Here is a 72089-nt window from a genome sequence, read left to right as displayed (position 1 = left end):
TTCACAGCCATTCATAAGATCCTGGAATATGATAGAACCCTTCCATGGCAACAAAGTCATTAAGAAAAACTAACTCTAACCAAATGTGTCCTAGAGTGTGTCTCGGGTTTGTGGTTCTGCAAAACACAGAAGAATGAAGCTGTCAACCAAAGAAGGAGGTTAGGAAAGTTTCATTGAAAAGAGCTCCTTGTTGTTCAGGAGGGATCCTGTCCAGGTTGCCATGAAGGCCCCTCAATTTAGGTTTTTTACAGGTAAACAAGGCCCAGGAATTGCTAAGTAGTTTAGTGGATCCCTCTCAAGGGCATTTCTGGAAGGTAAAATATTGACCAGGTGTTAATTATGCCCAAATCCTTTACATAGTATTTGCAGTCAATTGAGACCTTAGAAGGTTACAGTTATAATTTCTTCAAAATCTTTAGGAGTGATGGAGCTGTATTCTATTTTATAAAAGAAACTCATTGTATTTTATCTCCTCAATATTCAGAAGCTCTGGAGGTGGTGGGGCCTCTCTTTAAAGAGGAGGGGGTGTATTTAATTTTGGTTGAGAAACATTCATTCCTGGCCAAAGTCCTAGCATATTGTGTATCCCCATAGGAATTCCTACTAGTATGACTTAGTTCCCCACTGTCTTCTGCTTTTATTGCTTTCCCTAACAAGTTGGCACACTCCTTTCCTAATGAAATAAACTAGACTCTACCTTTCCATATCAGAGCTCAACATATGTCAATTCAGATTAATAGATTTGAGGTGAGAAAGAAAGTGTTGTAGAAAAATGGTGGGATATTTAAATATGGCAATTCTGTGAGGAAGGCCACCTAGAAAATAGACAGTAAAATAAGGTTGTTAGACATCACCATAAGCTGACTGACGTTTACAGATATGAGTAGATCTGCAAAGAATATTGACAGAAGTCATATTTTTAACAAGTATATGTGGAATATGTTGCAGGAAAGTTTGTTTTTTTTTTTTTTTTACTTTTTTTAGGTTTTTTTTAAAGTACACGCCTGCATTGCACATTGATTACATTCTAAGTGGGGAACTGATAAATGAACATGAAATATGTTAATTACTTTCAGCCCCACCCACATATCTTGATCCTATCCCCATTTGAATAACTTTTATCTCCTTTATTCCTATTTCCTATCTTTAACTGATGCTTAGTTTGGGTTATCAAATTTAAAATGTTGTATTGGTACATGTTGTGAGTACATAATGCTTACTCTTATTTCAGAAAGTAAGGATAAGCTCTTATCATATGTTGATTCCTTTTATTCCCCTTACCCTCTGTTTCTCCCTCCATATTAGGAAACAGGGAGAAATCCCTTCACATGCACTTGTGGACATTTCAGTATATATATAAGAAGTATTGGAATGATACCAAGAAACTATAACAAAATGAAATAAATAAGCAGTGATAGAAATAATACAAAACTGAGAGGGGAAACTCAGTGAAGACAGTGCTATGTCAAGAAAGAGATCAACGAAGTGGCCTATGCTTCATCTTGGTTGATTCAGGTGCATGTAATGGAGAATCAAATTATCAAATATAATTTTAAAGTGGAATACTTCTTTCATTTCTCACTGGAAACTCTTACTAAACAACATAAAATGAAAGATGAGTAATAACAGTGGAAAGGAATAATCTATGTGTGCACATAATGATAAAAATGGAGCCAAGTTATTTAAAGCATATGCACTGTCTATGAGATGTGAAGGGAACACATACACTGTCACTACCATGGGGACATACTGATAGCACCAGGATGTAAAATAAACACACCAAAGCCTCAAATTCAAAGTAAATACATTTGCATGTATGGGCTCTAGCAGGGAGATTCTAGGAAGTATGAGTCAAGTGACACTGATAAGCCTTTGCTGTACAGAGCCCTATGAAGTCAGCTTTTAAGGATCTGACAGATCAGGTGAAGCTCATAGAACCACTGATAATGGCCTTTGAGAGATTATACCATATTTTTAAGATACAGCTCATTTATTGTCTTATTTTTATTTGATATCTACCTGCTCTAAACTGTTGCTTCCCCGTTCATATTCTGTATTTATATGAGTATTACTCCTGATCAGCATTTTGAAAAATTTTCTTTTTTAAGAGAATCTAATGTGTGTGGATCTTAGTAGTTACTGATGTTGCTGAGTTTTTTTTGTTTGTTTGTTTTGTTTTGTTTTAGAAAGAGGGTCTCACTATGTACTTCCTTAGATTCACTATGTAGTACATATTGGCCTTAGAGTGTCAGCAGTCTTCCAGCCTCAGCCTCTCAAATTCTGGGATTAAAGAAATATACAACCATATCTGATTGGATGTCACATTTTAAAAATGCAATTTATGCAGCAATTTGTTTATAATTTTAAATCACACAACACCATTTTGAAGAGAAATAGATAAAATTTTGACATATGTTACCAAAAGCAGTTGCCTTATTCTATCTTGGCTAATGTGGCAAACAATGGAGGGAGTGGAACACAGCACATGGTCACATTTGTGATGCTTACTGGTACCATCTGATGGACACTGCGAAAAATAGTTGCAGTGGATGTGCAGAGAAGGTGCTTCCTCACCACTTCACATTCAGCATTCATGAGGGGCAGGTGGGGATGAGGACAGGTACAAAGTTTCAGAAGCCCTTGATCTGTGAGTAGCTCCAAATGTTTGTCTCTTGTCTACAGTCTGATAGTGAAAGGTGAGTTGAGACTTTGGATATGATTTTCCAAACGTTGGATTCTGTCTGCAGATTTGGAAATTTGGTTCATTATGAAATCATGAGCCTCCAGGAGCAAGAATCTGAGGACGATGAGGCAGAATATCTCAGTCTTGGGGAAGGCCAAGTAATTTCTGGACAGCTGTAGACAATTCTGATTTTAAAAAGCCAAGAGTTGGGTGAAATGGAGCTATGCTGACTCCAAAGTAGGATACTATGAGGACCTGGAAAACAAATCTATAAGTTGTGTATGAACACTGCACCCCATAATCAATTAATACTTTTAGAAAATTCCATCATAGAAAATGGACCAGTGTTGTATGGAGTAGAAAGAAAGATTAGTCATACTTTTAAAGATTTTTCTCCACCTTCAAAGAGAATCCCACACTCTTATCTATCCCATTCCAAATGTCTCCTGAAAAAGTAGGCTGTGTTGTTTTTACAGTGCAATTAAGAGACAAAGAGTAAAAGAGATAAGAAGGTCTTTATTGATGGCACGAGAGGGCTGCTGAAAGAATGCATGATTCCTCTGCCAAGAACAAAGTAGTGGAAGAAATGTTATCTGGTCTGGCTAGGGGAATAGCTTGGGAGGTGTGCAAAATGGTATGTCAACAGCTGATTTGAAGTTGCATCTGTGTGTGCAAAATGGAAAACAGAAATGTTTACTGGAAGTTGAGGGAAGAAGAAGAAGGTGATAAGGTGTTGCATTGGATGTTTATTTGTGCTGAGCTGTTGCCATGATTATTCGGTGAATTTTATGTGGGCAGAAACACTTTATTAATTAACAGAAATTACTTTTAGAGAGATAAGTTACTTCTCATGGGCCAGTGCCAAGTCCTATTAGAGTTAGCTAAGCTCCAGTCTATCAGAATCTATCAATTCTCATCTTTTTTGTTTTCTGAGTGAACAAGGACTGTGTTGGTTTTAGACCACGTTTTGCTGGTGAGAAGCATCAAAGTAAAGTGTGTTGCAAAGATTATGTTTGATAGTCTCACCTGGAAGCTGGTGCCAGGGATCTCAGTCACGACAAGGAGCAGTCTAATAGTGAAGACCCATATCCTGGATTAGATAAATCTTAAAAAATTTTAAAAGACAGGATGTTATAAGTAATGATATGACTAATAGTGAGAAGGTACCATCAAGTGAAGGAGATAGGACTCCTAAGCCCTCAGATAAAATCAGATGGAAAAAGCTTGTTTGAACTAAAACCAAGACAATCATCACTCTCCCATTTCTCACTGCTGTTTGGCTTTATCATCTAATACTGCCTAAAATAAATCCCTCAATCTTACTCCCTCTTCTCCAAGGATTCTACTCATTCTCTTAGGATGCTACTAATAGCCTTTCACTATTTCTCTCTTCAACATACAGTCTCTCTCTTACATTCTCTCTCTGTCTCTGTCTCTTTCTGTATCTCTGTCTCTCTCTGTTTCTCTCTCTCTCTCTCTCTCACTCACTCTCTGTTTCTCTCCTTAATCAAACAGTTGAGATTTTCTCTAGCAAAAATAATATTACATTAAAATCATACTGAAAAATGGGAGAACAATGATTACTTTCATGCTTTGGGAGAGACTGTCTAAAGTATGACAGCAAAGATGGGAATCAAAGGTAAAAGATGACAAAGAGTAAATGGAATAACAGAACATTGGGACTATGAATGGTTGAGGCAGAAGCAGGTACATTTTAGGATGTAGAAATGTTGGTAAAATCTGTTTGTTGGTCTTCATCTGTAGTGTGTCATTGAAGTTCATGGATTAGTAAATATGGAGGAGATAAGTGTCTCTGATGTATGGTTATGCACAAAAAGGACAGTTTTTAAGTGACCTGACAAATGTTTCTTAGACAAGGACAAGTGATGACTGGAATAAGGAGATTGTATAGAACTTGAGTGCCTACATCAAATTAGTTGTATAGATTGGTGATAATGTCTAAGGCTGGTTGACCTGGCAGGAGGAATTTTGATCCCTGGAAAGTCCATCTCTGGGATTTTTGGCTGTAAATGGGTTTGTGAATTAGTTGTAATTGTGTAGGTGAGTATTGCAGATGAGGGGTAGAAGATGGAAGGTGTTTGGCTCTTATGTAGCACAGTTCACCTGTGTGTTTGCAAATGTAAGTCCCTTCCCCACTTTGCACATCTTTTAACAGGTTCTGGACTTTGTGCATGTACGGCACAGGCACTAACCCTGGGCAACACCATCAAGCCTGTTACTCTCATTATTTTAAAAAGTAGGCAGTGTTCACTGAAAGGAAGTAATGTTTCTGACTAAGAAAGACACAAGAATGTAAAACAATGCATTGCCTCAAAGCTCATTTTTAAACAATATAAAATAATTTTATATGTTAATTAGTGCCTTTGGGATATTTTGTTACATTTGTCAACTGTGTATTGAAGAACCCAGGATATTTAAATGACCTGTCTTATTTTTCACTGATCATGATATGTAATGAAAATATTGTTAGCCTTACCTCTGTCTGTTCAGGGTTATAATGGTATGTTACTGTAAGCTGTACAAAGCCATTTGTGTGAAAGCACAGCAGGAGTCATTCCCTCTATCTGCTGGGACTCTGTTCCTGGGGATCAATCTCCACCTTTCCCATCAGCCTTACACATCCTCGTCTGAGTCAACAATTTTTCTTTCTTTTTCTGTGAGATTAGCTACTTAATCTTCTACATAGCAGAGACCTCCTGAAGTGCCTTTCCTTCTGCACCTGTCTTTGTGTCTCCCAGTGTGTCAGTCTGCTTTCCATCAGCAAATACCCAAAATAATTAATTTATAAAGAGAAAGCAGTTGTTTTGACTCATACTTTTCAAGCTCCCAGTTTCAAGCTCAGCAGATTCAAGAGCTTTGGTTCTTTCCTTCCCTTTGGGGAGATCCTGGTTTCTACCAGAAATGCACCTATTCCTGCACAGGAGAATGATGTATGAGTTCCCTGCTTCCATCCAGTCCAGCTCAGTAAGTACCTCCTTCCAAGGTGTCCCCTAATGTTACAGGGCCTTTCAGTCAAATTGTACTCATTGGCATTATGCGTTCTTGTATCTTAATTGTGTGTTTCTTTGCAGTAGCAATATAATGTGTCAGTAAAATGTGACAGTTTCCTAAACAAAGTGTCTCTGTGTTTGCAGATGTCCAGTGTGAGGTGCAGATGGTGGAGTCTGGCAGAGGCTTGGTGCAGCCTGAGAAATCACTGAGACTCTCTTGCTTGTCTCCTGGACTCACCATCAGTGACTACTGGATGAACTGGATCAGCCTGGGTCCAGGAAAGAGACTACAGTGGCTTGGGGCAATTAGCCAGAAGAGTAATAACATAAACTACCCAGGCTCTGTGAAAGGCCAGTTCATCATTTCCAGAGACAATGAACATAATACCCTGTATCTGCAATTGAGCACCCTGAAGACAGGGCCTTGTATTACTGGGTAAAACAGTGAGGGGACATCACAGTTAGTCTAGACACAAACCTCCCTGCAGAGGCACTGAGCACCAGCAGGGGCGCTGGGGACAGAGAGTGAATCTATTTAGTCAAAGGGGAAAATTATTTTCCTCTTAGAATACGAGGCTTCTTTTTAGTATAATACCCCCAGACACTCCTCTTTCATATGCCCGTCCTTACCTCTGCTGTGTCTCATTAGACATATTTGTTTAAATGGGATAATACGTTCTCATCTATGTAAAACTCAATGAGACACTTGAGTTAAAATTTTTTCTGAACACTTGCCCTAAATATGACCCTGCTGTGGCCATCAGGACCAGATCCCTAGAAGACTCAGGGAACCTGGTAAGCTCTGATAAGAATTTGGAATCATGATGAGAAGCCATCAGTCTGAGTCAACTTCTGAAGGGATCAGAATCAACAGATCATGCTCAGTGGAACCAGGAAATGCTGCAAAGAGTACTGAGGATCACATTAGAGCACTCAGCATGATCAGGAGCCCAGGACCAGACTTTCCAGGATCACCAATCGGGAGCAGGCGCACTGAGGCCCTGGGGTCCGCATTGTCCTTGCTGTTCATCCCCTGCTGAGTCATTTCTCTCCCTTTATTCAAAGGGAATCATAATGGGTTCTATAGAGTTTTCATTTCAGTTCTGTATTTCTGCTTCATTCAAGCTTTTATATATAACATCTTATATAATATTTGTAACATTTTTAGTATTTTCTAATTAGATTTGTTGAAATTCTAACGAATTTATTTTAAATACTACTTACAACAGCAATTTCAACATGGAAAACAAAATTTCCATTTTTTATTAGTACATTCCCATAAAAACATTACAACCATCAATACAATGTCATTATGTCATTTTTATATTGCCAAAGCAACACCACACTTTCTTAGCCATCACTTGTTATTCTTGTTTTTCCTTGTCTTTCTCTGAGTTAGAAGGGGACAAAACCACTTCCTAAGAATTCGCTTTCTTGAAATTTCTTCAAATGTTTTAAAGAATAGAAAGTGTGTACTTTTATCAAAGTACTCAATTTAAGAAAACAAGTGATGAAATACTATGAAAGTACTTCATCAATTTAAGAAAACAATTTCAATTTTATTCATTTTGTGCTAATTTGTATGGATAGTATAAAACTTACAGAGATAGCACGTACTGATGAGGACATGGAAAAATTAAATCTCCATATCCAAACACAAAGACCTCAGAATTTGACAGTTGATAATGCAAGGGTCAAATATCATAAAACTTGTCTAAACATAGTTTTATTGATTCTGAAATTATCGAAATAAATTCGTATGATTTCTGTCATTAGGAAATAAACTAAGATTGTTGAAAAACACAAAGAAAATAGAGCTATATCTTCCAAGAACTATGAGATTAGGGTAAGCATTAGATGGTGAATAACTGGAAACAAGCATAAGTTTCCTTACGATGATGACCATTCAGGCAACTGTTACACAACCATGAAAAATGATTTAATATGGAAAATCACTTTCAATTTTCAATCCTAATGTGTGTGGATAAAATTCATTCAAATTGTCTTTACAAAAACATAAAACAAAAGCTGTAATATGTAGCACTACTCAGGAAAAACGAACATTCCAAATAAAAAATTAAGTTTAAAACTTACTGTAAAATAAAAATATTATACTGAAATTTATTTTTGTAAGTTTCTAGAAAAATGAAAATTTCATAACAAAATAATAGAACAACAGTTAATAAATCACATATTTTTATCTTGTAGTTACAGACATCTACAGATATTTTATCTTGTTCAGAATGAAACATATAGGCATTAAAATTTCTGTAATTGATATTAACTCAAACTTGACTTCTTAATCAGCTAAAAGACAGTAGCAGTATAACTGATTTGCATTTTTTGGCCATTTTCAATCCATCTTTTTCCTTCTCCTCTGCCCTAGGTCTTTTCTCCTCTTTGCAAAATTTCTTCCTGTTTCATAATATCTATTGTGAATTTTAGACCTTATTTATAATTCCATTTTCTATCACAAGACAGACAATGTGATGTTTACATTGTGATGTCTGATTTCTTTTCACTTATGAATATGGTCCCACCTTGCAATGCATTGACCTATAAAAGATTCAAGTTTGTCCTTCTTTATGGCTGAGTGTGCTTAATTGTTTTAAAATACCACATCTTTCTATGTTGATGAGCATTTGATTTGTTTCCAAGATTTAGCAATTACAAATCATGCTGCTATAAACTCAGGTGCACATATGTCACTGTGGTTATAAGTTTTTTGACTCTGATGAGGAGATACCCAGAAGGGGAATATCTGAGTCAAATGAGACCTCTAATTCTAATTTTAAAAGATATCTCCACAGAGGTTTCTGTAGTGGTATTTTTATATGATGGAGTACTACAAAGCTATCAATTAGGGCAAATTGGATACTTGTAAAGGTAAATGGATGGAACATGAGTTCATACTCCTAAAGGAAATAAATCAGACTCTCATGTGCAAATACTTATTATCTCCTTAATGTAAGAAGTTTGAAAAGTAAATAATCTAAAATTTATGATAGATATTGCAAATTGAAAAGAAACTATTCAAAGAAAGAAACTGGCATGAGAAAAGGAGAATAGATGAAATGTAAAAGAAAAAGTATACACACAAAATGGGTAAGATAGTTATACCACTAATTGCAATCAATTCATTTAAAAGAAAGTTTGATACTTATATTTTTTTCATTAATTTTTCACTTCTATACCTTGTAATATGAATGACTATTTTGAAGACAGCAATACTCTCTGACAAACTTATTTTGAAATTTTGTACCACTGTTTTTTTCTTTAAATTAAAGAGTTAAAAAATGGAAGTCAACAAAGGAAACATAAAATTACAGTAATAATTCAATATCTTTCAGTAAGAACCAGTAATGTACATGGTCTCAATTCTCCTACCACAAGACACAAATTGGCACAATGGATTGATATAAAAGTCCAACACTATTAAAAATCCATATAATTCAATTATAAATCTATGGGTTTAAAATAAATTGTGGAAAATTATGCTCCTTGCAATAAGAATCCGGGGAAGAATACCAAGCTCCCTGCTAATTTCAGGCAGAGTGGATTTTAAGCTAGAACACATCAGAAGAGACAAAGAAGTTCTCTACAATTTGTTTAAGGAAGCAACTAAACAGGAAATAAACATAATTATAAATGTAATTTGAAAAGCACCACACTCTGTTGTGACAAATGTCATAAAACAATCAACATTGGACATGAAATATTAGATAATCTTCCAAACAGTTCAATACCCAAGTGTTACAAATATACCCAACACCTTTAAAAATCAGGAAAATGAAAAGTGCTTGCTTGGTCTGTGGAGGAGCTCTAGCCTTAACCTGGAGCTTGGACATCCTGTTCTGTTGTTATGGTTTATGTCATGTCCCCCCACCCCCACCCCATGTCTCATGAAATTATGGACATGGCTAAATCAAACACTTGTGATTTGTGCATCATCAATCACTTCGATTAGTGGTATGAGTGCTACACATGCCCAGGGGTGGAGACAGCATCAGTGTAAGAGCTTGAAGAAATTGTGTTTTCTTTCTCTTTTGCTGGTCTGTACTTTGCTCCAGGAGCAGCCATGAACCACTGCCAATCCTCCATGCAATTTTGCCTTGGAGCCAAATAAGTATGGACTTAAATCTCCAAATTGTAAGAAATAATCCTTCTCTTCCTGAACTTTGGGCATCAGATATTTTGTCTCAACAGCAAGAGAGAACAGTAACCAAGACAGCTGGCTTTTAGCATAAATTGTTCAGCTTTCACCAGGGACTCTTCGGGCTTCATCCTAGACTCTTCAGCCTTTCTTCATAGATCCCTCAGTGGACTGTCATAGATCTATTGAATTTCTGATACAGACTAGCTCAGGACACTGAAGTAAGCTCCAGCCCTTGAGCTGGACATTTTGGCCTCCAGTATGCAGACACTCTGTACACAATTCCTTATCTGAATCTTTGGCTGATTATCATAAGCCAATCTTAAAATTTCCCATACATTTGTATATCTTGCATTATATCTGTTTCTCCAGAAAACCCTGAATGACACAATCACACATGTTCACAATGCAAGGATAGAAAACTCCAACCTGCAGCAGGTGAATCCTTCTGTGGTCCCGCAATGAATCAGGCACAGTGTGTTCAAAACTTAAGGGAGAACAGACCCAAAAAATGTGCTAAAGTGCATCAAGAACAACACAGAAAAGATGATTTGACACATGATGATTTTGACACTTTCATAATTTTACAAGACTGCAAGGAAAACATTAATACAAAACCTACATGACCTGTGCCCATGGATAAAAGGGAGAAAGGCAGAGATATATACTCAAAACACTATCCCAGAGTGAGCAATCATGATTTCTTGAATGCTGTACACCACAAACACAATTTCACTTGGCTGTTAAGAACTAAATTTACTTTCTACTAAGATCTTCTGAGGTGGAAATCTAATTCAAATCCCACATCCCCATTGCTGTTCCTATCATGTATGAGAAACACACTATCAAAATGTCTTACTTTCCATAAATTTCAGTCTGAATTCAAATATTAACAATTGTGTCTCTGTCTCACTCACTGCAGGATCATTTGCTGGTGGAAATACATGGAGCAATTCACCCAGTGCTTTAGTGTGTGTCCTCAAGTAAACAGGACACTTCCAAAGAAGATCCATTTTGCTGGAAAAGAATGAATTGTAAAATTTGCAACAGGGAAAATGGCAAGGAAGAGAAAATGTGTAAGTGCAGTGCTAGTGACATAAAATCTGCAAGAGTATGAGGGCAAATTCCTGATGTGCATAAAACAGGTATATGGTAATCATAGTGACAAAAAGAAATAATTTGAAATAATTATAATTAATTTATTCACAAAATCTAAAAGATTAAAGAAAATGTTACCTGAATGATTATCCAGTGTAGAAGGAAACTTATTTTCATGTGCAAGTGTATATATTTTGGCCAAACCATTTGAGAGCCTTCCTAAGAGGTGTGCCTAAATTCTTTTTCCTGTGACACAGTGATCTAACTCATTAATATCTTTTCTTTATCCAAAGCTCATTAGAGAACAAGTGGCTGTAATTATGGGGAAATGTTGGTTATAATAATTTTACCTTCCCACAATTTTTTTGTACACACTAAGAATTGCAAAAAAGTAGGGGTCATCACCTTCTCAGTTTTATGGGGAAAATGTCCTCCAATGCATGGCACTTGGTCAGTATCTGAGTCCATTTTCTGTGGCTGGAAAAAAATGGATGGAGCAGATTGAATAAGTTCTGAAGGATGAGGGTTCATTGTCAACCTTTGTTATAGTCAGCCAAATGCTTGGCACAAGCCTCTGCTGATTTAATGAGAGCACTTCATATTCAGTATAACCAAACCAGAGGTATCCTGTGTGAGATACTAAGTGGCCAAGAAAATAATTCCTCACCAACAACCTACTAATCCACCATACCATGAGAGGATGAATGAAGCCATGACCAGGTTTTCAAAATCCCAGCACCTGCCCATATTTACACTTTCAAATACTAATATTTCTCATATCCTGTTCATTAATCTGTTAATTGCTTTTTCCATTCTCTGCTCTCACACACCTCTATCTTGACTAGTGTAGCTACTGAAATTATGAATCTTTATATGACTAATGTACATTACAGTATTGCCTTTGAATAATGTTCTATATTTTAGATGTAAATGTGTTCCATTTAGTAGATATTTACTTTAGTTCACAGAAGGTGAATATTTTGTTTGTCTTGGTGTTCATAATATAAACATAGATCTCTTTTCTATTGATAAGTGTAGTACTTTATTGGTCCTTAGGGTTGATATTCATTTGTCATTTAATGACGCAGTGGATACTGATTTAATTACTGTACTAAAGTAACATAAGTATTGCTTTAATTGACTTTCTTTGACATGCAAGTATCTACGTAATTTGGTGTTATTAATCACACTGTGACCCATTATGGAGAACTGTGTATGAAGCCCAACATGCTACAAACTCACAAATCAGTTAAACAGAAGTGGCTGAATCTTGGGACACAGGCAATGGCTGCTTGGTTACCACTTCCAAGGAACATCACTGAAAATCATAAATTAAACAAAGACATCTCTACAATAAGTAGTGCACTGCAATACACTAACTACTCTCAACACAAAACAAACAAAAAAACACAAATAGAAAAACAAGAAGGCAATCCAATAGAATTCTTCCTAGAAATCCTAACTCTCCCAAAACTCACCTGTGTGGCACTGATGGTAAAGACACGAAACACCTCAAAGTGAATCATGCAACATGATTTGAGGGGGATAACAAAATCATTCAATCTGAAAATTGGCACAGGCACAGAAGGAATAAGTAATAAGACATTGGGCCTGTTAAATCTAGTTATGGACAATGCTAAAAAATGCTCTAATGGAATATAAAAAGGCTAAGCAAATTATGTGAAGCACAAATGATAATGATGTGACATGAATGAGGGAGATGTTGAAGAGGAAACCAATGTGAATTCTGAAAGACCCATATCTGAAGGAGTTAGACCATTACAGTCCCAGATAGATGGGAAAAGTACATTGTGCATCTCCTGAAGTAAAGCACCTGCATAGAGTGTTCTCTGGATATTGCAACTGGTGTTCAGCCTGACGGTCTCATGGTGTAAGGGAATGATTATAAAATAGTAAAGGCACAGTTAGCACAACAAACATAAAGACATGAGAGAGTGAAAAATCAACTTGTGGCCTCTGCCTATCCTCCTGCTGCTTTTCATAAGGATTGTGCTACATTCAGTGAGCCTTGACTGCTCAGCTGCTTTCTTCTGATCATGCACTGATCAAGCAGACTATTCCTAGCTTGTGATTCCCTCAGTTAAAAGAACATATACCCTGTTTCCAACTTGTTTCAAGGTCTTTGATTTGAACAAAGTGACACAATCAAGGATACTTTTAACTTTGCTTGCTCCACTCAAGTCCCTTCTCCTTGTTCCCATCGTGTTCCTACATCACATTAAATGATGGCTTTTAAGTAAGTGTATTTAGAGTTAACTTCCTGAAAATATGTGACTTAATTTGATTCAGGAGACCAATCATGTAGTAACTTGTATCTACCTTGAATTCCTGCTTGAAAATTATTTAAACTGAACTCAAATCTGGGTCTTCATTAATAATGTAGACACAGTAGTCCCCCAGCCCACTCGTGTTGACATCACTAAAGTAGCCTGCTAGATTCCTCAGTGCAAAGAGCATTCCACCTGGTTTGACTTTGGATCATCCCTAACAACTGCATCAACCACACATGAAAGCCAGAGAACACAGGACAGCTTAGGCATGGATAAATGGCACATGGTCAGTGCTAGGCTGGGCAGCTCCCAAACACAGTAATGCCCGATCTTGGACACATTGATAGTCAACCTGGCTCAGCATCCATTATGTTGCCTTTCAACACATACTTGAAAATTAGGCTAGGGTCTAGAAGAATAAATTCCTGTCAGCAACTAGGCTATTGAGAATGTCCTCATCCTGCAGGCAACATGAAAACAACATGGACCTTAGGGTTAGTCCTGAGGTCTCTAGAGTTTAAGGGGTGTGGCTGTGGGAATGGGGAAGTCTTCATGACTCCCCTTTTCCTCATGTGTGCTGTCTGATCTGACACTTTGCATGTCAGAATCAAGCCTATTGAATGAGACGAGCTCCAGTCCTTCACCTACACAGTCATGAGGAGCTTTGTCTGCAGTTACTACTGGTGGTGGAGCCACCAGCCTCCTGGGAAAGCATTACAATGATTGTTAGGGAACACTGTCTACAACCTGACTTTCAAAGTCTGCATCTCCCTCATTGGTGACACAAATAAGAACTACTTTTACCTGCAACTGAACTCCATGACCTCCAAGGACACCATCACATTTTAATGAGCAAAACACAGCGAGAAGACCTCAGTGTAAACTCAGACATAAACATGAGGTGCTTTTAACTGGCAAGAGGTTCTCCTGATCAACAACAACAACAACAAAACAGTTTCAGGTGCATATTCAGTGTTGTTAAATGTCCTTATGAAGTGTGACATGACACTTGCTACTCAAGCATTTCCAGCTCTGTGTCTCTACATCCCTCCAAGTCCGCCATGTAGGGATTGACACGAATCACTGCTCATATTTTGCCACTTTTGTTTCCCATGGGTATATCTTTAATTGTGCTGAAAAACAAATTTCTCCTCACCAAATGAGAAGCTTCACTCTAGATTCATACATACCATTGCTTTCTTTAATATGGCAATTAATCATCATCTAAAATGAATGTATTAATTTTTCTGGATAACAATGACTTTTATCATTCAGGAATAAATGCTTCATTTTAGTAAATTTAATGCATCAAATTCCTATTTCTAAGTTTTGAGAGCCCAAGGTTCTCTCTTCTTCTTGGCCCCCTCAGAAGTCCTAATTGCAAGCTTCAGCCCCAGCAGCACACAGAGACCTCAGGGAGGAAGGATAAAAGGCAGCCTGGCTGAAATCAGGGCAGAATCCAAGGGCTTTCATGTTCTCTTCCAGTGACAGTGCATTGAGCAGAACTTTGGCCTATTCTTTCCTTTTAAACTTTAGAACTTAGGGATTTGTTAATTCAGCAAAATACAATGTAGCCATGGTCTCACTTATCCTGTGAAGTCAGATGCACACACCTCTACCTAATCTGCTTGCCTGGCACTTGAGCTGGACCAGCATCATCACTGATGTGTTCTTGTGTTAAGGGCTGAGATTTCCTATTCCTGATGTGATGTCCCAGGTGCATCTTTTGTTTCCAGGTCAAAACAAGGACATCTCCCAGAATGCATCATCACCTGAGATTTAGTAGGATTCCCTCTGATGGATCTTCTTAATTCCAGCTAACATCAGATCCCTGAAATGTCTAAAATACTTCATGTATTTCCTTGTTTCTTGCTTTGTTATTGCATTTTAAGTCATGGATGTGGAAATGTCATTTTCAATTATTGATCTTATAACCCTGATTCCAATGAGTTCAAATTTTGCTGCTGAAGTTGTACCTAGCTTTTTCTCCAACATGTAACAGAATAGAAAATTATTACTCACATATTCAAATCTACAAAAATCTGGATAAAATAAACATCACTCTCTTTTGATTCACCAATGAAAGAAATACAATTGCAGACTGAATGAACACAAATTAACCTAGAGAGTCAGAATGTCCAGATCCCAGGGAAGCACTGCTTCCTGGTGCAGCAAGTGCCTCATACCCACAGTGGAGGGAGCACTGATGGCAATATGCTGGATGACTGGAGGACAGGAGAGGACCATGAGGAGTTAACATCACGTACTAGGTGCCACAGAGTCCACATGTTACCTCCAGAAGCTCTCAGAATCTCAAGCAGAATATTAATAATAATCATTCAAGTCCCTGGCATGGGGAAAAGAGGATTGATCATTGAGAAAAGGACACAGAACTTAGTGCAGATGGAAGGCATCTCGAAGGACATTTTCAGAAATGGATCCTATATAGAGATAACATATTTCATGTATAGAGCAAAAACCCAGACTTCAAATATGATGTGAACAATTAAAATAATTCACAGGTGAAATAAATGAAAGCAAATAGGCAGTCTGAGAAAGGAACAGTTGTCAGGGGATAATGATCCAAATCCCTAGACTTTTATTGTGGGTGTCATATGATAGGAAATCCTAGGGATCACAGAATTCCACAGCATCAGGCACACAGTGTGATGAGAGAGGATTGGAGCTGAGGGAACTCCAGGACCCAGGTTCACCTGAGAGAATTTAGTGAACCTGCAAATGTCAGAGGAGACAGGGGAGAAGAGAGGGCAACCTTGAACAGCATCTGCCTCCACCACCTCGATACCATGCTGAAAGCCCCCAAGTGCATTTTCCCTCTCCCTTTCATGATCACTGCAATGATTATTTCACATGCACATTTGGGACATCCAGGTGTGCCATGAGATGCAGCTGAAGTCACAGACCCAGAAGGACACACCGGACAGACATTTTCCTTCAACCAAGTAGTCACACACCTGACTTATTCATGGATGTTTGTGTTCATGTCTATCCTGGTTTCTCAGGTCAACAATGGAAAGCTTAGTATCTTAGCCCACCACACCAGCATTGTGTCTATCCTGGCTAGAATGTGTCCTGTAGAATATAAGTCTCATACATGGAGATGAATTCTCTCATCAGGCAACTGTTGCCTCCAATTGGTGACCCTGAAACCAATTCACCAGGGTCAGTGGGTAAAGGTTTTGATACTCAGTGACCTTTTTCCATGTGTAGGAGAAACATTAGCACACGCATAAGATCAATACAGGTCCCTGTCTGTGGTACAGAGAGCAGAAGGGAATTTAACAGGGGACCTGCCTTGCACTTCAGCAAAGGGAAACTTTCCAAAAAAGGGACCTGTTCCTCAAGGACTTGGATCCATGCATGATTTAAAATTAAAAGCTTGTAAAGACTGCAATTCTGTAGTTATCTATCTTCTATAGGGGTCCCTGAGAAGGACAATCTGCAGGAATAAGGCAGATGTTCTTGGTTTCCTTTGGCAACACCAGCAGTTACCTGGGCCAGAGGAGTTATTTTCCGCATAGACGGATGATACATCTTCAGGACCCCAGTGCAGATGGTAGGAAATCTGGGTTGAAATTTAAAGGTCTTCACAACTTTACATCCTTATTTTGCATTCCTAAATTGAAGTGACAGCAGTACCATGAAGGAAGGCCTTGAGAATACTGGATGCAAAACAGGATGGCTCAGAGCCAAAGAAGCATCATGGACCTGTAAAAGTACCTTTTATTCAGTCATGCTTGTGTCCCAGATCCAAGGGCTTTCATGTTCTCTTCCAGTGACAGGGAAAATGGACAGGGAAAATGGACACAGGAAGACTGTCAGCAAAGGCAATTGTAAGCCTCCTGCAGGGGCCATTTCCTTTTCAAGGAGACACTGCCAGTGGACTAAGGGTCTTCACTCAATCCTAAAATGCCAATCCTGGTGTTTGCCTGGGGAATATGAGTGGTTAGTGACAGAGCAAGGATATATCAGGATCAGGATGTATCGGGACAGAGTGCTATCTGAGCTGGATGTAGGACATGTCAAGTATCCCATCTGTGAGTGCTCAACTTAGATGGAAGGAAGCAGTACAGAGTGTCTCTAGTCAATAATTTTGTTTTAGATTTTTCTATAACATTGTCAGTTATTACCGTAAGTTGTCTCATACTTGTTACTCCTGAGGAATTTCTAGGATTGGAATGATTTGTTCACACTGATTGTGGACGTTATGCTTACTACAGGCTTTAATTCCATATAATGCATTCAACTGCAGAGTCCATTCTAAAAGCCTGTTTTGCAGCAGCCTCCCTATGTGACCAGGAGGACACTGCTGGGCATCACTGCATGAGAGACACAGGGAGTGAGATCTGTGTGCACTAAGATAGAATAATCATGTGGAAACAGAAAACTGAGCTTTAGGGCACTGAGGGACTGAGCTGCACAGTGATGCAGGTCATGAGCTGTGCAGAGAAAGAACAGGGATTCCCATTGGGATTGTTGAATCCCTATGTTCTCACAGACACACAGACAGAGACAGAGACACAGACACAGACACAGACACAGACACAAACAGAGACAGACAGGATCACTCACACACACACACACACACACACACACACACACATAGTGACCTTGGACACTGCCTCCTTTGATGTAGCTACATCATTTCTTACTGTACATATTTGCAAACATGAGGTGAGCTACTGTCCTCTGTCTCATATTTGCACCATGCTTTGATCTTCAGAAAGCATAATATAAAATGTACCTAGAGTAAATTTCCATTTCTAAAATCTGGATTTTTTCAGACACTTTATCATAGTGATAGAAAGTTCAGTAGCACAAATGTATAATGGAAAAACTTCAGTTACCATCTCTTCTTGTAAATACAAAAACAGACCCAGGAGTCCAAAATTCATGAATAACAATTTATTTAATATTAAGACCAATAAAGTACCCGTGCACTGTGAACGCTGTCACAGACATATGCAGGAATTTCACATGGAACCTACTAGTTTCAGGTTTCCAATTTTTTCTAAGGAGTGAATTAGGGCCTCAAATACATCAGAAGCTTGATGCTTAGAAACAGAATTTTATGCAGTTGATGGCAGATAAACTTATTACAATAAATCTAGTTAGATATATGATTGGTACTTAAAAATTCCATCAGCACACTTATAAAAAGTTTTTTTATTCAAGAGACACTGTTATTAGATGGAGAGCAAGTCTATTATCAATAGCCAACCAGTAATCATTATGGAGAAAATTATTGAACCTGTTAATTTGGTACAAACTGAGCTCAGGGACTCACAATGACAAGGAATATAGCTCTGGACAAAAACAGAAACAGGAGAGATAGTTTCTTCTTTTACTAAAATGTAAAAAAGAAAACAAAATAATTTTTGGCTGTTCAATAAGTGAAATCCATGGAAAAGAAGAGAAATGGTTTTCTATCTTACCTAACCACAGGATGGTGTGCACACCCTACTACTGCACTATAGTAAGGGAGGGAAGGTAACAGTCATAAAAATAAGGGCATAATGAAAACAAGATTGAAATGGAAAATAAAAACACTTCGTTTGGAAGAAGGAAGAGAAATGACAGTCAGACAGCTACCTGTGAGAAGGTAGTGGCCGCGTAACTGAGGGCTTTTGTTCCTGGCAGCATTCATTAAAGAGACAAAAAAACCTTTCACTGGAACTTGTGCCAGGCTTCATGATCCCAACTCAGGTACCATTTCCTACCTGCAAATTCCTACTTCAGCTTCATTAGGTTTTCTTTTATACTTTCTATATTTTAGATCTATAATATATAGATTGGCTAAAAGCAATCTTGCATATGAAGTCAAGTCACCAATTAGGTAATAGATTAATGCAAAAATATAATGACTCTAGCATAAAATATATACACGCTTGCCAAAAATGTTTTCACGTACTGTCTGTTGTAGTTAGGGATTGTACACTGAGAACAATTAAAATCAGGACACGGAGTTTATAATACTGTTTTATAATGGTCACCGGGAGTCAACACAGGAAAATGCAAGAAATCTATCCACAACACCAAAGACAGAATATTTAGTTAAGGGCCTAAATCCCACATCAATGTACTACATGAGTCCAGATAAAAACACAGATCTCAGGACAATGTCTCCCATGAGTCCAGCTGCAGTTCCAGAGCCCACACGAAGGACTCAGACCAGTCTCTTTTATGGATCCATGCCGGGAAGACCAAAGTTCAGTGGTGGAAGCCAGAATGTCCATGCCATCAGAATGAAGCAGCTGTGCTGGTGGGATGAGGGTTCTATGCAGGAGCCAAGAAATAACACTCACAACAAAGACCAGGGCTGTCCTGAAAGGCACCACAGCCATCCTCAGCGACACGGAGGCCCTGAGCTTCTCCAAACAACAAGCACAGTCGGGTACATGCCAGGAAGCAGCATGATGATTTCATCTTGGAGACCAAGCAGCACATGTCTTCCCCCCCAGAGCCAGGAAGCAATGCTTGATGTGAGAATCAAAGCTTCTCCAGCAGAACCAACAGCTCAAACAGCAACTCATAGAGGAACCCACTATACCTCAATGCAATAACACCCTAATGCCTCAGCACCTCCCTTCTTCTCCACCTATTTATCCTGGGAACATTTCTCAGGTGGAGCATCTTCGCTCAATGCCATGCTGATGTAATTCAGCTGGTGTTAAATTGACCACCAGTTCTTAATCCATAACACAGTCTAAAGTAATTAGCACCTGCAAGTCACTCTGATAGACTAGAATCTGCAATTTATTGTGAGGTTCAAAGTCCTAGGTCATGGTCTAATCCCACACTTAATACCAGGAAGTGATCTAGTGGATCAAGTGTGGTATTCCCTTTCAGCAGTAATAGTGAGCCTTGAATTTTCTTCAAAACTTGGGTATGATTTAGGACACTGGATACAGTGTAAAGCTTTTGTGAAGCAGTTGCACTGTTTGATTTTCCTTTGTCTTTACTTTTTCTCAGAAATCTATTACTGTTTATGTGTAGCTTCTTCATTACTTCTGTAATGGAGTTCTCTTGGTAGATGCCTAAAAATTAGTTTAATGCAAATGAGCAGACTAAAAGACCCTGTGAAAATCTGGTCAATAAAGCTTATGGACACATTCCTGACAGGAGCCCCTACCTATTCCAATTTGTCCTAGTCTGACCTCACCAAATAAACTTTTCTGACCTCAAGGGATTGTTTCTTCCACAGGACATTCACCTGGTTACATTTGGGACCCAGCTTCAGCAGAAGGCAATGAACTTTTAAGGAAACCCAGGACAGCACTGAAAAGCCAAGAGTAAAGTATAAATCCTGGCAGGTGAGCCTGACATCACAGAAGAGAGATGGGCCCAGGGGCCAATCATTGATTAAGGTGGACAAAGGAAGGAGGGCCAATCAGGTGGGCCAAGGGAGGAGGGCTCTTCCTAACCCTCTGTGAGGTCAGTGCTGAGTGCCTGGAGCTGAACTCACATCAAGTTTCTGTGACTTCTTATTGAGGACTGGAAAGGATCCTTGGAAATCCTCAAGGATAGCAATGGTAACTTGATGGTACTGGAGGTGGGAATGGGATGGAATTTTGGCAGTTTTGGATGGTATTGGGCAGAACCCCTGTACACCCAGAGTGTCTTTTGCATAGCCTCAGGCACAGCTGTGTTTAAGGAGTGCAGTGCTTTGGAGGCAAACCTTAATTCTGCCCTCAAAATAAGAAAACATTATCATTTGAATTCCTTATGTGAGACTTTTGCTCGCAGTGATGTTATGGCATGAACAGAACTCATAATCTCATGACCCTGTGCATTATGAGTTCTGGAACCAAAATAAAAATGAGAAAGCTACTTTACTTCAGGAATATTTCCTACATGGGTAGATAGCCATGAAGGTACACCTGGCTCTATGGATTTAAAATAGATCTCCATCTTTCTATCTTTGTTTCCTTTTCTTTTTTCTTTTATGTTTTATTTTTTATTGTTTGGATACAGAGTGTACTTCTGTAGTCTAGCCTGCCCTTTAGCTCCAGGCCATCCTCCTCCATCTGTCTCCAGTATGAGGAGATTATAGCCCTGAGTCACTGCACTCAGAAAAAGAAATATTTGAGCTGAGGTTCTCCAACCCATTTCTTCAGCCTGTGAGGTCTACAGGAAACAGGGTTTAGAGATAAACTGGATGTTTGGGTTTACATTTCTGTTATCTCAGGGGTTTAGTAATTAGCACCTGCAAGTCACTCTGATAGACTAGAATCTGCAATTTATTGTAAGGTTCAAAGTCCTAGGTCATGGTCTATTCTCATTTTAATTCTAACATAGCCACTACTTTTGCAACTTTACCTCAGGCCATTTCCTTAGTGAGTGCCTTGTTTATAAGCTAAGTAGATAAATACTTTTTAAGAATTTAACTACTGAAGCAAGGGTTTTCTTAAAGTTTAGAATGTTGTGAGGTATTTGGGGGATGGGAATGCATTAGCTCCTGAGTGGAAATTTCCTGCTGTGGAAAACTTCCTGTTGGTGCTGCCTGTTAATCCCACACTGAGAAACACAGCAAACTGGTGTCTATAGGGATGTAGAGATGTAATAAATATGAGAGTGGAAATGGAAGTAGGTTTCAAAACTGCAAAAATTTGTTACATTTGGGTTGTGCTTATATTTGACCTGAAATTTGATGCACTGAGTGGGCTGTGGTGGCACATGCACTTAAATCCAGCACTCAAGAGGCTGATACAAGAGGATCCTTGCAAGTTTAAGACAAGCCTGGGCCATGAAGTGAGTTCTAGGATAAGGCATCCTGAATTACATCATGAGTCCCTGTCTCAAAAAAAATTTGAACAATGAGATGGACTTCTTACTGAAGTAGGGGTATCTTCACATGGTCAAGATCTGCATGAGTATTAAAGAATCAGGACAAAAATTTTAATAACATGTGCCAACATGATGGAAAGGAAATGAGAGAGCAGGGGCATGTGGAGGGAAGCCCAATCAGCAGCCAGCATAGAAAAGGACTTCTGAGGTGAGCTTGACCTACTATGATGGCACAGAAGGGTGGTCTGCTTGTTAGGTCTGAGAGTAGGAAAAAGCTCACTGGTCTATAGAAAGGATGGAAACTTAGTCATAGATTAAAAACTTTTTCTGTGTCTAATGCTCAGCTCTCCTAATCATCTCTGAGGTAAGGTAGGTAATTAGAACCCTAGCATTGGAGGTTTGAAAATATGCTGGACATCACTGTTATAACCTGTTAGGGCCGACGCCGCAGGGAAAGAGACCCCAAGGACTCAACTCTTGGTGAGGTAAAACAAGTTTATTTCCATGCGCATGGGGTCCCCCAGGCAAACGAGTGTGGAGGGCCCCGAGGGGAATTTGTGCAGGGTTTTTAAGGGCACAAGCGGGAAGCAAGCAGGTTTACAGAAGCAGATCGCATTGGTTAATTTTGAATGGCACAGGACTTGGCAGATGCTGATTCGAGGGGTCTGGGGCTGAGTAACCATGGAGACTGAGGGTCCTGGTCTAATCTCAGAGTGCCAGGTACAACTCGGTCTCGTTTGAACAGCACATTCCTTTACTTATCTTTATCTTTACAGAGGACAGAACATCTTATGGTTAATGACTAGCAGATGCATTCCTTCCTGTCCTGCCCCGATATCTCAAGGAGGAATTAGGGAGTGAAACATTCCTTACTGCTCTGTTCTATAGCTCGGGGGGGGGGGTTACATTACAAACGGGGAGTCGATTCTCTCATTCCCCCCTTTTTCTTGTAAATGACTTTTAATCTTAAAGGTCCTGTATGGGTAAGGGATCATATTGTTGACGTAGCACCATAACTTTTACTTGAGAAATCTGGGCCCTCACAAACCGGGTTACTCGGTTAATGAGGCAAGGGGCTATAGCCATGACTATAATGAATCCAGCCAGGGGTCCCAATAAAGGGAGGATATAGGGCAGAATTGATTCCCAGAAAGAGAACACTTTGGCTTCACTTGAAGGGGGCTCTCGAGATCTGATTCTCTCTCTCAACTTTTCCATTGCATCTTTTACAATCCCAGTATGATCAGTGTAAAAACAACATTCTTCTCTAAGTGCGGCGCAGAGACCCACTTCTTTTAAAAACAAAAGATCTAAGCCTCTTCTGTTTTGTAACACTACTTCAGATAGAGACGAGAGAGATTGTTGTAATGCAGTTATAGATGTCTCTAGGGCCTGTAGATCCTGGTTTACAACTGCAAGGAGTTGCTGGCGGGACTGGTGCCCAGTAATGAGGGCTGCTGTACCAGTTCCTATCCCCCCTGCTACACCTATCCCTAATAATACCGCCAGGGTCAAGGAGACTGGTTCCCATTTATATCGACCTTTTATGAGGGGGAGCATGTCAGGAGGGAGATACTTAATACGTGGCATAAGGTCTATGAGGATACAGGAACTGTCCCCTGCAAGGAGTACATTTGTGGAAACACAAGGGGTGAGCCCAGTAGTACATAACCAGAATGCCCCAGTGGGGGGGATGAGATATTGGTTACTGGGGAAGGAACGGGTGTGTGTGAGGCAGCGATGGCGTAGGTCTGCCGGCCAATTATCAAGTGTCCCTATACAGGTTCCTCGGCTAGCGAGGCCAGGTAAAGGAAGGGTGTGGGACACGTGATCCCAATCGCACTGGTCGGAATTGGGGGTCAGCGTATAGGAATCATTTAGAGCGGTCCCCTCATAATATGGAGGGTTAGCACTTAGACATAACCAGCAAGCTTGGGCCAGGTCTGGATGGGTAAGATTAAGGGCTTTATGAGCCCCAAGTATAAGGCTAAGAAGGGAGCTCACGGTTGGAGGGACGAGTCCTGACTCAGGAGGATTAGTCAAATACCCGGAGGGGATGCGAGGTGAGGTCATGTGTTCTCGATTTTGGGTAGCCTTGGGCCCCGGAGATAAAAGTCTTTTGGCAGTTGTTGGAGCCAGTGGCGGCAGGGATGGCTTTATCTCCGGTTTTAATTCCTTTTTAATAAACAAGTATCCCCCTGAGTCTTTCCCCTTTGATACTATCTAAATCCCCAAGTTTTTCCTGTGATCCATGAAGGCTCTTGGGGGGTGAGGACCATGAGTTGTAGGTATAGGCAGGGTCCAGGTCCCTGGCTTGACTCGGCATCCCAAGCCCCACCATAACAAGTGGGGGGCTTTGGGCGAGCTCCAGTCAACCTTGAAAGACTAATGTGTTGGTCCCTTATGGTGGGTGTCCACGCAGTGGCCACCGTCTCACATCCCCAGTAAGCACAGTAATACTCTCCTGGGGAGTTACAATAGGTTCTCCCCTCCACTGAAGTTGGGCATAGGTAAACACCCTGAGATGGATCCATACAGGGGGCTTGAGGGACAATTGCGCAGGAAAAGAAGGCAAAAGTGGGGTTACCTGATCCTTCCCACTTGCCAACCACCTCTTGGTTGTCCCATTTAATTAATGACCAGGTCCAAGGGCGGTGGGGGTTAGCCATTGCAGGAGTGATCAACATGAATAATCCCATTAAGGCCCAGGGGGTTACAATCTGGGGTTTTTGTTGGGCCATTCTGTAATAATACACAAGGGGAGTGTACAGAAACAGCATCAAGGAGTCTTTCGGCTCAATTTAAGTTTTAAGGGGTTATCAGACCGTTTGAGTTCCCAGGAGTCGTCCTCTGGTGCTGAAGCAGGCTTTAGATGTGACGCGTGGATCCAAGAGGCAATCCCGTCAACCTTTACCGCTGTAGTAGTTAATAGGACCTGGTATGGTCCTTTCCAGCAAGGCTGCAGAGTCTCTTGTTGGTGGCGCCGGACGAACACAAAGTCTCCCACCTGGTGCGGATGTGGCGCGGGGAACTCGCTGGGGGCATAGGCCGAGGCTAGTTGCGTCCACACGTCCCTCTGCAGATTGTCAAGGGCGATGAGCCTGTCAGACAGGGAGGTTGGCAACAAGGCAGCATGTTCAGTTAAGGGAGTGAGATCTCGAATGGGGGGTGGAGTGCCAAAGAGGATCTCGAAGGGGGTGAGGTTAGGGGGTTTGGCAGATGGGGTGTTTCGCGCGCGAAAAAGGGCATAAGGCAGGAGCATCGTCCAATCTTTTAAGCCAGTCTCAAGAGCCAATTTAGTGAGGGTCTCCTTAATAGTTCTATTCATTCTTTCTACCTGTCCTGAACTTTGGGGTCTATAAGCACAATGTAACTTCCAATCAATCCCCAATATGTTGGCCAGTCCCTGACTTACCTTAGCCACAAATGCCGGCCCATTATTGGACCCTATTACCTTTGGCAATCCGAACCGGGGAAAAATTTCTTCCATCAACTTTTTCGTTACCATGGCAGCAGTTTCCTTTTTGGTAGGAAAAGCCTCAGTCCATCCAGAAAAGGTGTCCACAAAAACTAGCAGATATTTTAGTCCACATCGGGCAGGTTTAACTTCTGTAAAGTCCACTTCCCAGTATTGTCCAGGCCTGGTACCGCATAGCCTTTTGCCAGGGGCCAGCTTGGCAGGGTAGGCATTGGTCAATTGGCATGCCTCACAATTAGTCACAACCCGAGTGGCGATCTGACGTATGGCAGTGGGGGATGCCCCCAGGAAGTCTTGGCGTTGGGCCAGCAGGCATAGCTTTTTAACCCCCAAATGGGTGAGCCGGTGGGCCTGTTGTATGTAGGTAGTCAGGTCTGGTGCCTCAGGGGTTTGGTTAATTTGAGCTTTCTCTTTGGGAGGAGAATCTTTGATATCAGTCACCAACATCTGTAAGCCTCCCATGGCTGCAGATTTTGCTGCCTGATCGGCCAGGTTGTTTCCCTTCATGACGGGATCAGTCCCTTTTTGGTGGCTGTTACAGTGTATTATCACCGCCTTCTGGGGTAACATAACTGCAGCTAGCAATTGAAGGATTTCCTGTTTGTGTTTTATTTCTTTGCCCACGGAGGTCAAAAGTCCCCGCTGGCGGTAGATGGCCCCATGGATGTGGGCCATTGCAAAAGCATATCGGCTGTCCGTGTAAATGTTTGCTCGCTTTCCTTTGGCGAGCTCCAGAGCCTTAGTTAAAGCGATCAACTCGGCCTTTTGGGCCGAGGACCCGTCCTCTAGCCTGGCTGTCCAGATAACACTGGAGTGATTGGTCACAGCCGCCCCCACATACCGCTTACCTTGAATCAAGAAGCTACTCCCGTCAGTGAAGTAAGTCACCTCCGCATCAGACAGGGGGTAATCCAATAAGTCCGGTCGTACTCCGGCCTCTCCCGCCAGGATGTCTTGGCAGGTATGGAGGATGGGTTCCGGAGCTTCTTCCGGCAGCAGGGTTGCCGGGTTGAGAGTCACCGGGGGTCCGAAAGTTATTTTGTCCTTGTTGAGTAAGAGACTCTGATAATGAGTAACTCTGGCATTTGAGAGCATCTGTCCGGAGGTTGGTGTATGATACTTTCTAGCGTATGCGGGGCAATGATTGTTATTTTCTGTCCCAAAGTCAATTTATCAGCATCCTTAATGAGCAAGGCAGCCGCTGAGATGGCTTTTAAGCAGGGCGGCCATCCGCTCGCCACAGTGTCCAGTCTTTTTGAGAGGTAAGCCACCGGACGCCTCCATGGCCCAAAGGCCTGGGTCAATACTCCTCTCGCTATTCCTTTCTTCTCTTCAATGAAGAGAGTAAAAGGTTTGTCTACATTAGGAAGGGCCAGGGCCAGAGCAGATAGGAGGGCCCGCTTGATGGCATCAAAGGCCTGCTGGTGGTCTCTTTCCCAAACAAAGGGAGAACCCCCCTTTAGTAACGGGTACAGGGGAGCTGCCAAGGTCGCGAACCCAGGGATCCACAATCGGCAAAACCCCGCAGTACCCAGGAACTCTCATAATTGCTTTTGGCTCTTTGGAGGGGGAATCTGGACCACAGTCTGTTTTCTAGCCTCAGTGAGCCATCTTTTCCCCCCTTTTAAGGAGTAGCCCAGGAAAATTACCTCTCGTCTGCAAATTTGAGCCTTTTTCACCGATGCTCTATATCCCAGGATAGCCAACTCACGTAAAAGGTCCTGAGTCCCACTGGTACAATCACCCTCGGAGTCCGCGGCCAGCAGCAAGTCATCTACATATTGGAGGAGGGTGAGGTTTGGATGTTGAGCCTGAAAGGGGGCTAAATCCTTGTGTAGAGCCTCATCAAAGATGGTTGGGCTATTTTTGAAGCCCTGTGGGAGGCGCATCCAGGTCAGTTGTCCGGTGGACCCAGTCTCGGGGTCCGTCCATTCAAACGCAAACAAGGGCTGGCTATCTTTGTGCAAAGGCAAACAGAAAAAGGCATCCTTTAAATCCAGAACAATATACCAAGTCCTTGACGGATTCAAACCGCTGAGGAGATTATAAGGATTGGGTACGGTGGGGTGAATGTCTTCCACCCTGCTGTTGACCTCCCTCAAGTCCTGTACCGGTCTGTAGTCATTTGCCCCAGGCTTTTTGACAGGGAGCAGCGGGGTATTCCATGCAGACCGGCAAGGAGTCAATACCCCTTGGTCTAAAAGTCTCTGTATGTGTACCTTGATCCCCAGGTGAGCTTCTCTATTAATGGGATATTGTCTAACTCGAATAGGGGAGGCGGTGGCTTTTAGAGTGACCACTACAGGCGGTTGCTGGCTTGCCAGTCCGAGCCCAGCTGTCTCGGCCCAGGAGTCTTTAAAATCAGTTAGCCAGGCAGGGGCGATGGGCTGGGGGTCTCAGTGGTCATAGAGCCTATATTCATCTTCCAATTTTAGAGATAACACTGTAACCATGGGTTGCCCAACCTTTGGGTTACGGAATGTCACCTGAGGTCCTTGGGGCTCAAAGGAGATTTTCGCCCCCAGTTTGGTTAATAAGTCTCATCCCAGGAGGGGAGCAGGGCATTCAGGAATAACCAGGAAGGAGTGTTTTACTTTTCCTTTGCCTAGGTCAACTGTGCACTCGGTGGTCCACGAGTGATATTTGCTCCCGTTAGCCCCTTGAACTAGAGATTTCTTAGTTGAAAGGGCCCCTAAGGGGGCCTGAAGAGCCGAGTAAACAGCTCCCGTATCGACCTCGAATTCTGCGGGAGTCCCCTCCACTTTAAACATTACCCTGAGCTCAGGGAGGGGGTCCAAGCCCCGAAGTCCCTAGTCCTCTTCATCTAAGGCGAGCATGGGGGCTCGGGGTCGCTGTGAGGACTGTTTTTCTCGTTCCTCTCTGGCTCGTTTCTTTCTCAATTTCTCACAGTCTTTGATCAGGGGTCCTTTTTCCTTACAATATGCACATTGGTCAGGGTCTAATGGGGGGCGAGTGGGCTTTCCCTTTCCTGTCTCAGGTTTTCCCTGAATAACTGTGGCCAACATTTTAGCTAATTCCTTGTTTCGTCTTTTGTCCCTAGCTAACTCTTTTTCCTCCTCTGTCTCCCGTTTATAGTAGACTTTTTCAGCTTCCTTAACAAGATCCCTCAGAGTTAGGTCTTGCAGACCATCTAGCCTTTGGAGCTTACGTCTTATATCAGGAGCCGATTGCCCTATGAAGGCCATGGCTATTGAGCCTTGTCGGCCTTCCTCTTCAGGGTTAAAAGGCGTGTACCGCCGGTAAGCTTCCATCAGGCATTCCAGAAAAACTGAGGGAGTCTCAGTAGGCCCTTGGGTAACTTCCCTTACCTTGGCCAAATTAGTGGGGCGCCTTGCGGCCGCCCGGAGACCTGCCATTAGAGTCTGGCGATAGATAGAAAGATGCTGCCTACCGGTAGGTGAGTTGGGGTCCCAGTTGGGGCATTTTAAGGGGAAGAAATCATCAATCAGGTCTGGTCTCTGGGTGGGTCTGCCGTTTTCTCCGGGAACAGCTTTCCGGGCTTCCAGAAGGATGCGGTCTCTCTCCTCGGTGGTGAACAGGACCCCTAGAAGCTGCTGGCAGTCATCCCATGTGGGTTGGTGGGAGAACATGATAGAATCCATTAAACCTGTTAACTTAGACGGATCATCAGAGAAAGGAGGGTTATTGTTTTTCCAGTTATAGAGATCTGAGGTAGAAAAAGGCCAGTACTGTAAAGCGGGCATCTGCCCTCCATCCGACCCGTCATCTATCATGGGCCCGTAGGGGCAAAGGGGAAGGGTAACAACTGGGTCCTCAGGCCGTAGCTTGCTCCGAGTGTTCTGGGCTGGGCCTGTGGGCCCCGGAGGTGTAGACCCAGAGCAAGCCATCGTAGGGAGCGGGGGATACAGAGGGGACGTGGGTATCAGAGGAGAAGAGGGGTTCGGTTCAGGTGAAGAGGCTGCTGAAGGAGAAGGAGCGCTCGATCCGGATGAGGAGGCTGGAGGAGAGAGTGGGTACGGAGGAGGTTGAGTCGGCTGGGAAGGAGGAGGCCGGTCACAGTCGAGCAGAGGTAGATCAGGCTGAGACTCGGGCAGGACCGGAGCCGGAGCGGGAGCGGGAGGTCCTTTCAGAGCTAAGAGTTTTGGTATAGAAGAGTCAGAAGGGGGAAGAAAGGGTTTCACCCACAGTGGGGGTTCCTCCCTGAGGTCCTGCCATACTAGGATGTAAGCGACCTGATCAGGGTGGCCCCCTTGTCCGGGGTGGAAGATGATGTTCTTAACTGCTAGGATGAGGGGCAGGTGGAAAGTCCCCTCCGGCGGCCATCCCACTGAAAAAGTGGGCCACTCAGTCGAGCAGAAATTCTGCCATTTACTCTTCTTGACCTGTAAGGAGAGATTGTGAGCCCTCTTCCGCACCTCCGACCAATGGTCGAGGGTGAGGGATAATGGGGATGAGGTCGACTGTCCCATGATGTTCTATGGTCACAGGGCAGTTAACGCAAGCACGATACAACAAATAACTAAACATGACACCCACAACACACAGGACAAACAGGCCGGCCACCTCACTCTCACGCATCAGTTTCACTCCAAACGAGCCACCTTACAGGGTGTCTCCAGATTGGCCCGGACGGACCACAGATTGGGAACGAAATTCCCCAGATGAGTCACCTCAGAGGGTGTCTCCAAATTGGCCCAGACGGACCACAGATTGGGAATGAAATTCCCCAGATCGATAGGGAAGCCCTATCGCAGACCATGAGCCACGGAGAACCGTGTGGGGCATCCCCCAGTCACCAGAGAACAGAGAACAGATAACAAAAACAGGTAACAAAAATTGCCCCTAGATCGGAGCCGTTTGGCTCAGGGCGTAAAATACCGGTAGATTGATCCTCAGAGTAAAAATAAGAAGCGACTGGTCGTACTCACCCACTGCAGAGCCGTTGAGGTCACCTCCCGTGAGACGTGCTATCTCGCTGGGGCCTCCAAAATGTTAGGGCCGACGCCGCAGGGAAAGAGACCCCAAGGACTCAACTCTTGGTGAGGCAAAAAAAGTTTATTTCCATGCGCATGGGGTCCCCCAGGCAAACGAGTGCGGAGGGCCCCGAGGGGAATTTGTGCAGGGTTTTTAAGGGCACAAGCGGGAAGCAAGCAGGTTTATAGAAGCAGATCGCATTGGTTAATTTTGAATGGCGCAGGACTTGGCAGATGCTGATTCGAGGGGTCTGGGGCTGAGTAACCATGGAGACTGAGGGTCCTGGTCTAATCTCAGAGTGCCAGGTACAATTCAGTCTCGTTTGAACAGCACATTCCTTTACTTATCTTTATCTTTACAGAGGACAGAACATCTTGTGGTTAATGACTAGCAGGTGCATTCCTTCCTGTCCTGCCCCAATATCTCAAAGAGGAATTAGGGAGTGAAACATTCCTTACTGCTCTGTTCTATAGCTCGGGGGGGGGGGTTACATTACAAACGGGGAGTTGATTCTCTCAAACCTAAGACCCCCTAACTATCACACCACAAAGTCTGTTCTGTATAAGCACTGCCTGCTGCTTTCCCTCCTCTTCCCCTTTCACATCTAACTAGGTTAAGTTTTAACTTCCAGAAAGGCCATAAAACAAAGGCCTGAGGTAATAGCTCCTGACAACGCCCTTCCCTACCAGGTGGCCCATCACAAATTGTGTTAATTGCATTAGATTGTATTAGATTGTATTATTCTTCACAAAAATTGAGTTGCTGTTCTTTAAATAATTATAAAATCTTACCTAATTGATATGTTAACCATTGGTGCCCTCTACAAATAACAGATGTGGTGCTAAAGTAAGGTAACTAAGGTTGTTAACTGCTGTTAAACTTCTCTATTCTTTGCTAAGGAAAACAAGATTTCTTCTTACCTACACTTGCTTGTATGCAGGGAGACTTGCTTGTTAGCACAACCCTTACCTGATCTTGCTCTCCGCAAAACGTGTAATTGCTGTTTCTGTTTTGTAGTGTGCCTCACCCCCATCCCTCTTCTTACATTGTGTGACCAGCAGCTGTTTGTGGATTTACAAGATAAAAGCCCTGACTTTTAGCTGTCAGGGGTGCAGTCTCCAAATTGGCTCCTGGAGGCTGTGTCACCAGGCCTGGCCTAAAATAAAGCCTTTGCTCTCTAAATTTTATTTCTAGCTTCCTTGGATTTTATACTGGGGTCCAAGTTACCACAATCACAACTAAAATAACATGGGAAGGAGTTTCTTTTGAACACCAAAGATTTTAAGGCACATATGTTGTTTCTTAATTTCTAGTGACTGACTTTAGAAATCTGGCCCTTATTTACATCCTCCAAATTTTGAAAAAAAATTAATTAATAAAAATTTTTTGGTATTTAGAGATGAGGTCTTACCACTTTGCACATGGTCGCAAGAAGAGTTGAGTCTTTGCCAGCACTTTGACTGCTGAGTTTGATATATGGGAATGAAATGGTCAACCCTGTATATGTCCAGCAGAAATTCTTGTACTTTTATAATTAAGAATGAATTTTAGGTACAAATAAGGTTAAGGAAGAATTACTTATTGAGTGAAAGAATGCTTCTGTGAGAGAGACAGAAGAGATCCCATGTGGACTGCCAAAGATTCTGCATTTTCTGGGAATTTTTATAATGTAAAACAATGAGATGGGGCAAGTCTAAAGGCAGGTCAAGAACTCACAAGGCAGGCAAGTTTGAGGTGCAAAAGAGCTGTAGTCAACCAGTCAGTTTACTTCCTCGGGTAAAATTGACTAACTCAGAGACAAATGGGGAATTGAGTCTCATAGCAAGCTAGGATTCTTTATGGATCAGTGACTTTTTCTGTAGAGTGTTAGAATGGTAATTCCTGTCTTCTGAAGGTGATCCATACCTAATCCATAAGGATTATGCTTAAGGGAATGAGAGAGCAGGGGCATGTGGAGGGAGGTCCAACTCTATTTGTATTTCTTTGTCATCTATCTTGAGATCTGATCCACAGCAAGTGGTGTGTGTCTCTTCCAAAGTCACCAGATATCTGGTCCTCTGTAGCGGTCCTTCCAGAGCCTAGCCCTGTCTGATGGGTGTAATATTTCTAACTAGCTCAACTGCCAGTGAGGAGATGACAGAAATATGCTACTTTGGTGGTGATGGTTGTGCCTCTGCTTCGCTGGAGAGAACTGGGTCTCCCTCTTTAGTTCACACAGTCCTTACTGCTCAGAGCCTTATGCATCATCTGTTATAATGCTAGGAATTAAGGCATGCACTTCTATGCCTGGATCAGTTTTTTTTATTTTCATGCCACCAAATTTCACCAAGAATTCAATGTTGGGGTAAAATAAACAACAATGAGTCATGGTGGTGCACAAATTTAATGCCAACCTCTTCAGAGAGTTAGGAGTGCTTAAAAATCAAGGCACCGAGAGGAGGGGCTAGGCAGATCTGGGGTGCCTGCATCAGCCTCCCCATGTGTCTGGAGGGCTGTGGATATCTCAGCAAGCAGGGGAGGATCGCAGGTTCCAGAGGCACCATGGCCTGTGGTGAGTGCTCAGTGCACTCTGCCCAAAGCCCAGACTATTTGGGACCCTCCAGGCTTCTGGGTGCAGTGAAGTGGAGAAGTGGGTTTGAGGCCTCTACATCTGCCTCCCCATCCCGGCTGCACTTGGAGAACTGTGGAGCTTACCACAGGTGAGCAGGCACACGCTATCCCCAGAGCCCAGCCTGTTTGGGACTCCCACACATTGCCATCTGTGTGCAGAGGAGGGGCTAGGCAGATCTGGGGCGCCTGCATCAGCCTCCACCTGTGTCTGGAGGACAGTGGATGTCTCAGCGGGCAGTGGAGCATCGCAGGTTCCAGATGCCCTGCAGCCTGTGGTGAGTGCTGAGCACACTCTGCCCAAAGCCCAGACTGTTTGGATCCCTCCAGGCTTCTGGGTGCAGTGAAGTGGAGAGGTGGGTTTGAGGCATCTACACCTGCCACCGCATCCCAGCTTGCTTGGAGAGCTGTGGAGCGTCCAATGGGCAGATGGGCGCACAGTGTCCCTGAGGCCCAGCTTATCTGGAACTGCAGAGTTCTGAACAGGCAGAGGAGGGCCATTGGTTCTGCAGGCCAAGTGGCTTGGGGTAATGGGGTGCCAGCGTCTCAGGAACTGCAAACATAGAAGGGATTTCCAACAGACCCTGAGGAAGCTTTCAAATAACGCTTGACATACAGAAATAGAGGAAAATGACAATATGAAAGACCAAATTACAACCTCAAACCTCGAGCCCATCCCAAGAAACCCTAGGGGCAATGTATATAGAATAAAATATATGCCATTCACATCAAATATCAGACACAGTAGCTACTGAAATTAACAAGCAACTCCAGGAAGCTTTAAAGAAATTTAAATTTGAAATAATCTCCCAGGTAAAAGAACAAATGATAAAAGAAATGAAAGATATTCTGAATATATCTAAAGAAAACACAGATAAAAAATTGGAGGAACTAAACAAAAAGATAGAATCCCTAGACGAGCAATATAAGAAACAAACAGAATACATAATGCAGATGCACAGAGATATACAAGAAATAAAAAACTCCATGGAAAGTTGTAAAAACTGCCTTCATGAAAGTGAAGATAGAATTTCAGACCCTGAAGACAGGATTGTAGCTAGTGAACAGGAAAGGAAAAATCTTTTAAAAATAACAAGGAATCAGGAAACAACAATTCAACAACTGCAAGACGATGCAAAGAAAAATAACATAAGAATGATAGGATTAATCAAAAAGAAGAAGACAACATAAAGGATGTCAAGAGGATATTTAGAGAAGTAATAGCTGAAAATTTCCCAAGCATGAGATCAGAAACTGACATAAGGATCAGTGAAGCATATAGAACTGCAAATAGTCATAACCAAAATAAAACTACACCCAGACATATAATAATCACCATCCCAGAAATCCAACACAAGAATAGATTATTAAAAGCTGTCAGAGAGAAAAGACAGACCACTTACAAGGGAAAACCTATCAGAATCACAGCAGACTTCTCAGCACAAAAAATAAAGTCAAGAAGATCATGGAGTTAAGTATTCCAGATCCTAAAGCAAAATTATTTCCAACCTAGACTGATGTATCCTGCAAAACTATCATTCAAAATTGATGGTGAAATATGATACTTCCATGACAAAGAACAGCTGAAGAACTTCATGAACACCAAACCAACCCTGCAAAAAATATTGAAAGACAGTTTAGATACACAAGGAAAAAACCACAAAGCAAAGGAGATAATTAAACATAACAGAAAGATAAAGATACAACAGCAGAGAGATAACATGTCAACAATAAACCAGCATTTAACAGTAATAACCATTAATGTAAATGGTCTCAATGCACCAATCAAAAGAAACAGACTAGCAGAATGGATCAAGAAACAAAATCCAACCATATGCTGTTTACAGGAAACCCATGTAACCCAGAAGGACACTCACAAACTGAAAGCCAAAGGATGGAAAACAATTCTTCATGCAGCAGGATCCAAAAAAAGGATTAGCCATTGTGTTTGCAGACAACATGAACTTTAAACCAACAATGACCGTAAAGAAAGACAAAGAAAATCACTACATACTCGTAAGGGTAAAACTCCAAGAGGAAGAGATGACTATTTTAAATATATATGTACCAGTCTCCAGAGCACCCAGTTATATAAAACAAGTATTAACAGAAATGAAAACTCAAATTATAAGTAACATAATTGTAACAGGAGACCTTAATACACCATTGACACTAAGGGACAGATCAACCAGACAGAAAAGGAGCAAAGAAATAATAGAATTGAATCACACCTGTGAACAAATGGATTTGATAGACATATACAGAATGTTCCACCCAACAGCATCAGAATACACATTCTTCTCAGCAGTACATGGATCACTCTCTAAAATAGACCATATATTAGCTGACAGAACATATTTAAACAAATGCAAAAGAGTTGAAATCATCCCTTGCATGTTATCAGATCAGCGCTCTGAAATTAGAAATTAATGATAAAAGAAACTGCAAAAATCCCACAAACACATGGAAACTGAATAACACACTCTTGAGTAATCAGTGGGTCACAGAACTAATTAAAGAAGAAATTAAACAATACCTAAAAGAAAATGAAAATGCAGAAACAACTTACTGGAATCTGTGGGATGCAATGAAAGCTGTCCTGACAGGAAAATTTATTGCACTGAGTTCCCACATCAGGAAAACAGAACAAATACAAATAAATAACTTGATGCTACACCTCAAACAGCTAGAAAAAAAAAAGAGCAAGTCAAGCCCAAAGCCAAAAGAAGGGGGGAAATTATAAAAATCAGAGCAGAAATCAATGTAATAGAGACTAAGAAAACAATCCAAAGAATCAACGAATCAAAGACTTGGTTCTTTGAAAGAATAAATAAAATCGATAAGCCCCTAGCCAACCTTATTTTAAAAAGGGAAGAAAAAGCTCAAATTCATGCAATAAGAAATGAAAAAGGTGAAATCACTACAGACCCAATAGAAATACAGAAGATCATCAACACCTATTTCGAAAACCTCTACTCTCAAAAGTTTGATAACACAGAAGAAATAGACAGATTATTAGAAGCATATGAAGTACCAAAGCTCGAGCAAGAGGATGTAAAACTGTTGAATAACCCAATCTCTGTTAATGAAATTGAAAATGTAATTAAGTCTTTACCCACCAAGAAGAGCCCAGGCCCAGATGGATTCACTGCAGAATTCTACAAGAAATACAAAGAAGACCTAATGCCGACACTCCTCAAACTATTCAATGAAATTAAAAGGGAAGCAATCCTTCCTAAGTCATTCCTGGAAGCAAATATTACTCTAGTACCAAAACCTGAAAAAGAACCAACTAAAAAAGACAAATATAGACCGATCACCCTAATGAGCACAGACGCAATAATCCTAAATAAAATATTGGCAAATAGGATGCAGCAAATCATCAAGAAGATTATACACCATGACCAAGTGGGATTCATCCCAGGAATGCAAGGATGGTTCAACATACTTAAATCAATAAATGTAATCCACCATATCAATAAAGCCAAAAGTAAGAATCACATGATCATTTCTATAGATGCAGAAAAAGCCTTCAATAAGGTCCAACATTTATTTATGATAAGAACTTTACAGAAAATTGGGATAGATGGTCTCTACCTCAATATAATAAAGGCCATCTATGACAAACCAACAGCCAGCATCATACTAAATGGCCAAAAATTGAAAGCCTTTACTTTAAAATCAGGCACAAGACAAGGATGTCCTTTATCACCACTCCTATTTAATATAGTACTGGAAGTGCTAGCCAGAGCAATTAGGCAAGAGAGAGAAATAAAAGGGGTAAAGATAGGAAAAGAAGAAGTTAAATTATCATTGTTGGCAGATGACATGATATTCTACATAGAAGACTCCTTAAACTCCATTGAAAGACTCTTAGATACAACAATGAATTCAGTAATGTGGCTGGATACAAAATCAATACTCAGAAATCAATAGCAGTCCTATACACGAACAACAAAATCACAGAGAGGGAAATAAGAGAAACTAAACTCTTCACATTAGCAAGCACAAAATGAAATATTTAGGAATTTTATGAAAGAAGTGAAAGCTCATACAGTGAAAATTATAATACACTGAAAAAAGAAATTAAAGATGATCTCAGAAAATGGAAAGACATCTCTTGCTCATGGATAGGAAGAACAAACATTGTGAAAATGGCCATTCTCCCAAAACTGTTATACACAGTCAATCAAATCCCAATAAAAATACTATCAACATACCTTATAGTTCTAGAGAAATCACTCCTAAATTTCATCTGGAACCAGAAGAGACCTAGAATAGCAAAGGCAATTCTAAGCAGCAAAGACAAAGCAGGAGGCATCAGAATCCCTGACTTGAAGTTATACTACAAAGCAACAGTAGTAAAATCAACATGGTATTGGAATCAAAACAGAGCCAAAGATCAATGGAAAGGATTAGAAGATACAGCCACAACTACAAACACACTCAACCACCTTATCTTTGATAAAGGAGCCAAGCCGATTCACTGGAAGAATGACAGTCTCTTTCATAAATGGTGCTGGAAAAACTAGCTCCCCATTTGCCGAAAACTAAAGCTAGACCCATGTCTTTCACCATGTACTAAATTAAAATCTAAATGGGTCAAAGATGTGAATATTAAAACAGAAACACTAAATCTATTGGAAGACAAATTGGGTAGAAATCTTGAAGACATAGGAGTAGGTAGAGAATTCATGAACAGGACTCAAACCGCATGGAAAATACTTCCCAGAATCAATAAATGGGACCACTTCTTATTAAAAAGTTTCTGCATGTCAAAAGAATTCTTCAGCATAGTGAAAAGAAAATCCACAAACTGGGAAAAGATTTTAGTGAACTCTCTCTCAGACAAGGGACTCTTGTCTAAAACATATAAAGAATTTTTAAAAACTCAGACACCCAAAATTTAAAGATCCAATCCAAAAATGGGCATCTGAGATGAATAGGCACTTCTCAGATGAAGAAATGCAAATGGCAAATAAATACATGAAAAAATGTTCATCATCATTGCTCATTAGAGAAATGGAAATTAAAACCACACTGAGATACCATCTGATTCCTGAAAGAATTGCCAGGGTCAACAAAACCAACAACAAATGCTGGAGAGGCTGTGGGGAAAAAGGAACTCTCCTACACTGTTGGTGGGAGTGTCGACTGGTTCAGCCTTTGTGGAGGTCAGTCTGGAGATTTCTCAAAATGCTGGGATTGGAAGTCCCATTTATTCCAGCTATTCCACTTCTAGGCATATTCCCAGAAGAACTGAAAGCATCATACCACAGTGATATATGTGCACCTATGTTTGTATTAGCACAATTTGTAATCGCCAGATCTTGGAAACAACCCAAGTGTCCATCAACTGAGGAATGGATAAAAAAATTGTGGTATTTCTATACAATGGAGTATTATTCAGCTATAAAGAAGGATCACATTGAGATATTTATCAATAAATGGGCGCAGCTTGAGACCATACTCATAAGTGAAATAAATCAATCTCGCATGTGTGAATATCGAATACTTCCCCTAATGTAAGTAATGATTCACATATATAAAAATATGTGGTAATCATGATTCCCCATTATGTGGCCTTGAAACCTTATAAAGTTTTCACTTATTAATTGGAAGGTCTTTATTCTGGGCTTCTTGATATGGAAATATTTGAAGCTATAGTATATGATGTTTTATTCAAATATTTCAAGAAAAAGACAGACACTATGGTAACTACTATTAAGTCGGTTTATTTGGTGGTGAAGCACTAGGTTGCTGAAACAGTCATGCTTTGACCTGTATTGTTATATTATTATGTCCTCTTTTATCTCAATCTCTCCCTTATTCATTAAAAAAATTATTTAGTTACATTTTATGCTTTTTTAATTAAGGAGAAAAATTTTAAAAAATAGCAGGATATATAATAGTAACTTTATTTGATTTCCTATTAACTTGTTTTGAAGTCCTGTAATACTCCCACTTTCTTGTTTTGACTGATTGGACTCTGTTCCATTCTGTATGATAGTATCAAGTTTGAGGGTATAGGCAACTACTTTGAAGGCAATAAGATTCACTAAGATGCCCATTCTGGTTTGACTATTGTCTCCTTTGGAAGTCCTGTAATGTTTACAATGCTTAAGTTTTATTGGTCTTGTTCTCTACTGTTTTGTTCAACTTTATAATATCTAATGAGATAGACAATTCTTTTTAAGGAAACAAAAGACATAGTTGATAACCTTTGTTGATAACCTTGTACTCTGTTTTACATCATGTGCTATGTCTATCCTTGGTTTTGACTGACAGCTTTGTTTTGCCATATTTGACTTTATTCTCTCCCCAAAAAAGTTATAAGAACTAAGGAGTAATAAAACCCAAAATGTGTAAATTTTGTTGTAAAAAAGAGAGGAAAAAAAGAGCTCTAAAAGATTCAACAGCAAGTGTGTTTAGGGCTGTTAAATAGCTGGCCGTATTAATGTTTTTGGTTGGATCATTGAACACAACTGTTTTCATTCTCACTGTTTGAATGTCCACTTTGTATGCTTTGAAAGTGTGATTTGAGTAACTATCTCTAAAATCTATTAACTGGTGATTTCCTACTGTTTTTTTTTTTTTGTAGTTCTGTATTACTTGTACCCTTACACTGCTTCGTTTTGTTTTGTTTTTTCTCTTTTTCCTTTTAAATAAAATTTTAAAAAATCAAGGCCAGTCTGGATAACTGAACAAGATTTTTTTCAATATGAGATGCATATTGTAAGTTTATGTTCATGTCAAATTGTCTTTCTAAAATCCATGGGGTCTTTGGATAATGAAGAGAAAATGTTTGCGTTTAAACTTATTTTGAATTTTTAAGTTGACACATAGTTTGTACTAGCGATACATGGCTCAATACAAAGTTTATATGCTCATGTTGGAAGAAACAAAGATGAGTCTCTGGTCTCTGAAAAAGGACACATTGAGTGAAAAACCAGTGATTCACAGTATCCTTCATTCAGTGAGGTACATGTGATATTTAATGTTGTATTATGAATTTCTCTTTCTGTTATATCTGAAATACAGATCAAAGCATTTTTATTCAGCAGGCTGAAAAAATCTAATGCTTAATAATAGTGCTTGCAATAACAGGTTTGTTTTATGTGTGTATTCAATTCATTTTGTTGTCAGTTAGTTTTAGTTTGATCAAGTCATTTTCCTTATGAAACTCAAATATATCTCTTTTGGGTTATTCCTTCTAGTCTTCAAATTGTCTCCTGTTGAACAGGAGCCAAACTTACCCAGTTTTTTCCAGTTTAGATAGCTGTATTCAGCTGTTTCTTTTGAGCAGTTCTATCAGGAGAGCAGTGCAATCCTGTTTGGAAATGTGAACACTACTCTGGGTATTTTGTGTCTATGTTTCCCTGGATTATTTTATTATTGTTGTACTGATGTGGCCCATATGTTCATACTGCTTGACCTATATCCCCCAGACAAGAGGATAAAATAGAAATGTTAAATTAGTAGAAACTGAGCTGAGAGGTTAACATTAAGTTTATAATTAGATACTACAAGTGTTTCTGTAAAATATCTTCTAACGTTGTCTCTGTAACACAGCTTCAGGTTCATAATTTCAACTGAGTGCTGTGATTTAGCATCAGAAGGATTTATATTTTCAGGAGTTACATCTTTTTGGACTTCCAGGAGAACATGGCAGACAAATAACAGCAGCCATGTAGGCTCTCTGAGATTGCCAGTTTAGAATCCAGGAGCAGTGCCGTGTGAGGTGTCCTACATGAGGGGAGATGTACCCTGCCGACCTAGGAATGAACTAAGCTGAGAGAAACCAACTGGAAATGCAATCCTGATGCTGTAACAGGAACAGCTAAAATCTCAGTCCAGAAGCTGGATCCTGTGCCATTGGAAGCCATGATTTGAATTTCCTGCTGCCGATACTGCATCCCAATCCACACGGCAGGGAGAGAGATGCGAGAAAGCTCTGAGAGCTGGAGTTGGTGAACCAAATGGCATTGAGAGTGGGACTGGTAGGGAGCCCTACATTGACCTGTGGTGAGTGAGAGAAATGGGGACCCTTTCATAGACGAGGAGGTTCCAAAAGAGGACATTCTGGGAATGAGCAGACTAGCCGGAACAGGGCCCTGCAGTAACTTTAGTCGCATATTCCCTTCTCATGCGGGAGTGGTGGGTAGCGCTTGGCCTGGTGACGCCACAGACTAAGATCCAGTAGGCTAGCCCAAATCAGGTCCCTGCACCTGGCAGTGCACCCTAGCAGTGAAGCATTCAGTAAATTGACCTGGAGGGGCGGGCCCAGCAGAGGCTGCCCAGGTCTGTGTCTCCCTAATACACTGCAGTGGGCGGGAACACCTAGCCGGCGGATTCAAACAAACTGTAACAGACAAAAAGAAAAAAAAAAAAAAAAACTGGGCCTCCTACATATTTTTGTATGGAAGGAACAAAAAGCATGAGAAAAGGGAGCAACAAGAAAGGGTCCTCAGTCCCCAATCCTGAGAACACTGATGCAGGAAAGGTAAATACAAAAGAGAATGAAGACAGAAAACATGCAATATCAAACATGGCACCTATAGACATAAAGCGGTATCTCCAGAGCCTCATAGACGAGTTCAAAAATAAAGTATTTAATGAAATAAAGCAAGAAATAAGTAGAATAGTTAGAGAAACGCTAAGCACCACCCAAGAAAAAACAGATGGTGGAATGGAAAAATAGCAAAAAAGGGGAGAATTGTTTGATGGAAAAAATCTATGTTTTCTCTCTAAGAGAAAACATAGAATACATGAAGCAGGTTCAAAGAAATTACCAGGAAACTAAAAACTCTATTGAAAGCTGGCATAGCAGCTTGAGAGAAACTGAAGATAGATTATCAGAACTGGACGACAGATTTGTAAGGCGGGAGCATGAAATGAAAAACTTCTTAAAAATAACAAGAAAACAAACAGCAATAATACAAAGACTATAAGATGATAAGAGGATCTATAACTTAAGAATTAACAACATAAAAGAAGAAGTAGAGACTCAAACAAATGAACTACAAAAGCTATTCACGGAAATAATCCAGGAGAATTTCCCTAATTTACCAAAAGGTAAAGATACTCAGATGTATGAGGCATACAGGACCCCAGCCACCTACAACCCAAACAGAGCTGCACCCAGGCATATAATAATCAAAATTCCAGAAATCCAATATAAGAACAGAATATTACAAGCCATCAGAGACAAGAAACAGATCACTTACAAGGGAACACCCATCAGAATTACAGCCGACTTCTCAGCACAAACCATCAAATCACAAGAGTGGGGGGGGAATAATTCAAGCTTTGAAAGATAATAACCTTCAGCTAAGATTGTTATATCCTGCACAACTGTCCCTAGAAATTGATGGAAAAACAAGGTGCTTCCAGGATAAAGTGCAATTCGGGCAATTTGCAACCACCAATTCAACTCTACAGAGATTACTGCAGGATATTCTAAAAATGAAAAAAATACCAAGATTCCAGAAACAGTAGCAGAACGGCCAAAATGAGTGGAGCAGAAAGTGAAATGAAGAAGACAAACTAACAACTAAGGACAGTAAAAGAACACAACAGAAATGAGGCAAAGAAGGTTGGATGGTAGGATAAGCCATTTTGGAGAAAACAAGACCTCATAATAGGTAGTACTGATTTAATATCATCTTGTTTTGAAGTCCCATCAAGCTGTTGTTCTTCTGTCTGCATCGGTTTTAATGTGTTGTATCTTATTGGATTTTATTTTATGTGATAATATAAACAAAAACTTTTATAGACAAGGAGATTATACAGGAACCATTGTTCATTTTCTGTTAGTTGACTCTAAATACCCTGTAATACTGTCATCCTCTTGAATGGTTTTACAGTATCTTGATACATTTGATGCTACAGTATACAAAGTTATACCCAAAGATTTTAAGGGAAGAGACACTATGGTAACTACTATTATGTCGAGATTATCTTGTGGTGAAACACTATTTTGCTTAAATGGCTATATTTGACCTGTGCTGTTTTGTTGTTATGCCTTCTTTTTTTTATCTCAATCTAATTTATGATCTACTTTTTCATTTTTATCCTTTTAATTAAGGGGAAAATAAATAAAAATAACAGGATATATTATAGTAACCCACTTTGATTTCCTATTAATTGATTTGAAACTCTGTATTGCTCTCAGCATCTTGTTTTGACTGATTTTTCTCTATTCTGTTTTGCTTGATAGTACTAGGTTTGAAAATATAGGCAACAGCTATGAAGACAAGATTCATTGTGATGCCCATTCTGATCATCTTCTGAAGTCCTCTAATGTCTCCAGTGTTTTGGTTTTATTGGTCTTATTCTTTACAGTTTTGTTCAATTTTATTATAACTGATGATACAGGCAACTCTTTTTAAGATAACAAGAGGCATTATGGTAACCATTGTTGATCACCTTGTATTTTGTTTTTACATTATGTATTATGTCCATCCTTTTGATTTGACTGACTCTGTCCTGGTATGTCACATTTGGTTTTACTTTCTTTAAAAAAAAGTAATAAGAACGGTGGGAGTAATAAAACCCAAAATGTGTAATTGTCATTGTACAAAAGAAAGGAAAAGAAAGTTCTCAAAAAATATAACAGCATATATATTTAAGTGTATAAGATAGATAACTATATTACTGAGTTTTGTTGGATCGTTGAACAAAACTCTTTGCAGTCTCACTGCTTGAAAGTCCCCTCTATATGCTTTAATTTTGTAACTTCAACAACTATTTCTAAGATGACAATATGTAATTAACTAGTGATTTCCTGCTGTTTATTTTTTCTGAAATTCTGTATAACTTGTACCCTTTTTCTATTTTTGTTTCTTTTTTCTCCTTAAATAAAATTTTTAAAAAAGGAGTTGCATCCCTTTAAAGGGAGAGGGCTTTCTAAGGTATCTTGGCCTTTATTAGAGTATGGACTACATGCATATTTGTGTGAGCATGCAGAAATAGTTCAATAAGGCGACTAGAACATGAAAATCACTAGATTCAGTGCCTGGGCCCTTCACTCAAGTAGAATGGGGGAGATGACAATGCCCAGGAAAAATAGGCAAAGCACATTGTGTACTTTGTGATTAATTTTTCCACTTAAAATAAGATTTGAGCATATTGGATTTTTCATGATATGAATTACTGCTTTAAATCCATGAGGATGATATAGTACTCTTGAGCATGACAAGCCACAGAATATTGGAATGATTGTGTCCAATGTATGGATAATTTTGTAAATCTTTTCTTTCTGAGGACAGGATTCCTTTGGTTATAGGGCTTTACTGGTAAAATGTTTCCTTATCTTCTGCAAAGAATTAATAGAATCAGAAAATAATTACTATGTGTGAAGAATATCTGTGAAGGGAATTCTTAGCAAAATAAAGATTAATATTTTGTAATGATTACTGTGGCATGTCTCATGATGAGTATGAATGCCCCGGTCCATTTTTAATGTTCTGTACTTCTTTGTGGATTGCTGATTTATATCACATGGCAAATGACTCACTTTGTATGTGCTTGACAACAACAATGTGACCTGGGTGGAATAATAAGGGGAAAACAAGTCTCTTACTTTTCTCTTCATGGGCACAGATATTTGCCATTTACTTATGATATTGGCCTCAGGTTGCACACGCTCTCAGAGTCTAATCTTCAACCTTCCAGTTGAGATTCTTCAGCAGAGACAGAGGCTGAGAGGCAGGGGCCATGCACCAGATGTAAGATCATGGATCATGTTCCCTTGCAACATGAAGCCAAACCCATACATGTCTTTCCTAATAACCTTAATGTCTTCAAACACTCAGAATCTGACAATAGAAGTCTAGGCATCAGGCATGCAGAGTTGAGCACATTATTTTGGAAAAATTAGTAAGCCACAAGAGATTAACTTTCACCTCTGGAGATGGAAAGGTCTATTACAGAAAATTTACCATGCTGAATCCTTGTCTTCTCAGAGGGCCAGAATTGAGGGTGGGACACTGCACGCAGCCTTCCTTCTGCTCTCCAGTTAGGTTTAGTTTTCATAAGTCTTGAATCCATTGTAGTGACACTGTTGGATATCTTAACCCAGTCATAGGAAATTCCAGGGACGCCTACCCATGATAAATAAAATGAGAGTTTAAATATGAGGCCTCAAGCAGACAAATAGTATCCTCCACACTGAGTTTCATTGTAATGATGTTGAATTCCAGAATCAATGAACACACCCTCACAATTCCAAGTCCTTCTAGGATGTTTAAAAATCACATGAGAATTTTTTTAAACTTTCACATCAATAAATTTTAGTACTATCAATAAATTCATAGTACTATGACTATGATGAAAATAATTACTAGGACCCTTCCAGGCATTTGTAAACTACTGTCTACATCTAGGGTCATGCGATAAATGAGTAAACTGTTGAATACATTAGGTTCTGTACCTTATAAAGATAAAAGTTGGATGTTATGATAGGAGTTTAAATATCAGAAGGTAAAATAATACAGTAAAGGACAATTTGCGAAGAAGCTGCCTGTTAAAAACACAAACTGATCTCTGAAGTATGGCATTCACATGTATATGCAATTTTTTTTAAAAAACTGGGAATCAAACTCACAATGCCACATTGCCAGGTAAACACTGTGCTGCTGAGCTATATCCTTGATCTTGTACAAGAAATTTTTCTCTGTGTGCAGTACAAGAAATTTTTCTCTGTGGGCAGAGAAAGAAGCACCATTGCTCATATAATTAATATACTTCATTATACTTCATTGTAATTATTATACTTCATTTTTATACTGGACATTGTTGAAAAGGACATACTAAATGATACACTTTGTGCTCTTCATATGTTTCATATGTGGTGTTCATATTTTTTAAATTATGTCAATGTGAATTTTATGTGGTATAATGATTATAATTTCAATCAATTGTTGATACCTGATACATATTTACATGGCACATATCTCTATTTCAATCCAGAGATATTGTCTGTGGTACATTATCTTAAAAATTCTATTAAATTTTTGTTGCAACTTTCACCAAATCGATAGTTATTTGAAAGTGAATATATTTTTGTATGCATTCCAACTTATTCTCTGCTAAGTTTTTCATCTTGTGTCTTGTCTGTGTCCACTAACATCAATGTAAGTTTTTTCCCCAGATATTTATGTATTTAGTTACATTAATTACTAAGTAATTCCTCTAATACTTTTAAGAGTTTCTTCTCTATTGTTCTTTGGATTTCTGCACAAATATAGAGCAATGAACTATCCTATTTCCTGTGGAGTGATTAACATTTTTATACTGCAGCAATTTTCTCTAGTTCTCTCTGGAAACTTAAGCTTCCAGAGGCTCAGGGATGGGCCTGTTATGTGCTCTGCTGGCCCTAATCTCAGACTTCCCAAAGACCACCATGCGGAGTGATGTCATGCACTCAGCTCATAGCTGCTCTGTTGAGCTTCCCTCTTCACTGTGTTCTCGAATGTTCCACAATTGAAGTCTTTGTTCTTTTCCAGTATTCACTGTTTTTAATATGTTTTGAGGCATCAATTTTGAGGAACTGAAATAATTCTAAATGTACATTCATTGTCATGGATGGTGAAATCCTTAATTATTTAAGCTTTTTGTTAAAACATGTTATTTAAAATTTGTGATTTGATCTTTCATTCTAAGAGTATTCTTGAGTTTTTCTGCTTTTCTTTTATAAATTTATTCCAATATTGTGTAAGAACCTGCTTTGCATGACTTCCACTCTACTGACTATGTTACATTGTGTATTGCGGCACTGAACCTGGGTTACATGTGTGAATACTTCTTGGCTTGCTGTGAGGACAGTGTGCTATGTCTTTCTGTGAAAAAACATTCAATAGAATCCATCTGATATATTGCTTTGAATTGTTATCTTGTTGAATTTATGTGTGACCTTAAAGATCGCTCTGCCTTCTTGAGCTGTCAGTCACTGATGAAGGTATTTTGAACTCTTAAATATATATTTGTAAATGACTGCTTTTTCTCTTCCAATTCTGTTTCTGTTTAGGTAGTTGATTTGGCTTTGTATGGTGCATGTATTAAGGAATGATATTTGTTTCTAAATAACTGCTGATTGTACATGTGGAATATAATCAAGCTAATGTAGCTTCAGTATGTTTTGTTGAATCAGTGGCATCAAGGTATGTCTTTCTGCATAGCTTACTATTTAACCTATCATATCAGTGTGCATATAATAACCACTGCTCTCCAGATCATGAGAGTATTTGCACATTATCTAGTTGTCTAGCTATTAATCAGCTCTGATACCTGTTATTTCAGTCCCTTTTAATCTGACCTGTTCTCCTGATAATGTCTCCTCTCCTGATAGGCTGACCTGTTCTCCTTTTGGTGAACTTTGAATTTCACAACTGTTAGTGATGAATTTGTTACACTGATATTTGTAATTGTAGTTGGCTTATCACTATCTAATATGGAAATGCTCCCATCATTTCTTATCTCAAGACAGATAAACAGATACAAATGAATTAGGACTTTTATTGCAATTTATTGTTTTAATCATTTAAAGAAAATCTTATTCTCAAAGCTTTTGTGTATAGATTTAATGAGAACAGTGAAAGAGTCACAGGTGTATTCAGAAAGTTTCACCACTGGGCCTTAAGCAAGAAATGAAGGTAACCATGTGCAAATTACCTTCAGGTCAGAAAGTATTATTGCATGATTGATGACAATTCTTTGGAAATATTCCAAAGTTTACAATATGTTCTTTTATAGAAATGATTCTTTTAACTTATTCCCTTTAAGTTTTTAGAAACTACAATTAAAAGTGCACATAGAAATATATGGTGAGGTTTTGTGGTATTTATCAATTCAATCATTTTTCACTATCATTCACAATGTGAATCAAGGCCAAAGTACATTCTCATTTATTCTCTTGGTCACAGTTTCTGAGTCTGTAATTTCACTTGAAAAGAATCATGTGTATTTCAAGGTATCCTAGAACAAAATATTTTGTAGACATTAGAAAGAATTCACTTGTGTGTAGGTTTTCATTAACTCAGTAGAAAAGGTGTTTGTGGAATTTAAGAACAAATCTAATTATTTTTTCTTCCACACTTCAATATTGTTTGGTTATTTTCACAAATATGATTTAGATTTTCTTTTCTATTCATCTTTCCTCCTGGGTCACATAAATGTTTATTTTTAGATTTTTGCTCATTGATCTTAACTCTGTAAAATGTTTGTATTGTGTTCCCAATAAATGTTTTCTTGTTTAATTCCAATTTTCATAGATTTCAACTTCTTCTAATTTTCATGGCTGCTTGATTTTCTTCAGAGGAGAATTTTGCACTAACTGAGTGTTTTTCAGTATAAATTGCACAGTAATTCATGTTTCTCTTTCCCATTTCAATAGTTCACCAATGCACATAGGCAAGGATAGTGTGCAGGCCAGATTTCTAGGGACATACCTGTTTCTTTCTGAACATAAATGAAACATATTGCGCTTTCTTGCTTAGAAGCACAATGCCAGGTGAATTGTGACACAATATTCTACTTCCATGTGTATGAATTGAAGGTTGTCTTCCTTTCCTGGGATCCATTTGTCCACTGATTTGAATGCTGAATGTCAAATGTTTTCCTGTGTATTATGCAAAATGTGTCCTTGCACACAAATATTCAATGTCTGTAGACTTTTTTTTTTTCTCTAACTTACATCTACAGTTGTTGGAACTAATCAAAGGTGCACGTGTATTCTATTTTTGGTACTGGAAATTGTACTCAGGCCCTTGCAAATGTGAGACAGGTGCTTGTACCAATGAGATATATCCTGGGTGCAAAGCTGTGATTTGTCAATGACTGAATTAATTTTAATTTTCACTTCGTACAGGAGTTTGATGAATGGCCTCACTTGGTAGTATGAACTGTCCTTGTTACATATCCCAGGATGGACACTGTATGCATGGCAAGCATGAAATTTCTGGTAATCCTCTTACATCATGATTTCAAGTTCTGAGAGTACAAGCATATACTACTCCACTGACTGAACTCTTCCTTCTGTATTTAGTGACCAGTTACTTTGCTATTCCGCAATTTTCACTCCATTTCAAGCATTTCATATATGTTTTTTCCCACATTATCTTCCTTTGCACCCTAGTGGAATTTCCAGTATATAAGTACAAGGAGATAATTTAGTATCCCTGAGCTATAGGCTTATAACTACATTTTCCCTAATTTCCTTGTCTATAGAATGGTCAAATAAAACTTTTCTGTCATTAAATTTTAATAATTCAGAAATATCTTTTCATATTCAACTAAATTTTTATGTATAAATCTATATTCAAGACCATAATGCTGTTGATAAGAAAGACAAACTCAGTGTTATGAATAACCAATATTTTGTGAATAGTGGTTTTCATGCTCACTCTTTGAGCTCTGCTTTAAAATAAGTAAAAAACTACACTAGTGGTGGCCCTGCAGGACAAGCCATGCTACAGTTCTGTGATTGCTTTGGCAGTGTGTCATCATCTAGCATCAGTGTTACTGGGTGACTATATTTGAATGTACTGGAGTTTTGATGACCATGACATGCAGTTAATACTTGAAAGAATGAATTTCAGTTAGACTGTTTATGACAAGACCTGAGATATATCAGGTTGTGTGTGCCTGAACTTCAGAACCCTTGTCATTATTCAGGAGACAGTAACCTTTGAGGATGTAGCTGTGAAGTTCACCCCAGAAGAGTGGGATTTGCTGACTCCATCCCAAAAGAAGCTCTACAGAGAAGTGATGTGGGAAACATATATGAATATTACTGCAATAGGTAAGGATGACATGTTTATTTATACAAAAAGCATTAATTATTGCTCATTGATACAGTTTAATATATTTGATAATAATATTTGCTTGTATATCTCAAGTCTGATTATACTATACTATGAGTATAAATCAAATCAGTGATGTTTTAATTTACAGTTAAAGTGAGTGTATTTTATTTCTATGTCCATATTACAGGAAGAATATGGAATAATTGGCAAATTAAGGAAGAGGACAAAAGTTGTTCAAGAAATCTAAGGTGACTGAAGCACATAAGAGAAAGGGAACATTACTTAATGTCAGTGTGTGGGCATAAATATTACAACAAAGTAACTTGAAGAAATGAGATCATGTTATACTTTATTTAACCTCTGAAAAATATCAAGAGATAAACTTGATTTTATTTTGTATTATCTGGTAATCCATAGAAACATATTTAAATATAAGAATCAGAGATAATTCAAATACTATGTAGTAAATAACACTATCTAATGTATCAGTTTAAAAATTGCCTTCATGATCAACATCATAGAAATGTATAATAGATTTAAATATTGTATTCTGATATGTAGGAAATGAACAGATTGTGAAAGTTGATAAAAAAAAACCATCTTCAAAATACCATTTATGTATACATGTGAATACTGAGACTTTCATGTTCTGGAATTATTTTCACACACAATCAGTATTCAAAATGAAAATGAATTCTACTGTTATAATCAGTACTATGAAAATATCCTATAGAATATTGAGCTGTTCATGTTTAAAATTCCTCATACATTGTTGATGGATACATAAAATAGAAACATGGTAATAAATATTCAGTGGTCTGAAAATTAAAACAATATGTTTCATATTGTTTCACATGTACATCCACAATCATATCCTTTTTTAAATTTTTTGAGCCATGAGTTTATATTGTAGTTCAGGTTGACTTTGAACTTACTGTGAAGCCCATAATGGCCCGAAACTCAAAGCGATCCTCTGCCTCTACTTCCTGACTGTTGAGTGGTTCTTACTGTGTCATTATGTGTAATGATTCTCTCAGTATATTGTCAAATCCATTAAAATCATCAAATGTTAGTGATCCATGAGTGTGTTGTTTGTTAAAGCACATGAAAGAACATTTACAATATCTAATACAAGAATCAACTCACAGTAGCTAAGAATTGTGAAGAGCCCACATGCCCATCACTGGATGCCAAGGTAAAGAAAATGTGAAGTCAGCTCACCATGGTGGTGCATTCCTGAAATCCCAGCAGCTGGGGAGGCTGAATCAGCAGGGTGACAACTTGAAGTTCAGCTTGGGCAAGTTGATGGTCAATAAAAATCTCTCTCAACAAAACAAATAATAGATCAGCAAATGTAGTTCATTCTATGACCTGTGATTAACTCCACGTTGAAAAAAAAATGCTATACAGGGAACCATGATATCATTTCCCAAGAAACAAAAAGTATTGGACCTTAAATGAAGTAAATCAGAGATAGAAATGGAAATATCACAGGCTTTCTCCTTTTTTTTTTTTTTTTTTTTTTTTTTTTTTTTTTTTTGGTACAGAGGCATGAACTCACAATCTCATGCTTGCCAGGCTGGTGCTTATGCTGATGAGCTAAATCCCTAGCCACAACACAGGTTTTTTCTTAAATGAGAAATTAAAAACATATTTGAGAAGTGAACATAAAGAGAGATAAATATGACCAGAAATCCTTATGTTCTGTAGATGAGAAAGATGATCAGGCTAAATAGACAAAGGGGAGATTAAGACACCAAGAGCTAAAGAAAATGATAAATGTTTGCTATTCGTTTGTACCAATCTCTTAAAATGGTATTAAGTATTAGAATCATATAACAATTTAAAATTGCTGAAGTGGGGCAGGGGATTTATCTCAGGGGCATAAGTGCCTGCCTTACAATGGTGCAGTTGTGAGTTCAATCCTTAGTACCAAAATAACCCAGTAAAAAGATATATATATATGTGTGTAATATATATATATATATATATATATATATATATATATATATATGCCTAAAGAAAATCATCTTTTTAGAATGAATAGTACTTTGAAAGAAGTCCTGCAGGGTGGTGTGTCAGTTAACCTAGCAGGAATCAAACTAAATTTGTCATCAAAAAAAATTATTGCTAATGTGGTGTCTTTTCCATTGTGATTGATATCTTTCTTTGTATTTCTTTACAGATGTGATGAAGACAATTATTTGAGAACTGAAGAGCAGCAATATAAATGTAATGAAGGTGTAGAGACCTGCAGTGATATCCAGTCCTTTCAGAAGCATGAAATGAGCAAGACTGTACAGAGACCCTGTGAATATGGGCAATATGAGGAAAAGAGATCTGATCTTAGTGAAAAAACTCACTCTGGGAAGAAAATCCTTATAGGTAACAAAAGTGTGAAAGCCCACCCAACACCTAACAGTATTCAAACCCCCAAGACAAACCACAGTTTGGGAAACTCGTATGTACAAAAACACCATGAGAATAATGCTATTTCTTCATCCAATATTGAAAAACATATTAGAAAATATGGTAGAGAGAAACATCATAAAACTGAAAAATGTGCAAAAGCATTACCTCACAGTAATTTCTTTAAAAAACATAAGAAACTTCACACTGGAAAGCAACCATTTGAATGCAAGCAATGTGGGACAGCGTTCAGTAAACTCAGTGGCTGTCAAAGAAGTAAAAACATTCACACTTGGGAGAAACCCTTTGCTTGCAACAAATGTGGGAAAGCATTCAGTACATCCTCTGCTTGTAAAGTACATGATAGAATTCACACTGGGGAGAAACCCTTTATATGTAAGCAATGTGGGAAATCTTTTAGTCAAAAAAGTAGCCTTATTAGACATGAAAGAATTCACACTGGGGAGAAACCCTTTGTATGTAGGCAATGTGGGAAATCTTTCAGTGAAAAAGGTAGCCTTATTAGACATGAAAGATTTCACACTGGGGAGAAACCCTATGTGTGCAACAAATGTGGGAAAGCATTTAGTAGTGCCTCTGCTTGTAAAGTACATGATAGAACTCACACTGGGGAGAAACCCTTTGTATGTAGGCAATGTGGGAAATCTTTCATTCAAAATAGTGACCTTATTAAACATGAAAGAATTCACACTGGGGAGAAACCCTTTGTATGTAGGCAATGTGGGAAATCTTTCAATCAAAAGCCTAGCCTTCTTAGACATGAAAGAATGCACACAGGGGAGAAACCCTTTGCGTGCAACAAGTGTGGGAAAGCATTCAGTACAGCCTCTGCTTGTAAAGTACATGATAGAATTCACACTGGGGAGAAACCCTTTGTATGTAAGCAATGTGGGAAATCTTTCAGTCAAAACAGTGACCTTATTAAACATGAAAGAATTCACACTGGGGAGAAACAGTTTGTATGTAAGCAGTGTGGGAAATCTTTCAGTGAAAAAAGTAGCCTTATTAGACATGAAAGAATTCACACTGGGGAGAAGCCCTATGTATGTAACAAATGTGGGAAAGCATTCAGTCAAAATGATAACCTTATTAAACATGAAAGAATTCACACTGTGGAGAAACCCTTTGTATGTAGGCAATGTGGGAAATCTTTCAGTGAAAAAGGTAGCCTTATTAGACATGAAAGATTTCACACTGGGGAGAAACCCTATGTGTGCAACAAATGTGGGAAAGCATTTAGTAGAGCCTCTGCTTGTAAAGCACATGATAGAACTCACATTGGGGAGAAACTCTTTGTATGTAGGCAATGTGGAAAATCTTTATGTCAAAGCAGTCCCCTTATTATTCATGAAAGAACTCACACTGGATAGAACCTCTATGGTACAAACAATATGCGACAACATTCAGTATGCAGAAGTGATGAAAATGAACCCTTTCCATTGATGTGGGATGTGGTGTGATGACAGTAGATAGTATGTAGCAATCTGTGATGTATTTTAGCTATAATAGTACCTTTTTTGCATAGAAAAGAATTCACTCCATAAAAAATACCTATCCATATGGAAAATGAGTAAATGGATTTGTTGATACATTCTCACTTTATAACATCAAAGATCCCACACTGGAAAATTCCCTATGAACATAAGGAATATAGGAAAACTTTCCACACCATAGAGATTGCCACTACATTTAAGAACTCCATCTGTGCAGTAATTCTATGCATTTGAACAATGGTAGATAGTATGTAGCACATATAAACACCATCAATAGAGAAATTTTGCACACAAAGAAGATATGTATGTAGGCAATGAGGCAAAGATTTGCTGCAGTGTTTCCCTTTTGCAAGCATAAGATTCCTCTCACATTGGGGAGTGACTGCATGTAAGAAATATTTGGTAAAAGTTCAGCTGACAGCTGCTAACTTTCTGAGTGATGTCATATTGTGTCCTGAGATTATGTATGCAGTGTGGGAAAGCATTCAGTATACATGGTCATTGTCAAAAGTGTGAAAGAAATCATAGTTAAGTGAAATCATACATACATAAGTGACTAATTTGAAAATAATTTCAAAATTATTCATCTAAAAGAGACCTGCCAAAATATTATACAATTATTGCTGTCAATATATGTTCATACTTTTTTGGAAGACAACCTAAAACATAGAATTATTCAAAAACATCTTTGTTTTTTTTTAAAATTACACATAAATATTTTATCTATTTATCTGCAGTCTTAATAAAAATGTTGCACTTTTTAAAGAAAATTTAAGTATGGTACATCTTTTTTTCCATTATTTGATCCACCAATCTCTTGTCTTGATGGATGACACCTAAATATCTCATGACAATTTTTCCCATCAGAATCAGTAACTCTTGTATCTGTTTACCAAGAAGTGCCTCTACATTCATATTCAAAATTGTGATTCTGTCCATGGCCTGTATCTGTGTAGCAATCCTAATGTTAAGATATACCATCACAAATGCAAAAGCAGATACATTCACTTCCAGAAACAAGAATGAACTTAAATTAGGGAGAAATCTTATCATGCAAGACATTTAGAAACATGTTCATTACACAAACAGGTTATAAAAAACATGATAGAACTTTCAATAGGGAGAAAGACTATGTCAGTGCATAATGTAGAAAATCTTTCAGTCAATATTGTAATCTTGTCCATCAAATAATTCACATGGGAGAAAACTTATATAAGTCATAATTTGAAAGCTCTGCCAATAATCCACATTTCCTAAACCTAGAAGATCCCACAGAGAGAAAAAACTTATGTATGTAAGCAGTGTGGGAAATCTATCAGCCAAACCCATAGCTTGTAAACTCATCAAAGAATTTACAATGGGAAGTAACCCTATGTCGGTAAGCAACTTGGGAAAACATTCAGTTTGTTTTGTACCTTATGAACACATGAAAGAACTCACAATGAGGGAGGATCTGTATGCATTTAAGCAATGCAGCAAATTTGTTCCACCAGTGATTACAATGACATGAAAGAGTTCATATAAGTAAGTAACCCTATGCATTCCAACAGTGGAGAAAAGCATTCAGTGCAAAATAATGCAATCAAATAATAAAATAATGCAAACAAGGAACATTTCATGTAAGTAGTTAATGTGAGAAGTATTTTTTGCAAATTTTTCATTTTATAAATGCTAAATTTCCCAAACACTGGGTTATAACTGAAAAAAAAAATGTATTGAGAAAAAGTTTCCATTGACAGAGATGCTAACTTCCAAAAGTATGTCTATGTATGCTGTCTGAGGAAGCACTCAGTATTCCTGCATATGGTTAAATACATGAAAGTCAGCACTATGAAAAGAAATTGTACATATGTAAGTGACTATTTTGAAAATACTTCACAAATTACTTTTGTAGTCAAGACCTGTAGAAATACCATAAAAAATTGATGTAAATATATTTTCATAGAATTTCCAGTGATCACATTTGAAGATGGAGATATCCCAAAGCACATTCATTTTATGCTTCAGTATCACACATAACTAGCTGAACAAATTATAACCTTACTATGAAAAATATCATTTTTAAAAATAATTCAAAGATTCTAAATAATTTCCCCCACATTTTTGATTCACCAGCATCTTCATAGATGACACCTATTTTTTCACACTCTTTTCCACTTGGATGTGTATCAATTATCTCTTGTAGAAGGATCTTCACAAACACATTACCAGTGTCCTTCACAACAGCTCATGACATGCAACTATGTATGTATACTTATGACAAGACAATCACAAAAGCAAAAGAAAATTTAAAATATGCATAATTGCATTAGTGTCTGTTTTTATTACACAATATAAGTGTTCATCTTTGGAAGGCATCAGTGTGTATAATAGGAGTGAGTTCATTATTGTTGCCTTAACATACACAATTTATGTTTTTCCTTTTCTTGATCATCTCTATTTTGAAAGAAGTATGCTCGTACTGCCTACTACACATCATGTACTTTTCTACAAATGTAAGAACCATCCTTCTAAGATAAAGGCAGTCATTTATAAATAGTATAATCCTGAGTATGCAAGTGAATCATGATTTCACATAAGCTTCTAGGGTTCAAAGGAAAATACACAGAATATGATTGCCAGAATAGTACTAGTGAGTGATATAAATGATGTTATATCATGACACCAGATAGAAAGAATCACCAGTGTGCAATAAATAAGGTAACAACTACAAGTGCATGAATTCAATGCATGCAAATTGTACCATTAGTTTTTTTTTTTTTGTCTGAAACAATCTTGCTATGAATTTCAGGCTGATCTTGGGCTCACTTTGCAGGCCTGGATGGTCATGGGCTCACTTTGAAGTCCAGGCTAACCTTGGACTCCCTTTGTAGTCCAGGCTGCTCTTGAACTTCCAGCAATCCTCCTGTGTTAGCCTTACAAGTCCTGAGATTACAAGCATACACCTTCATGCCCAGGTTGTAGCATTATATTTCTAGAAATAAATTTCATACAGGATGATGATACACCACTTTTGCTGCTCTCTGTACAGTCTTTGGGTCCTGGCACTGCTGAACTCTCATAGTAAACATTTAGGCACATGTTCCACAGTGGCATTTCAGCAGCATCTTATGATATTAAAATAAAACTCAGAAAAAATGTTGAGAAAGTCTAAATCATGTTTCATTCTCAGTAGCATAAATAAATCTGATGTCACTTGGAGTCATTATTTATCTCATTTTGCTTCATTTGAGAGTCATTACGTGATGTCACAACCTGACAAGAAGGTTAAGTGAAAGGCAGGATGAGATATGAAGAGAAAGGAACACATTCACAAGATTCTGATTACACTGTGGTTATTATGCTAATTTCTGTATTTAGTACCATTTAATTATTAACTTGTCTACATTTTTCAATATATGCCAAAATTGTAAATATATATAAAATGTTATTTGTGTAAGTTTCCATGTGTGAAATATATTACTATCCAATATTGTAATATACATTGAGGCAGTTGGCATTTCTGCACACTTGATCTTGATGTCGAATATTGCTGATAAATTACTAAACTGTAGTTCTAATTTATATTCTCTAATTTTAATGTTTTATCATTCTTTAAGTAAAATGGTTCAGACATAAGAAAGTTGGTGAATTCATTTGATTTAAGCCATCTGGGAACCTTAGGCAAGTGGATTTCAATTTTACAATTTAAACCCAGGCTTGGTAACTTGGAAACATAGTGAAATCCTGTCTGTAAATGAAAAATAATGCTGATGAGATAGGTCTGTATAAATGTCCTAGATCCCAACATCTGCCATGAAAAGTTAAAATAGGCCTTGTTTTCTCATAAAGCAGTAAAACAATTGGCCTCATCTCACAATCTGAGTATATCTGGCTTGTTTTCACCCCACGCCACCCCACCCCCAGTTTAGGAGTCATTTCCAGACTACATAATCTGAAATCACTGGAGTACAGTTTCCATCTTACTTACTGCATATAGGAGTAAACTTGTAAAAAATACAGTTAGTCAATACCTGCTCTGTAAAGACAAGAGAAACCTCATTTTAAGTGTACTAATGCCCTTGTAGAGCATTTCAGTAGCCCATATGTAATCCAGGAAAGGCACCTGTCAACTTGCTCATCAGTTGGTTTTGGGTCACCTTCTATGTCTCTTCAGTCTCAAATATTTGGTCTTTCATCACCAGCTATTGGATGATGTAGGAAAGCTGGGTACACTGTCAACTGGAAAGAGACACAGGGAGATGAGGACAATTCATTATGTGGAGTCTTCCTTTATATTTTTGCTACCATGTTTTGGACCCATGGTCACCTGTTGACAAAAGACCCTAGAATTTGAGCCTGGTTGCTGGATGATTTCCTCAGATAGCAGGAATCAAATACACAAGGAAACAACATAGAGGCTAGAAATGCAAGTGTGGGAAAAGGAGTTCTGAGATGGAGACAGATAGACTAGATGTTGTCTGATGAAGTTGGTGTCTCATAAATATGTGAAGTTTGTGACCTGATCTGTATACTGGCTTCCAACTGATTCATTCAGATCTGTGGCACCATTTAGCAAATTCTTCTGCAGGTCCATGTCTTGACACTCTTTATGCTGACTTCATTGGTGCATGTGTAGTCTATGGGCTCATCTGCTGTTTCTATATAGAAAGGTATTTTTTTCCTCAATCTTCATTCTTCTTTTGACTCAGACAGTCATGATTATTCTGCATTTACTGAATGTTTTGGAAGCAAAGTGTGAAGTTCATGATTTGAGTACAGAAAGAAGCATTTATAAGGTAGGAATTAAATTTCAAGTTTCCAGAACATCTGCACATGGACATACATAATACCCATGACTGTGTTTCCAGAGAATAAGGATGCTGTTTCCATCTCTAACATAGTCTGTGCCACGGAGTCCGTTTAACCTTGTTTAACAAACATGAATACTGACTGAGGTAGAACATGATTCAGTGAACATAATACCAAAATTTAGAGATACATTGAATATGTTCTGTACCAGCATCTCAGTCATAGGCAAAAATAAGTATGAAATTGAAACACAATTGTGTAGGACATTGTGGATGATGGAGCATGGCAATATCAACTCCTGGACCAAGGAAGGTCTTCCTGAGGGCAGCCTGTCTCAGGGTGGAAATAAAACCTGTGTCTTGACCTGACCCAGGATGAGAGGCAATCAAAGACCATAGAATTGAAGATCCAATGGAAATTTAGGGAGCAATCTGTTGACATTAATCCTCCAAATATTTTATTTAAAATGCTGAATTCAAATAGTGGAATTTTGGCAAGAAATAACTGGCTGTAGTGAATCTGGACATGTGTGTGTGCGAGACTGTGTGTGTGTGTGTATGTGTGTGTGTTCATCTAATTGTAATGGAGAAAGATTTCTTTTTCACTAGCCTGTTTCTCTTAACCAAAAACAAGTGCAGTTTTTAATCTTTTCTAGATAAATAGCTGAATGAAAACATTAAGGTAGTTAATAAATCTTTCCACATATATAGAATCTGGAAATGATTTTATAATTTCATGTAAATTGCAAAGAATAGTGGATTGCATTTTGGTGTACTGCAACTTGCATATAATATACATTGATTTTTATGGGAGTTACATTATTATTATTATTATTATTATTATTATTATTTACTTTTACAATTGAGATATTCCTAATATTCACATTCATCACAGGTAAATTGTACCTATACATTATATATTCTGATTCTTCTTTTGGTCATTCTGTTTTGCTCTCTGCAATCCCTCTTTTCCTCCTTATTTTCGATGATTTTTTCTGTTTTTCCATTTTTCTCTTTCTTCCCTTTTAACTCCCCTTCGCTAATTGTTCTTTGTTTTTGAACAACTGCTTACTCTTTCATTATATCTATTTTACATTTACTTTCTATTTGCACTTTCAAATCTTCACACCAATGAGATCATGCAGTATTTATACAAGTTTTAGAAATTTTTGTCGCTGAAGGAGACTGTGAAAGTGCATCATTTTACCAACTAATGTGTAAAGTATATCATTAATGGCTATTTCATCACTGTATGAAACATCATGCCCTCTTTATATCTTCATCTGTTGATGGGCATTTTGAGGTGTTCCCAAGATTTTAGCATTACAAAATGTTTTCTTATAAATATGGGTACACATACATCACTCTGGTAAAATGTATTAAATTATTTGGGAGAACAGTTGTAACACATGAGCCCTGTAATACTAGATTTTTTAGGAATGTCTGCATTGATTTCCAGAGGTGTGTATCTATTTGCACGTCTACAAACAGTGAAGAAGAGTTTCTTTCCAAATTCTTTTTAGCAATTTTTATTGCTTGTTTTCTTGATTATTTCCCATTTTCTGTAGTGAGATGGAATCTCAGAGTTGTTTGCATTTGCATTTCTCAAAAGACAAGTATATTGAACTTTTCTCCATATATTAATTTGCCATTTGTACTTAATCATCTTGGAAGAGTGCATTCAACTGATGCCCATTCCAGAATTCCGAGTGAGTTTTCAGTTTTGGGCCACTTAGACTGATGTTTGCTGTTGGGGTCACAGCTGGATTATCAGATTAAGATTAAAAACCATCTTTTCCAGTTTTGTGAGAAAATTATCATAAATGTGTGTTCTTTGTGAAATAATTTTTGTGTGTGTATTGAGACAAATGTGTGATCTTTTTCTAAGTTTCCATTGATATATATTACATATAATACACTGTGATTATATTGACTCTGCCATTGCCCCTCATTTACACTCTCTTCTTCCCTGGTGTCCAGTGCCATCTCCAATTGTCTTGTTGCTGAACTTGGTCTTAGAAGAACTTCACATGCCATACACCTGGATGGATGGAAGTTCACTGAGTCCTTTCACAGAAGGAGAATTTTGAGAATATGTATATACAAGGTTCAGAAAGTGTTAATTAGAGTAAGTTTTTTTACATATTGAAGAGTTGATGGTGGGCCATCAAGAGTGTGAGCTGCACTGTAGTTTGAAACTGGGGAACATTATGTATTTTAGGTAATGGGAATCTGAAATTTGACTGCTTACAGTCTTCATTTGGGTAGGTGAGTAGAATTGCCCATGTATAGTATGATAATGAAGGAAGGATTCAATGAAGAAAACCTATTCCATATGTAAGCAGTGATCTGTCTACACATGAAAAGTCCACTTGCTGCTAAGAAATGAAAGGCTAAACAATTGTCTATGTAAATGGGAATTTTCCCTGTTTATTCTGCTCTGTGAATAGAAAAACACATTAAAATGGGATCGTGTTTTGAAAGTATAATTTTTATTTACAAAAGAATAATTTTTACTTGTCTCTTTTTACATATTTTATTTCTCCCACTATATCTCATCTATGAAAAGTTTTTTCTCATTAACTTCTGAAAAGGCTACATGGTCCATCTTCTGTAACTTCTTCAGTGTGAGGACAGTGATTCTTGTGCCCTAGCAAGGGATCAAAAATCTCACCCATAAATAATTAAAAAGAAAAAAAGAACCCATGTGTGAATTTCTACATATATATCTATCCTCTCTGTGTTATAGGGAATACCAAGTCATAGCAAGCCAACAAAACAATTTCCTAGAAAAACATGCAATGGATAAAACATTTAAGACCACAATATAGATGATCTTCCATAGTTACTATGTTTCCTCTTGTTATTTTCAATAGATTTGACCACCACACTGGCTTATTATAGTTAAATATAGTATCACCTATTTTTATAAAAACTTAACTTTGGCAGCATTGTAGGATTTGGAAGCTGTTACTAATTAATACCAGTATGGATATTCTTTACAACTTGTCATCCTCAGAGTAGTTGCCTCTACTTTTAGGGTTGATACTGACAAGCATACCAATTTCAAATAAACAGATTATATAATGTAAGATGTAATGAACAGATACTCTGAGGAAGAGACACTAGGAAACTCGAGGCTAATTTAGTAGCATTATGATAGAAATTCTAGCAATACTAATGTTTGCTGATTAGAATGACATTGGACTGGTTTCTTGAGTTCAATTTCAGCATATGTAGAGATGGGGACAGCTATCACAAAGAGAAGGAGAGATGAGTTGGTAGTTACTATTGTCTTCCCTAATTTGGTACTTGAGGACCCAAAAAGTCTTCAATGATTTGATTAGTTCTATAATACACACTAAGTATATAAGGTGGATGAAGAAGGGGACAACTATTTGTAAAAAACTAGAGACAGTTAGATAGACAATCAAGATCTCCAGTGGGCTTCCTATGAAATCTGTATTTCTTTAAATTGTTTTTTTAACTGCTATGTTCTGTTTTGATATGTTTAATCTTACCCTCTTTGAGAAGTAAAACAAATGTGTAGGACTGATAACCATGTTACTGAGCTCTTGTTCGATCATAGAGCAGAAGGGTTTGTAGTGTCACTTTATGAATGTCATTCTAAAGGCTTTAATTCCATAACATGAACAGCTACTTCCAAGATGACAATGTGTAACTTATCAACCAGCAATTTCTTACCGTTTGTTTTTCTGTAAGTTTGTATCATTTCTACCCTTTTTTAAAATCTCCATGTATTCTTTCGTTTCCTTTTCTTTAAATAAAAAATTAAAAAAAAAAAATCTCACCCAGATGAAACTATCGAGAAAACTAGGTTGTATTTGTTGAACAGTATTGTTTGCTAGACTGGAAATTTTCCAAGAATATATGCAGTTCAAAGACTCTTAAGCTTTGTTTTATGAGTAGATTTAATAAATACAGTCAGAAATTAAATTTACAGTATTGATAGTGGTTTGAAAATTTGTCAAGTATGGTAATGTTTGGGTTAAGCTTTTATTAATTATAATGTTTTTTAATCTATGAAGATTATTATATTTAGATATAAAAATGATTGCATTCATTATAGGGACTTTGTTCCTTACATGATTTATCTTTATTCTTTTTATTTCCTTTTCCAGTAATCTCTCATCAATTAGGCTTCCCCTCCTTATTTACAACATCTTTATTTCTGTTTTTCTTATTTCAGTCTTTATATAACTCTTTGTTCTTTTGCACTTTAAATTTGAAAATTTTTCTTTCTATTTCACAATGTCCTTTATAAGAATTGGGCCCTAATTCTTTCAATTTCTCTCAATTTCTCAAACCTGACAGACAATGTACTTTCAATATACTTTCAGTTTCTCACACAAGACAGACAATGCAATATTTATACATGTGATTCTGATTTATTTCACTTAAGTACATTGTATTGAGGTAATGAAAAATTATATTGTTTACTCTTGTTAATGTCTGAACAGTACCCCAGTGCATAAAATTACCACATGTCCTTTCCTACTGATGTATTGGTGGAAATTTATGCTGCCTTCAAGATTTATGTGTTACACACTGAGGAACTGTAAACATACAAGTGAATATATTGCTGTGGCCTGATGCCATTTGTTATTTCAGTAAAATATCAAGTAGGATATTCAATGAGTCAAAAGGAAAGACTAGTTTTAATTTTCTTTTTCTTTTTGGGTATCAGGCTTTGAACTCACAAACTTGCCCTTGCAATACAGGCCCTTGTCCCCCTAGGAAAATTGGAGCCCATAATTTTAATTTTCTGAGGAATCTCCACAGTGATTTTGACACTGATACCAACACTCTACCATCGCACCAACAGTGTAGAAAGTTTGATTTTTCTACAGAGCTCCCCAGAATTTGTTTCTGGTTGATTTCTTGATAACATGTATTTCTTTGGATTGACATGGAAACCTAGCATTCTTTTATTGATGTCTCTCCAATGACCAGAGAACCTAAACAATTTTTTGTATATAAATTTGGCATTTCAAGTTTTTCATTTGACAAATGTCTAATTAATTTTAGATACCTGTTTGTGGATTGATTTTTAAATTTAGGAGGTCTGATTTTTATTTTATTTCTTTATATAGTCTAGATATTTGTTCCTTCTCTGATAAAATGCTGAAAATATTAGTTCCCACACTATGGATTTTCACTTCACCTTATGATTTGCTTTTTTTATAGTGCAAAAACTTTTTAGTGAAATGTTACAGTTGTTGATGCTTTGTGATGTTTTCTGTGCAACTGAGATTTTGTTCACAAAGCCGACCTATACAAGGATTATCAAGGCTTCTTATTCTATCTGCCTGTACTTTTAGGGTTTTGATTTTACTATTTATATATTTGATCCACTTCAACTATAATTTAGTGCATGGTGGAAAACATAGATTTGGTTTTAATTTTCATTATGTGGGAGCCAGATTTTCCAAAACCACTTATGGGGTTATCATTCTTCTACAGAAAGTCTATGGTTCCATTTTCAAAGATAAGTTGACTGATTGGGCTTGAAAGTATATCTGCATATTCCAATTTGTTCCACTGATTCTTGGGTGATTTTCTTCTGCTTTGCCAATAGCAAAGAGTTTTGTTTTAATCACATTTGCTTTGCAGTCCCATTTCAAGTCAGAGATTGTGATGTCTCTTGCCTTGCTTTGTTCTCAGAAATGTTTCTGGTATTCTAGGTCTCTTCTGATTCCAAATAAATTTTAGAATATTTTCTCTAAATTTGTGAGATATGCTACCATAATTTTTCTAGGCATTGAATTAAATCTCTATAATTGCTCTGGAAGCATGAACATTTTTACAATATTCATTCTTCTTCCACAAGAATAACAGATATCAACCCATTTTGATATCCTTTTCAATCAATCTTTTAGAAAGCAATACTTTTCAAGAAGAGGTCTTTTAATTTGTTAGATCTATTTCCATGTATATTGTTTTTTTTAGGATGGATCTATGGGCATAAATTTTTCCAATGCCTCTACAAAAATCTAAGAATGAAGAACAGTTTTAATTTTTTATTTAATGTAATATTATTGCTGAATAACTGAAAACTTAAAACAATTGAAGGGCTTGATTTTATATGCTTGATCTTTTCAGACCTTCAAGCAGGAATACATGAAAATGTCTCCTATTTTGATGACCTATGCAGCTGTTAGACAAATCAATTTCATGGGTAAGTGTTGCTTGGCCTCAAGTGGGAACTGTTTATATCCCTGGCTGTCTTCTGGTCTTTTCAACTAAACAATACTAAACAATATGATATTAATCCCTGATGTAATACCAGCTTAAATTTCTGCCTGTCTCTCAGTACAAATCAATGTTTAAGAGTTATATTAAATCTTTCCAGTATAACTCCGAGGTCTGAGGAAGTCATCCATAGATATTAATGTATTTATCAATGTCATCTGAAACTTTCCTAGATGAAGTTTAATCTGCTTTACATCAGTGAGAAAGAGAGAGAATCATGAATTTAAGGAGTTTCATATGACACAATTATAGTTTGTGCACAAATAATAATTACTTCTTTTGTGAGGAAAAGTTGAACATAAGGTGACTCTGAACTTTTGGTAACTTTTCCACAATATTATCCTAGTTATGGTCAGGCACCATGGTTAGGTATTCTCTGTGTTTTCCATTTTGTCTCTAGAATAGATGTTGTTCCTGTGCAGGTTCAGAAAATAGCAAATGGCACATTTTTGGTGTCAGGGATTCAACTCATGACCTTGTGCTTTCCAGGAAAGTTCTTTTGCCACTGGGATGAAACACTGGCCCTCAAAAAGTGACATTTTCACAATTGAAAGATAAAATATTTTGCAGTGTTTAAGAATATATTTCAAAGGAGTAAGTCATATTGATCTTGAATTGATCATTTTTAGAGATAATAAAATATCAGATATTTGCACTAATTTCTATTTGATTTTTATATCCTAAAATTATTCCATAAGGAGATTTCACTCCACAGCAGGTTGGATCCATCCAAAACGAGCTCAGAAGATAAAATCTGACAAATTTTATCTTCTGATATCTTTTAGCAAAATTGTGTGTAATTTTTTCTTCTCCAGAAATTTTTGTACTTACTTAAATGTTTATGTAAGTATAAGTTATGATTGATCTCAGGCATAACAACCTATTTAAAGGAGAAAGTACTGTTTACTACTGAATTAATTCTTTGTAGTTCTTTGAAAGTCAGGCAAATACCAAAAAATGAATTAAAAAAATTTTGAACAATATCCAGCCTACAAAGGAGGTCACTTCTAGTGACCAATCAGTAATAATTGCTTGGAGAAAAATCCTACTCTGTGTTTTATGGTGAAAAAGTCTCTAAGACATTTCTGTTATTTGCCTAATCATTTAAACAATGTTTTATACCACTAAGACATGACTACACATTTTAATCCATTTTAAGATTTATATATTTTTGAAGTTCATGGGTTAAATTTATATCCATCACCTAATAATCACAATTTACTTGTGAAAAAAGGGATATTTATTTGTCTTCTTCCACATGAAGGTTAAAAGGCTGACTAGATCTTTTCCTTACTCTTTATCAGCATATGTCAGGCACATATGCAAATCATTTCCCTGATAGCTGTTTTCTTCATCCAGAAAAGGCAAGAAGGTTTTCAGAGCAACAGACCTGATGTTTAGAAGATGTGCAGACTAATGACAAGGTTTCCCAACAATTTGGAAAAAAATGGGGAATTTCCAACTGAATAGTAAAGAGACAATATATAATAGACAAATGGAAACTTTTCTGCATCTAGGAGCCATTTTCAATTGAGGAACTTTTATGTTTCTGCCAGAGAGCAGCACTGGCCATGACACCTCAGCAACTTGCTAGTTACTTGATCCATCACAGCCAGATATCTGTCTACAGAAAGGAATCCAGTTGCCTGTCTCATCAATATTGCGTTGGTCATTTGCTTCAATGGAGGACCAACAGAAAATGCTAGAGAATTCTTTACTTTGCTTACATACATACTTATAAGTAATCTATCTTTTGGCTTGGATCTCCATGTCCTTTCAAAGTCTCATGTATTTATAGGCAAGAGGTGTGTAGACTTAGGAAGTATGAATATGTTTTAAGAGCAAGTGTTAATGAAATCGCTTCAGTATAGATCTGGGAGTGGACAGTGGAAATATCATCCTCGACTGCTTCATCATATAGGTTTTAATTCCTGCATGAAGATAAGGCATAAGGGAGTTTTGTTTCTATTATTAAAATCATTGGTGTCCTTGGGTCTATTTCCAAGATATAAGCAGCTAGTAGTATTTGCAAAACATTCTGCCAAATTCTTCAATGTGAATTTTCTGGAAAACTATATATTTTTGTTTTCTCAAGCAGTTTCCCTTGCTCTTGTCACTTCTGATGCAATTCAATTCCCTTCTCATTGGGCAATGCCCCACAGGAACCAAATCTATTAGCTCTTCCAAGGAATCCTAACCCACAGACACAGTTATATTGTTAGCTGGCTCAACCAGTTGGCTCACACTAAGGGTGAATTGATTTCTTTTTCTTCTTGTTACTTCCCCTAGGCCCAGCATGGTTTGTGCCAGTCATGGATACGGTGCATTTGGCTTGTTCTCCTCCCAGGACTCGCATGCCTTGTGACAGGTCATGGGAAGGGAACACTGGATTCATTTACTTCTTGTTACTCCTCTCAGGCCCAGCACAGCTGCTGTTGACTCACAGGACTGGGAAATTTGGCTTGTTCTTCTCTCAGGACCTGCATGGCTTGTCCTAAGGAACAGTAAAGCTGAACTGGTTTCTTGTTCATCTTGATAGTTTTCCCACACTCAGAATGGCTTTGAAAGTATCCTTGCTTTTAACAAAATAGATCATTTAAGAGATATGTGGTGACACTGAAATTTATTAAACTCTTTCAAGCATAACATCACATAGAAAATTGCAGGAAACAATTTTTACATGTCACAAGAGTACCTTCAAAAACATCAGCAAAATTTTAAAACTAAACAAATAGATAGGTAATATAATTTTTTACTTTTGTTAACAACTGTCATCTTTATACATGATTGTGAATTACTCTATGTGCTTGATTGTGCAATATTAAGGTCACCTATTATAGTAATGTATATTTATATTACCACAGCTCACAAGAGATAAAATATGAAAGTGAACTATTTGTACTCATGCAGGATAAAAGAAGACTGAAAATGTGGTGTACCTACAGAATAGAGGAATGTTTGATTTGTTCTAAGGAAAGTGATTGGATCTTGAGAAAATAAGTGTAAATTAATTGTGACAAAGTTAAATATCCCACCATCTGTCTAACATAGTAGACACATTGGAAAACATTCAAAGAATAAAATAAACTTATTGAGGAAATGAAAACTAACTTTTGTGCAAAGGTGAAGATCTTTGAGGCAAACAAAATGAAAGAGGGAATGTAAGAATGACCAAGACATGACACATAATCATTACATATCACAAACATATATTGATAAGATATTTATAAAGAATGTGGGATAAAAATAAAAGGTAAAAGAAATTTGGAACATTTTTCAGGTGAAAATGATAGCCTAGAATGTTGATAAGAGAAGAAAGAGGCATCTGTGATACAAAATGGAAAATTGGGGCATTTACAAAGCAGTATATGGCAAATGCAAAAAGTTATGAAATGTACACAAGGATATATTATAGAATAAATATTCAAGTAAAGGTCTTGAAGATATGAGTTTACATTCTCTGATTGCCAATTGCTGAAAATACTGGATTTATCTGTTGGCTTTTTCTATTTTTGACTCAGAAAATCCTCTACTCATTTCAATTGCTTGTTTCTTATTTTCTGAATGATCAATTTTTTGAGTTCTTTACTCACTATATTCTTGATATTCATTATCTGCCAAAGGGATAGCTGGAAAAAACTGTTGCACCATATATGTGAAATAAATCAGAAAACCTTAAATACTTCATAGTTTATTTTATGAATGAAAACAAGAGTATAAATTTGTTAAATAGAAAAAGAAGGTAAATACAAAGATATTTTGAAAAACTAAAGGGAACTAGGAAATGAAGGAATGTTAGAGGGATTCTGGTTAAAGAATTCAAATGTTTTAGGTATATGTGTAAGGGTCTACAATAAATGAATCCATTATATACAGTAAGCCCTATATATAAAAATGAATTAAAAAATAAGAAAGTGTGAAAAATTTGAGACAGAAGAAGGTAATCACGAGTGAGTTTGAGAAACTGATTAACAGGATCCAAACGAATGGCTGTGCTGTTTTCTCTCAGAAAAGAGCAGAACATAGGGCTGGCACACACATTCTCACCACAGAGAGAGGTGTCTAAAACTGTAGTAGGAATGTCCAGGAGCTGGGGCATGAGTCAATCTGTTCATAAATCAAAGAGTAAAAACTTAGAAAATGGGAAAGACATTCACACAGCATCAGATCCTAAGTGGAGAAAACAACTTTTCATGGCATTCAGTACTTCACACATTTACAAAACAAGCATCATTAATATAAAAAGCATGATATGAAAATGAAAGCTGATGAATAGTTAAAAACACAACAGAGTACTAACACAATAGCTATCGTATTATCCTGAGTACGTCATTTTTAGCAGACTTGCCCAATGCACTCATATTTGCTGTGGACACTGACTGCTCTGAGGGTCCAATAACAGCGCTATTTATATAGCAGAAATAAATGCAAATGAGTCTTCCCTGTGCCCATGAAAACCAGCCCAGGCCTGATCCAGAGCTCTGGACAGAAGCTGAGCCCTGGATGGCCAACTATTACCACTAAGTGATCAGAACTGAGCACAGTCACTATGGATTTGGGGCTGAGTTGGGTTTTCCTGTTTTTACTTCTGAAAGGTAAATTGTGAACAAGCAATAAGGGAAAGGAAAGTGGTCACGAGTGGGATAAACAGTGGACATTTGTGACAGTTTCCTGACCAGGATGTTCTTTTGATTTCATGTGTCTAGGCTGATGAGCAGCTTGTGGAGTCAGGGGAGGTTTGGTTCAGCTTGAGGGCTTCCTGAAACTCTCCTGTGCAGCTTCTGGATTCACTTTCACTAGCTGTGGCACTGATTCTGCCAGCCTCCAAGGAAGAAACTAAAGTGGGGGGCGTGCATCAATTATGTTAGTAGCTATGTCACCTACGCAGACTCCATGAAGGGCCAATTCACCACCTCACCAGCAATGGCAAGGATACACTATAACTGCAAATGAGTAGCCTAAGACCCGAGAACATGGCTCTGTATCACATTACAGCAGACACCAAATTAGGGGACATCACTGTGAACCCATACAAAACCTCTCCTGACTCAGAACCAGAAGGCGGCGCTCGTTCCATTGGGAAACAAAGGCAACAGGAGCAGGTGCAGGAAAGGAAGTTGGCACTGAGGGCTTTCATTTGGCCTCTAGGAATTTTATTTTCTGTTTTAATAATGTGACCTGAAGAGACCCTGAAATACATAGCCTTCAAGTGGCTTTTGACCTATTCGAGGTCAAGTAAACATGCTCAGTTAAAATTAATTGTATAAGTGCATATACATGTACTTAGTTTTTTCATCTTCTACTTAGGAATTTCACTTAATGGTCATCCATTACCATCTCAAGGAAACTAAAAAATTTTGTGAAATGAATTTCTTTTACATGTCAAATTAACCGATGTGGTGGCTCATTCTTGTAATCCTAGCACTATGGAGGCTGAGGCAGGGGAATCAATTGCAAGTGTGAGACCAGCCTAGGCTGCAAAGCGAGTGCAAAGCCAGCCTTAACAGCATAGTGAGATCATGTCTCCAGAAGACAAAAAATGTTGAAAGAAAATGATCTAAAAAAGAATTTGCTAGTTTTATTCTGATGATGAGATGTCAAATGCCAAAATAATTGCATAGGAGTAGGAAATTAAATCCATGACATCGCTGTTTATAAGATCTGAAAATACAAGACACAATCCACACCTTGGCAATGTAAGAATATATGATACCCAAGCTCAACCCAGCCCCAACAGGAGTCCTTCCCTCAGGGAGGAGGGGAGAGCAGACAGCTAGGTGATCTCAGGACAGAGTCCATGGGCTGCTAGTGTCCAAGGGCACTAGCAAGACTTGGGTTTCCACTTTCCTTTCAGACTTTAGAATTTAGGAATTCATAAAGTACAGCATGGTACAGTGTAAACATTCTCTTCCCCACCCCATTCTTTTCCCTCATTCACTCTCTCTCTGCCCTCACTTAAATCATTTATAAATGGAGTATATGTGAGAACAAATACTCCAGTTTCATATATTCAGTTTACTTCCTAAACTGCTATTCAATTAAAACTATACCCACTTAGTCTATTTTATAAGTCTCTTTTCTTTGTTAATTCAGCATTTATCAATGGTATATATTTTATTTATGTTTAATTTAAAGAGATTAAGACAAAAGATTACAGAACAAACAAGATCATATCAGAACTATTTAAGCACAGTACTTCACCACAAGACAACCATATACTAACAGTAACTATCATAATGGCTCTTTCCTTGATATAGTTGAGCTTACCTTCACACACAATAGTATTTTTTTCCTTTTTTTATTTTATTTTTTTAAATTTTATTTAAAAGGAAAAAGAGAAAAACACAAAACAAAACAAAGCGGTGTAAGGGTACACGTAATACAGAACAACAACAACAACAACAAAAAACAGTAAGAAATCACCAGTTAATAGATTACATATTATCATCTTAGAAATAGTTGCTCAAATTACAGTATCAAAGAATACAAAGTGGACATTCAAACAGTGAGAATGCAAACAGTTGTGTTCAATGATCCAACCAATAACATTAATATGGTCAGCTATTTAGCACCCCTAAACACACTTGCTGTTGTATCCTTTAGAGCTCTTTTTTTCCCTCTCTTTTTTACAACAAAATTTATGCATTTTGGGTTTTATTACTCCTTAGTTCTTATTACTTTTTGGGGGGGGGAGAATAAAGTCAAATATGGCAAAACAAAGCTGTCAGTCAAAACCAAGGATAGACATAGCACATGATGTAAAACAGAGTACAAGGTTATCAACAATGGTTATCAACAATGTCTCTTGTTGGGATAACTCCTTAAAAAGAATTGTCTATCTCATTAGATATTATAAAGTTGAACAAAACAGTAGAGAACAAGACCAATAAAATTTAGGCATTGTAAACATTACAGGACTTCCAAAGGAGACAATAGTCAAACCATAATGGGCATCTTAGTGAATCTTATTGCCTTCAAAGTAGTTGCCTATACCCTCAAACTTGATACTATCATACAGAATGGAACAGAGTCTAATCAGTCAAAACAGGATTGTGGGAGTATTACAGGACTTCAAAACAAGTTAATAGGAAATCAAATAAAGTTACTATTATATATCCTGCTATTTATTTTAATTTTTCCCCTTAATTAAAACAAACATAAGAAATAACTAAATAGTTTTTTTAAAGTATAAGGGAGAGATTGAGATAAAACA

The 72089-nt window shown here is 38.0% G+C and overlaps 1 protein-coding gene across 2 annotated transcripts; it reads left to right on the top strand.

Moving 5' to 3' along the window:
* The first annotated feature begins 20593 nt into the window (after positions 1-20593).
* On the top strand, positions 20594-56765 carry LOC134477048 (zinc finger protein 883-like). 2 transcript variants are annotated; one of them, XM_063253920.1, is made up of 5 exons: positions 20594-20789; positions 48954-49046; positions 49760-49886; positions 50078-50138; positions 52076-56765. In XM_063253920.1, exons 2-5 carry the CDS (start codon positions 49011-49013, stop codon positions 53688-53690), a joined length of 1839 nt encoding a protein of 612 aa, XP_063109990.1. In that variant the 5' UTR covers positions 20594-20789; positions 48954-49010; the 3' UTR covers positions 53691-56765. The 2 variants fall into 2 exon arrangements, with proteins under 2 accessions (XP_063109990.1, XP_063109991.1); XM_063253921.1 differs by lacking the exon at positions 48954-49046.
* Positions 56766-72089: the final 15324 nt, after the last annotated feature.

Source organism: Cavia porcellus, unplaced genomic scaffold, assembly GCF_034190915.1.
Source record: "Cavia porcellus strain 051 isolate PalLab524CR breed Dunkin Hartley unplaced genomic scaffold, mCavPor4.1 scaffold_7, whole genome shotgun sequence".
NCBI lineage: Eukaryota > Metazoa > Chordata > Mammalia > Rodentia > Caviidae > Cavia > Cavia porcellus.
This window is presented reverse-complemented; position numbering and strand designations above follow the sequence as displayed.

Excerpts from the sequence above, each read along its gene's own strand:
- LOC134477048 (XM_063253920.1), top strand. The coding sequence starts at position 49,011 with ATGGACACTGTATGCATGGCAAGCATGAAATTTCTG. Across the intron at positions 49,047-49,759 it reads TGGCAAGCATGAAATTTCTG|GAGACAGTAACCTTTGAGGA; the intron begins GTAATCCTCTTA and ends GTCATTATTCAG. Across the intron at positions 50,139-52,075 it reads AGTTGTTCAAGAAATCTAAG|ATGTGATGAAGACAATTATT; the intron begins GTGACTGAAGCA and ends ATTTCTTTACAG.